The sequence below is a fragment of the Bidens hawaiensis genome, unplaced genomic scaffold (assembly GCF_021521415.1).
Source record: "Bidens hawaiensis isolate Kalapana, Puna unplaced genomic scaffold, B.hawaiensis_p1.1 tig00032166_1, whole genome shotgun sequence".
Lineage (NCBI taxonomy): Eukaryota > Viridiplantae > Streptophyta > Magnoliopsida > Asterales > Asteraceae > Bidens > Bidens hawaiensis.
The window spans coordinates 4,513-76,601 of record NW_027495471.1 but is presented as its reverse complement, the minus strand read 5'-3'; the positions used below and the strand labels follow the sequence as shown (position 1 = coordinate 76,601).

General features: G+C 38.7%; 2 protein-coding genes and 1 pseudogene across 3 annotated transcripts; 2 read left to right on the top strand and 1 right to left on the bottom strand.

Annotated features, from left to right (window-relative positions):
- The first annotated feature begins 30,450 nt into the window (after nt 1–30,450).
- Nucleotides 30,451–34,409, top strand: LOC143583203 (glutamate receptor 3.6-like). The gene is made up of 6 exons (XM_077065576.1): nt 30,451–30,791; nt 30,877–32,189; nt 32,359–32,636; nt 32,715–32,746; nt 32,862–33,268; nt 33,901–34,409. Exons 1-6 carry the CDS (start codon nt 30,515–30,517, stop codon nt 34,360–34,362), a joined length of 2,769 nt encoding a protein of 922 aa, XP_076921691.1. The 5' UTR covers nt 30,451–30,514; the 3' UTR covers nt 34,363–34,409.
- A 4,936-nt stretch (nt 34,410–39,345) lies between these two features.
- LOC143583201 (exosome complex exonuclease RRP44 homolog A-like) lies at nt 39,346–44,840 on the top strand. Its single transcript, XM_077065575.1, has 23 exons — nt 39,346–39,471; nt 39,548–39,685; nt 39,760–39,917; nt 40,076–40,131; nt 40,314–40,561; nt 40,660–40,900; nt 40,975–41,131; nt 41,216–41,456; nt 41,521–41,677; nt 41,777–41,845; nt 41,938–42,063; nt 42,148–42,200; nt 42,282–42,388; nt 42,507–42,561; nt 42,763–42,862; nt 42,958–43,069; nt 43,508–43,628; nt 43,744–43,803; nt 43,883–43,988; nt 44,085–44,180; nt 44,260–44,341; nt 44,444–44,509; nt 44,604–44,840. Exons 1-23 carry the CDS (start codon nt 39,418–39,420, stop codon nt 44,800–44,802), a joined length of 2,802 nt encoding a protein of 933 aa, XP_076921690.1. The 5' UTR covers nt 39,346–39,417; the 3' UTR covers nt 44,803–44,840.
- Nucleotides 44,841–45,252: 412 nt separating this feature from the next.
- On the bottom strand, nt 45,253–47,716 carry LOC143583207 (protein PIN-LIKES 7-like; annotated as a pseudogene). Its single transcript, XR_013144120.1, has 8 exons — nt 47,184–47,716; nt 46,951–47,074; nt 46,739–46,860; nt 46,319–46,642; nt 46,128–46,228; nt 46,007–46,059; nt 45,750–45,935; nt 45,253–45,661 (listed from the first exon to the last, which is right to left on the bottom strand). The product of XR_013144120.1 is annotated as a protein PIN-LIKES 7-like (transcript).
- Between the last annotated feature and the right edge of the window lie 24,373 nt (nt 47,717–72,089).

Below are 72,089 nucleotides of genomic sequence, written 5' to 3'. Positions count from 1 at the left end.
CAGCAGTTCGTTCACGGCTTCCAGCAGATCCTTCGGGATTCAGGTTCTTCACAGCAGCAACTACAGCTTGAACAATGGCTGCTTGAACTGCAGGGCTAAGTTGAACTTCTTCGTTTTTGTTCTGGTCTCCTCCAGCTGCGCTTCCTTCATCTTCAGTGTGGGAAGCTTCTTCTACCGAGGGTTGCCGGACAAGACGAGGCCTGCCACGACGTCCAGTGCGACCCCCAGTTTCAACAAATTCTCCAGCTCCAGCCATTAGTATTCTAAAGGGGAAAACACAAACATCCTCACTCAAGGAACTATTTAGTACAAGGATAGCAAGGATAACAGGTAATAACAGTGGCCAGCTGTGACTAGCTGATCACGTTGCTTTCCGTGTCCTATACACTCCCCTTTATGAGTCTACTTGTGCTGGTTCTACTTAAGCAATTAGTCAAATCAAACAATCAATTATTCCTATCCCTATCGTTCACATATCTTTTCTTTCTCATTAACATATATCATTTAATCATACACTTTACCTTTACTGATCTTGCTTGAGCGACACATGGCATTCTTGAACTGGCATCTTCTTTCCTTTCTTACTTAAATCCCATTTTCTGTTCGAGTCTAAGCATGTAGGATGCTTAAATCTCTCGAACTTATGCTCTGATACCAACTTGTAAGGCCCCGAACCCGGTAGCCCTACTTTAGCGTCGGATTTACTCATAAACACAGTCCTTCAAATCAGAGTTTATTAAAACTTTTCGCGGAATATAAAACATCAATCATTTGTTACAAAACATTAAATCTTTTCTTTGATACCCTAACACAAAACTTTATATTTAAAACATCTTTACTTCTTTCTTCAGATGCCAGCCGTTCAATCCATGCCGTGTGTCATCCTCATGCTAACTCTATAATCAGCTCACCTGCGTGCATACTAAAAGTCAGCTACGCTGAGTGAGTTCTAGTTAATCGATCGCCATACAATACATACACATACATACATATCCGTAGATACATATCCATACTTCACTAGTTACTCTTCTGTTCTACATACATACTTGCTACCACACATACATACATATCTACAATCACTAACCTCAGTCTACCGAGAGTATGTTCATAGCTCACCGTCTATACCTGTACTCAAGGTCGTGAACACGTACAAGGTTCGCAGTCCTTACCTATGTTCACCATTTATGGTACGTACAAGGTTCGCAGTCCTTCCCTATACCATAATACATCCACAACACGTACAAGGTTCGCAGTCCTTCCCTATGTTGCAACCTAACTCATAGCACGTACGAGGTTCGCAGTCCTCCCCTATGCTACAAAACCAGCACGTATAAGGTTCACAGCCCTTTCCTATGCTGACATACATTCACAACACGTACAAGGTTCGCAGTCCTTCCCTATGTTGCAACCTAACTCATAGCACGTACGAGGTTCGCAGTCCTCCCCTATGCTACAAATACAGCACGTATAAGGTTCACAGTCCTTTCCTATGCTGCAACCTAATTCATAGCACGTACGAGGTTCGCAGTCCTCCCCTATGCTACAAATACAGCACGTATAAGGTTCACAGTCCTTTCCTATGCTGACGCCTATCTACATTACGTATAAGGTTCGCAGTCCTTATCTACGTTTACATATATCATCTACTTCACGTATAAGGCTCGCAATCCTTATCTACGTTTACATATATCATCTACTTCACGTATAAGGCTCGCAGTCCTTAACTACGCCATCACCAGCCGAGTCTATGTCCGACAGAAGCTAGAGGGATTTGCCATCCTAACTTACTATGTCGAACGTAGAACTCACATGCCATTCGTGTACCTATATACACATACTTACATTATAACATAAGAACACTCTAGGCATTCTTTACCTCATTCATTTAACAACCATACCCCTTGTCGTTACGTGCAATATCCGAAGATCGTTCACGCCCCGACAAGTATTCATTTGAAATATTCATACATCTTCGATATGTAATATTCGTACCTTTATTTTTAACCTGACAGTACACGCAATATCCGAAGATCGTTCGCGTACCGACAAACAATCATTCATATCTATCACACATATCACATATGACATACACTTATCACTTAGGATAAATGTATTAACAACACATCGAGTATGCACACAGCCCCGAAAACATAACAAGGAATGGGGCTAGAAACTCACCTGAACTCTGCTTCTTTTTCTGATAGCTGTAAATCCCTTCTCTATCTGAGCTCGGCTGACTGTACAAGTTACACGTATCAATACTCGCCTGATCTAATCTGGTGGCCTAGTATTAGCTTACTTTAACTTATCGCTTTATAATTTATTTTCTAATCAAACTTGGCTTTAGGCGAAGTTAACCCTCGGGCGAACTTGGCTTCAGGCGAAGTTAAACCTTAGGCGAACTTGGCTTCAGGCGAAGTTAAACCTTAGGCGAACTTGGCTTCAGGCGAAGTTAAACCTTAGGCGAACTTGGCTTCAGGCGAAGTTATCCTTAGGCGAACTTGGCCGTAGGCGAAGTTATCCTTAGGCGAAGTTACGCTTGAAGGCGAAGTTCATCAGGCGAACTTAATCTTGCAGGCGAAGTTATCGCGCTGCAGATCTGTTTGCCCATAACTCCTTCGTTTCTTAGCCAAATAACTCGATTTTGGTACCCACGGAATCGTATGATCGGCGCCTCCAAAACCCAACCATCAAATCGGCCTAAAATCGACGTTTTAGGGGTCCGATTTGGGCAGTTTGGGTTTCGGGTCCGGTTAACCCATCCAATCCTAACCATTTTCAGTAATATTAGCTTTGTTGGATTTGTTCTTACCTTACCAACTCAGATCTATCAACAAAATCTCGGGTCTCGGCTTCGAATCTTGATCGGTTAGAATGTGTGTGTTTTGAGTGTGTGTATGGAATATGTGAGAAATGGTGGTTAAGGGTAATTATATTAGGGATCATGGGCTTAAACCCATGGACTCTCCTTCCTTCGTTCATAACCCAAGTCCATAACCCAAGTCCATTACCCAACACTAGCCCGACCCATACCAACTCCTACTCTATCTATATCCCGATAACCCGAGTAAACTTTCCCTCTATTATTAAGTAATATAATTAATATTATCTTGAAATTTCGGGATGTTACAAGTCTTCCCTCCTTAAAGAGGTTTCGTCCCCGAAACCTAACCTATTCCCTATAAAAGGAAAACTTCTTATATTTACACGCTTTATTGAATCGCCTTCGCTTTCTGAGTTATCCTTCTTACTTCCGACTTTGCAGTCATCGAATGGTGGTCATGTGTTTTAGCTATTTAAGGTAGCTTGTCCATGAGACCCTCGATGTACCAAGACTCATCTCATCCTTCTAAAGGTTTCGATTAGTACTTTTAACACTATTGTCTAAAACAACATTTCATCATAACATAATAATCATTCATAACCAAACTCAATATATTACACGTCACTGATAAACATAAGTTTTAAACCTTAACACAAAGCAAGTTCTTAAGCAAATGTAATTTAATAAAACCATTGCATAAGCAATTATTCCTTCATCAGGTGTTCCTCTCCGCAGTTTCCCCAAGTCTTTATCCTTTCGCACCTCCCGCCCCTGATTCCTTGCAATCCCTTGCCATGTGGTCAGTTTTTCCGCATTTGAAGCACTTTGGACGATCAGGGCAGTCTTGAGAGTAATGCCCACCCTTTCCGCACCGATAGCACCTGTCTGTCCCAATCCTGCATTCCCCCGGGTGCACTCGCCCACACGTCTTACACGCATCCTTGTTCCCAACCTTGGCCTTCCTCTCATCAGTTGTTGTCACCATTTCGCCAGACCGCTTAGCAGAGGTAGCCCATTTCTTCTCCTTCTTTTCCCCCACCACCACATCGTCCTTAGCCAGGTCAGCATAAACCACCTCTGCAAGTTCAACAGCAGAGTCAAAAGTAGCAGGTTTATTTGCCCTGACCAACATGCGGACTTTTTGTGGCAATCCCCTCACATAACATTTGATTCTTTTGACCTCAGTGTCAACCATATCAGGCACCAACCTAGATAGTCGGTTGAATTCAGTAATATACTCACGATGCGTCATCATACCGGCCTTTAAATTCAGGAACTTCATCTCCGTCCTTTCAACCTCGGCATCTGCGCAGAACTTTTTCATCACCAACTCCTTCAGATCGTCCCATCTCAACGCCTTGATCTCATCCCTAGTCTTTCTCTGCTCCACACCTTCCCACCAATACATAGCTTCTTCCTCAAACGACTGAGTAGCATAACCCACAGCTTAGTCGGGACGGCATTCGCTAATGCGGATAACCTTGTCCATAGTGGCTATCCATTGGAGAGTAGCGATTGCGTCTCCCAACCCAGTTAGCTTTGGCGGGTCGCATCCTTTGAAGGACTTATAGTTGCACCCACCTTGGCCTCTTCTCCTGTCATCGACTTTCACAGACTTATCCTCACTCGAGGCCCCTCTTTCTCCTTCCCCATCCTTCCTACCATCACCACCCGCCCCTTCAGCAGTTCGTTCACGGCTTCCAGCAGATCCTTCGGGATTCAGGTTCTTCACAGCAGCAACTACAGCTTGAACAATGGCTGCTTGAACTGCAGGGCTAAGTTGAACTTCTTCGTTTTTGTTCTGGTCTCCTCCAGCTGCGCTTCCTTCATCTTCAGTGTGGGAAGCTTCTTCTACCGAGGGTTGCCGGACAAGACGAGGCCTGCCACGACGTCCAGTGCGACCCCCAGTTTCAACAAATTCTCCAGCTCCAGCCATTAGTATTCTAAAGGGGAAAACACAAACATCCTCACTCAAGGAACTATTTAGTACAAGGATAGCAAGGATAACAGGTAATAACAGTGGCCAGCTGTGACTAGCTGATCACGTTGCTTTCCGTGTCCTATACACTCCCCTTTATGAGTCTACTTGTGCTGGTTCTACTTAAGCAATTAGTCAAATCAAACAATCAATTATTCCTATCCCTATCGTTCACATATCTTTTCTTTCTCATTAACATATATCATTTAATCATACACTTTACCTTTACTGATCTTGCTTGAGCGACACATGGCATTCTTGAACTGGCATCTTCTTTCCTTTCTTACTTAAATCCCATTTTCTGTTCGAGTCTAAGCATGTAGGATGCTTAAATCTCTCGAACTTATGCTCTGATACCAACTTGTAAGGCCCCGAACCCGGTAGCCCTACTTTAGCGTCGGATTTACTCATAAACACAGTCCTTCAAATCAGAGTTTATTAAAACTTTTCGCGGAATATAAAACATCAATCATTTGTTACAAAACATTAAATCTTTTCTTTGATACCCTAACACAAAACTTTATATTTAAAACATCTTTACTTCTTTCTTCAGATGCCAGCCGTTCAATCCATGCCGTGTGTCATCCTCATGCTAACTCTATAATCAGCTCACCTGCGTGCATACTAAAAGTCAGCTACGCTGAGTGAGTTCTAGTTAATCGATCGCCATACAATACATACACATACATACATATCCGTAGATACATATCCATACTTCACTAGTTACTCTTCTGTTCTACATACATACTTGCTACCACACATACATACATATCTACAATCACTAACCTCAGTCTACCGAGAGTATGTTCATAGCTCACCGTCTATACCTGTACTCAAGGTCGTGAACACGTACAAGGTTCGCAGTCCTTACCTATGTTCACCATTTATGGTACGTACAAGGTTCGCAGTCCTTCCCTATACCATAATACATCCACAACACGTACAAGGTTCGCAGTCCTTCCCTATGTTGCAACCTAACTCATAGCACGTACGAGGTTCGCAGTCCTCCCCTATGCTACAAAACCAGCACGTATAAGGTTCACAGCCCTTTCCTATGCTGACATACATTCACAACACGTACAAGGTTCGCAGTCCTTCCCTATGTTGCAACCTAACTCATAGCACGTACGAGGTTCGCAGTCCTCCCCTATGCTACAAATACAGCACGTATAAGGTTCACAGTCCTTTCCTATGCTGCAACCTAATTCATAGCACGTACGAGGTTCGCAGTCCTCCCCTATGCTACAAATACAGCACGTATAAGGTTCACAGTCCTTTCCTATGCTGACGCCTATCTACATTACGTATAAGGTTCGCAGTCCTTATCTACGTTTACATATATCATCTACTTCACGTATAAGGCTCGCAATCCTTATCTACGTTTACATATATCATCTACTTCACGTATAAGGCTCGCAGTCCTTAACTACGCCATCACCAGCCGAGTCTATGTCCGACAGAAGCTAGAGGGATTTGCCATCCTAACTTACTATGTCGAACGTAGAACTCACATGCCATTCGTGTACCTATATACACATACTTACATTATAACATAAGAACACTCTAGGCATTCTTTACCTCATTCATTTAACAACCATACCCCTTGTCGTTACGTGCAATATCCGAAGATCGTTCACGCCCCGACAAGTATTCATTTGAAATATTCATACATCTTCGATATATAATATTCGTACCTTTATTTTTAACCTGACAGTACACGCAATATCCGAAGATCGTTCGCGTACCGACAAACAATCATTCATATCTATCACACATATCACATATGACATACACTTATCACTTAGGATAAATGTATTAACAACACATCGAGTATGCACACAGCCCCGAAAACATAACAAGGAATGGGGCTAGAAACTCACCTGAACTCTGCTTCTTTTTCTGATAGCTGTAAATCCCTTCTCTATCTGAGCTCGGCTGACTGTACAAGTTACACGTATCAATACTCGCCTGATCTAATCTGGTGGCCTAGTATTAGCTTACTTTAACTTATCGCTTTATAATTTATTTTCTAATCAAACTTGGCTTTAGGCGAAGTTAACCCTCGGGCGAACTTGGCTTCAGGCGAAGTTAAACCTTAGGCGAACTTGGCTTCAGGCGAAGTTAAACCTTAGGCGAACTTGGCTTCAGGCGAAGTTAAACCTTAGGCGAACTTGGCTTCAGGCGAAGTTATCCTTAGGCGAACTTGGCCGTAGGCGAAGTTATCCTTAGGCGAAGTTACGCTTGAAGGCGAAGTTACGCTTGAAGGCGAAGTTCATTAGGCGAACTTAATCTTGCAGGCGAAGTTATCGCGCTGCAGATCTGTTTGCCCATAACTCCTTCGTTTCTTAGCCAAATAACTCGATTTTGGTACCCACGGAATCGTATGATCGGCGCCTCCAAAACCCAACCATCAAATCGGCCTAAAATCGACGTTTTAGGGGTCCGATTTGGGCAGTTTGGGTTTCGGGTCCGGTTAACCCATCCAATCCTAACCATTTTCAGTAATATTAGCTTTGTTGGATTTGTTCTTACCTTACCAACTCAGATCTATCAACAAAATCTCGGGTCTCGGCTTCGAATCTTGATCGGTTAGAATGTGTGTGTTTTGAGTGTGTGTATGGAATATGTGAGAAATGGTGGTTAAGGGTAATTATATTAGGGATCATGGGCTTAAACCCATGGACTCTCCTTCCTTCGTTCATAACCCAAGTCCATAACCCAAGTCCATTACCCAACACTAGCCCGACCCATACCAACTCCTACTCTATCTATATCCCGATAACCCGAGTAAACTTTCCCTCTATTATTAAGTAATATAATTAATATTATCTTGAAATTTCGGGATGTTACACATTGCCTCGGAGGCTGAGACGGCTGTCACCTCCGGGCAACCAACCGTTGCGACGATGACTGGCGTGAAGAGGCCAGTTCCATCGGGTTCGTCTCCGCCCGTTAGAACTTTCAAGATAAAGAAAACCCGTAAGTATACTTTTTGTTTACCTTTTCCACATTTCTTTCCGCCATTGTTTTAATATTTTGTTGTCTTCACGCAGGAGTGGATGCATCCGCATTCCAGAGCGGTGCGGGAGGAAGCAGTTCCGGGCCCACGATGATAGGTTTGGTCAACCTATCCGAGGCGATGACCCAGGCGGCTGCGCCTGCTTCCGGTGCTGGTTCAGTTGCTCATACCGTTGAGTCAACTGTTCCAGTTGTGACGTCATCTCCGCCGGCCGTCAGTGCCATTTTTACTGCATCCTTCACTGAGCCGGCGATCTTTTCTGCAAGCTCCGCAGCAGCGACCACGGTTGTGAGTTCATCTCCAATGAGTTTACCTCCGATGGTCTCTACCACGGTGGCTTCTACCATGCCTCCTCCGGCGCCAGCGACTACCTCGTCGATGGCCGGTTCTTCAGGTATGTTCGGGGTTGGGACTTCTAGCCAATCTTTGCCTCATTCCCATCTCCTTGACCTCTTGGATGGATATCCCTTAGGTTCGGGTGATGGGTTTGGCGGTTACCGACCTGTTATAGATCCTACAGGTGCGTGGGGTTATTTTGGCCTATTATCCCTTTTATCATTTTTTCCTAACTGTTTTTTGTTTTTGCAGTTTCGGATTCCAATGAGGTGTACGCTCCACGGTGGAATATCCGCCGGGAACGACCCTCCGAACGGCTGCGGACTGCGTCGAGCGGGCGCGTCATGCAGCCTCAAGCGGTGCGTTGGGGGAGGCAATGGCCAGCTACCAGGAGGGTAGGCTGTCCAATGAGCTCCGAATCCTCCTTGCCCGGATGCAGCCGCGCGTCGAGCTACTCTGTCGTGAAAACGAGAAGTTAAAGACGGCGCGTAGCCTGGAAGTGGCTCAGGCGCGAGCATTGCGGGAGGAGAACAAGAGACTCGCTGCCACCGCAGCGGAGAAGGAGAAGGCCTACAAGGACCTTGAGGTCGAGGTCCAGGCCAGGCATGAGGCCCGCTCCAAGGCCACCCAAGCTATCAACGAGCAGTTTAGGTTGGCCAAGGAGACTGCGCGTAACGCGACCGAGAGGGCCACCAAAGCTGAAGCCATTGCTGAGCCTCTGCGCGCCGAGAATGAGGAGCTTAAAGCCAAACTAGAGAAGCTTCAGCAGGCTCATGATGCTTTAGCCCTAGAAGACGCCAAGAAGCTCCAAGAGCTCCTGGATCAGAAGGGTATGCTTGATCGCCCTGAGCGTAAGCTTAAGGGCGTTGAAGAGGCTGCAGCTAAGGATGTGTTGCTTGCCAATCTCAACAAAAATGAAGCCGAACGCGCCCGCGATCAAGCTCAAGCTACCCTTCAGGAGGCTCTGACAAATAAGGAGTGGCTTCTGCGAGAAGCGTTGCCTCACGTACGCATAGCTTCATAATTTCTTTACGCTTTTCTTTATACTTAGAAAAGTTTTTGATATATATATTTTTTTGTAGGTTGTGCATCGGATCTTCACGAATACATCTTATGACGATGCCATGAGTGCAGCCCTCAACGCTTCTCATGAGGACGGGGAGAAGGCTGGTTTCCTGCTTGGTCTAGGATTTTGCAGAGAAGGGCATCCCGCCTTCCAACTTTCCTTTACACGATGTAGACACTGAAGCTGCCTATGACCAAGCTGTGAACCAGTATGCTGCCTTCCCGCATCCGGTTGTGGAAAAGGTGAACGAAATTGCAGCTGCTGATGACGGACTAGCTGTTCTCAAGGCTTTCCTCGAACCGCCGCAGACAACTGATGGTGCGGGTTCGAGTGGGTTTGGAGGGAGTGGTCCTGAAGCTTGAACCTTAAGATCCTTTCCAACCGTTAGGATAGATTTGTAATTTTGTAGGCGGGTAGATACCTAGCCATTCTTGTAATGTTTGAATTTTTATTGTGAATATAAATATTTTGTTAACGCCTTGCCCTGTAAACCTTATATGATTTGCTCATGCATATTTTAATTTAACTTAGCAATTTTCTAAGTGTTTTGAATAAGTTAACTTTTCTACGCGTGTTGGATAATAGGTTAATGTTCTGTTTCCTCTATCATGATTGTGCGGGTACACCCATCACTTTCACTTAGTAGGATGACCAAACTTTACCTATATCTGTCCTGCGTGAAGGTTTTCCTCATCTTCCTCTTAGAAATATTCACTGTTTTTGTGTTTATGTGGGTTGTGCCGCTTTCCACACGCAACGACTTACTTCCTCCCACACTTATTTATGTGGTGAACACCGGCATATCAGTGTGGTCAGTTCATAAGTATAAAGGTAAGGCTATCAACACAATGTGATAAAGGAGAATCATTTCCATTAGAAGTGGCTCTAGGCCTTTTCTTTACAAGTTTGGAATTGATCTACATGTAACATTTGCGTAATTGAGCTCCATTCCATGTTCTTGGGATGGGAGTGCCATCGAGCCTTTCGAGCCGGTATGCGCCCTTTCCCAAAACCTCTTTAATGATGTATGGCCCTTCCCAGATCGGGGCCAGCTTTCCTGGGCGCTCTTGGTTCGAAGCCTCGTTGTTACGCAGTATGTAGTCTCATATTGAAGTTGCAGAGTTTTACCCGCGTGTTGTAGTACTTTTGCATTTGTCGCTTGTAGTTCTCTTCACGCGCTGCGGCTAAGTCTCTGCGTTCTTCGGTTAGCATAAGGTCTAACCGTCTTTCCGCATCATTGTCTTCTGGTTGAGTTATGACTCTTGGTGAGGGTAGACCAATTTCGACCGGGACCATGGCTTCAGTGCCATAGGTGAGGCTGAACGGGGTTTCGCTCGTGCTTGCCTTTTTTAGCGTTTTGTTCGCCCAAAGGACATGTGGAACTTCGTCCACCCAGCCGGATCTATGCTCCAAGAGTCTTTTATTTATGCCGTCGACGATGCTCTTGTTTGCTCTTTCCACCTCACCATTACCCTACGGGTGTGCCACTGAGGTAAAGGTGTGGGTGATTTGAAGTTCTTTCAGCCACTTTTGCAGCTTCTGGTCAGCAAAGTTGGTGCCGTTATCGCTTACCAAATTCTGTGGAAATCCAAAACGACAAATAATAAATTCCCAAATAATTTTTTTGATATGTTTTGTTGTTGTTTGGGCTAGGGGTTTTGCTTCTATCAACTTGGTGAAATAGTCGATGGCTACCACTAGGAACTGAACATTACCTGCTGCTGTGGGAAATGGGCCTGTCACATCGATGGCCCACTTCTGGAATGGGCACGACGACGTGACTGGAACAAGTTCGTTCTTCGGGCGATGCGTGTTGGGTGCGTAAAGCTGGCAGGATCTATATTTTCTGATGTAGGCCAGCGCATCCGTGTGCATCCCGGGCCAAAAGTATCCCGCGTTGTTTAGCTTAGCTACAACTGCGCGTGGACCTGCGTGTACTCCACAGATGCCTTCGTGTACTTCCCTTAGGAGCTAGTCGGCATCTTGGTCGTCCACGCATCTGAGGAGTGGGCCAAGAAAGTTACGCCTGTAAAGTATGTCATCAACAAGTTGGTAGTTCAGTGATTTACAGCGTATCTTTCTTGTATGTGTCTTCGACTCTGGTAGTATACCCGCTGCAAGGTAATTTATGATTGGTGTCATCCATGTTTCCGTGCCGGTTTGGATGACACAAATTTCCTTATGCGGGACTGATGGTGCTCCAAGAAGTTCAATGCGGATGTCCTTCCCCAAGTGGGTGAAGGCTAACGATGCAAGCTTGCTTAACGCATCCGCAGATTTGTTTTCGCTTCGCTTGATGTGCATAACTTTGCAATCGTTAAAATCGCGCATAAGGGCTTTTGCTTGTGCGAGGTACAGGGCCATTGTGTCGTTTACGGCCGTGTACGTTCCGTTAATCTGGTTGGCTACTAGCATTGAATCCACGTGGGCTTCCAAGTTTTTCACCCCCATCTTACGCGCAATTCTTAACCCGGCCAAGAATGCTTCGTATTCCGCTTCGTTATTCGTGCTTGGGAAATCAAGCCGAATGGCGTAAGTGTATTGGCTGAACCTTCGCCTGAACCTTCGTTATTGGCTGCTCCATAAGTATAGAGTCGCCAGACATCGTTAATGTCTTGTGCTGGAGAGGGTTGAGCCTCTTCCTGGCACTCTTTTTCCCGCGATGCGGGGACTTCTGCAATAAAATCGGCCAAGACCTGGCCTTTTATGGCTGGTCTTGGCTTGTACTTTATCGCGTTTTCCCCCAACTCAATTGCCCATTTGGCTAGGCGTCCCGACAACTCGGGTTTGCCTAAAACGTTTGCAAGTTTGAAGTTGGTGAGAATGGTGATTGGGTGACCTTGGAAATATCGTCTTAGCCTGCGTGAAGCCTGTACAAGCGCTAAGACTAATTTTTCCAGGGTAGAGTACCGGGTTTCTACGTCTATCAAGACGCGGCTAACATAGTAGATAGGCATCTGGATGCCTTTTCGTTCTACTAGTAAGACTGCCCCGGTTGCTCTGTCTGTGGCAGAGAGGTAGAGAATTAATTCCTCCCCCGCTTCTGGTGCTGTGAGCGTTGGGAGTTCGATCAAGCGTGACCGAATCTCCTGGAAAGCTGCTTCCGCTTCTGGTGTCCAGCGGAAGTGCGTTTTCTTCAAGCAATTTCTTAATGTTGACACGAATGGGAACGACCTATCCGCATGGTTTGCCAAAAAGCGGTTAAGTGCGACTAGTCGTCCATTCAGTGTCTGAGCTTGTTTGATGGTAGTAGGTGATTCCATTTTCATAATGGCTTCGACCTTTTCAGGGTTCGCTCTGAAGCCATCTTTAGTAACGATGACTCCTAAGAACTTCCCTTCTTCCATCCCAAAGGAACACTTGCTCGGGTTGAGCTTCATGTTTATTTTTCTGAGCATGTTGAAAGTTTCTTCGATGTCTTTCAACATCGCTTCTGGCCCAAGGCTTTTGATGACCAAGTCATCCATGTAAACTTCCAAGTTCCTCCCAATTTGGGCGTGAAACTCCTTATCCATCAGGCGTTGGTATGGGACCCGGCATTCTTAAGTCCGAATGGCATCATTTGATAACAAAATGTGCCATCGGGCGTCCGAAATGCGGTTTTGTCTTGATCGTCAACGGCCATGTGGATTTGATGGTATCCTTTATACGCATCAAGGAAGCATTTAAGGCGAAACGGTGCCAACGAATCTACCTTAAGGTCAATTTCGGGTAACGGGTAACAATCCTTGGGGCATGCTTTGTTTAGGTCTTTGAAGTCTATACACATGCGCCATTGTTTGTTGGATTTCGGTACCATGACGGGATTTGCAACCCATGTTTGATATTTACTAACGCGTACGATGCCTGCGTCAAGGAGTTCCTTAACTTGGGTTCTACACGCGTTAGCCTGCTCAGTCTCCATCACGCGACGCTTTTGTATGATCGGCGTAAACGCCGGGTCACACTTGAGCTTATGCTCAGCCCTACTTCGGGGTACACCAGTCATGTCGGCTGGTGTCCAAGCGAAGATGTCAGCATTTTTTTGCAACAAGCTTTTGAGCAGGGTGCGTGTGGGATGAGTGATCGTTGGGCCAATGGTAACAGCCTGGTCAGGGTATTTGCCATTGAAGGCCCATTCTTCTGGCTCAGAGGTTGTTGGTTTAGCCATCTTTGGTTTAGGTTTGGATGAGACAGATGCGATGCATACCTGGGGAATGCCCGTGATCATAGCAATGCCCTCAGCTGTTGGCCATCCCATCATACCATGGACCGACGACACCACAGCATTGAACCTTGCCATCCCATCTCTCCCGAAGAGAATGTCGTACGTGTGGTGTGGCTTCCTCATTACGACGAAGTCCACGTCTTCTGTGCGGGAGTACTTCCCGTCTGTGAGAGTGACGGGGAAGGATAGGATCCCCAAGGGGGTGTTTGTGCTGCCGTCAAACCTTTCCATTGAGGCGTAGACCGTTTCTAGGCGTTCTTTGTCTTCGTCGTCTAGCTTGTCGAAGAAATGCCTATACATAACCGTTGACGAAGCGCCGTTATCAGCAAGAGTGCGGGAAGTGATGTAGTGCCCCAGCTGGCTTTTGATCACTATGGGGCCTTCTTTGTTGGGCCCTCTTGGTACACGCGGGAAGCGCACTTCAGCTTCCTTCCACGCACTTGGCTTTGTCATTCGTCGTTTTCTTCCTCTGACGTTGCCATGAACCATGTGGATGCTGATGTCGACGGGCTTTCGTCCGTTGCCCTTGTACCGATTGTCATTTCTCCCTCCGTTCTTAATCGACGCCACGAGGTGTGTAAGTTTTCCATCTTTGACGAATGTTTCGACAATATCCTTCAAAGACGTACACTCCTCTGTGGTGTGGCCTTTGGTTCCGTGGAAGTCACAGGATTTGCTCTGATCAGCGTTATGACGTTGTCGGATTATTGGAGCCTTTGGCCATGGGAGTTTCTCGGTGGCAAATATCTCGGTGACGCTTTTGGTGAGTGGCGTCCATCTGGGATTCCTGTTTGATGAGTGCGTGTTGTCCCTTCCGCCCAAGAGAGGGCGAGAGCTGGATGAGGTGTCAAAGTTTATCCTTGACTACCAAATACCAAGCTTCCTCTTCTTATTTTGTCGGGCGGTACGGACGTTATTTTCTCTGGTCCTCTGCGTATAGAGATTTGTGTTCTGGGGAAGATTTCTACCCAGTTGCTTCTCCGTCTCGGCAAAGCGTTTAGCTGCCGTCATGATGGCATCCCACGTGGATGGCATGCCATCTTTACCCGTCAAAGTGCGGATAAGCTCTGGGTACTCGGCGCCCTGGATGAAAGCGGCGCGAACAAGATCTTCGCTTATAGTGCCTAGACTTAGCTTCTTTGAGTTGAAGCGAGTGATGAAGTCTAGCAAAGATTCGTCTTCCTCTCGGACGCAGTTGAGGATCGTCCACTGCTCTTCAGTATATTTTCTTTGTTGACTGAAGTGCTGGCTGAACTTGTGTTGGAAGTCCGCCCAATCATAGATGTGGTGGACCGGTAGACGATCAAACCACGCTCTGGCTGCCCCGACGAGCGTCATTTGGAACATGTAACACCACGTGGATTCCGTCCAATTACTAACGGTTGCCCCCGCTATGAATTTGTTCAAGTGATCGTCTGGGTCGGATACGCCATCGTAAGTGCCTATGTTGGACATCTGTTTGGCACTCTTTGGAGCAATTGCTTCCGCAATGTCTCTTGCGAACTTGGACCTTCCCGCATTTGCAACATTCGGTCTGAAAGTTTTGGAGAAGTCACGTGGGTTTCCCCCTGCGCTCTTTGGCTTGAAAGTTTCTCCAAAATTTCTTTTCGAGCGGAAGTCTACTTCCTTACGCTTCCCTTTCGCCTTATGACGAGGGTTTGCGTCACTGTCAGAATCTTCCCAATCATCATCCGAATACTCGCAATCATTGCTCATGTTGAGCTGTTGTCGAGTGCTTCCGAATTCGTCATTGGCCTGTTGGAGTGAACGTAAACGTTCATCCAACTCAGCTTGGAATTCTTTCTGACGTGCTTCCGCCCAAGCTTTAACTTGATCCAGTGTTTGGCGGGAAAGTCTCGTCTGTTGCTTCTCTGCCTGGGTATCAATGAATCCCAGGGGAGGATTGTTTACTGCACTTGCCCTGGCTTGGGTAACCGGGGTAGTGTTTGTAAAAATCGTATATTCACCGGCGTTCCCCCCAGTAGCTGGGGTTGTGGTTACCGGAGTTTCTTGGTCACTCGGTGGCCTCGGCATCGGAGTAACCTTAACCATCTTTCCAGAAGTTTGAGAAAGTTGGGAAAAAGAATTAGTCTAGCTTAATGCACGGATGGCGCCAATGAAGAAACACTAAATGACCCCGGCAGATTACGGATGATCTTAGGGTTAAGTAGATGTTTCCCACGAGGGTTAGGTCCGGCAAAGATGGTTATTCTTCTTGACCTGCAAAACAGACACCGTGAGCTCGTCACTGAGAAGGGGGGTTCCTCCTTGTGACCACCCTCCGGCGTGAGAATCAGACTAGATTGCTCTGAATATAAGTGTATATTGAGAGAAATAGCTAGAGAGAGGATAAGATGATGATACCGTTCCAAGATGTTGGAGTATTTATAGCCGAAGGTAGGTTTCCAAGCAGGTACGGCCAGCTGTATAATATTCCTTTTCCACCAACTACGGGCTACGTACGTGCCACGATGGGAGTTGGTGGGTAGGCAGCGGCTGATAGTGGCATTTTGTACTGGAGCGTGCTCCTCCTCGTACTATTGTCGGTGAGCTGTCACCCTGTGATTGGCTCATGGGCTGCTTTGGTCAGATCTTGTCTATTTTGTCCATACCTTGGCAGGTATAGTACAAAAGATTTTCCAGAAGCGTACGAACTGGCTCTTTTGGGCGGGAATATTCCCACCTTGCTCATTCCTTCCTCAGGTGACATTGCTGAAGTATGAATTGGTGCCTTATGTGTGTAGCCTTACTGTTAGTGCGGGTAGCCTTCCTTCTTGGCTTGTACCCACAGCTGCGGAAACAGGTAGGGTACTGTACCAAGGGAGGCTTTCCTGCGTGAACAGCTGGCTTACTGCGTGTAAGGTCTTCATCTCTGAGCATGGTGGGTCATGCGGAACCAGCTGGTCCTTGCGCAGACGTACCTCTTCAAGGTGTGTCTTGCGGGTCCAACTGGACTTTGCGAGGACCTACCTCTTCAAGTGTTAAATCTCAAAAATGGTATCATTATTATTGAAGAATATCGTCACCAGGCCCAGGGGCTAATTTTTGTGTGGGGATACGTCAGGTTAGGAACTTAGCGGGTTGGTGTAAATTAGGGGTAAAGACAAAACAAAAATGTCAAAAACACTTTTATTTTATTATAAATATTATTTTTATTATATATAACTTTTTTCTTTTCAAACAGTGACTTTCATTAGAAAACCAACCAAAACTAGTAAATAAACTAGAGGCCAAAAATATACAACAATATTTGTTAAAAAGAAAACTCAAACCACTACGTAAATAATGATGGGCAGTTTCACGTTTTGTCTCAAACAAAGTGGTTCATACGTGGGACCTACCAGAAACCACATATGGTGCTTCAGGTGTGTAGTTTAAGGTAACCCGATTGCAAATTGCAAGTTTAAACTTGCAGTTGCTGTTTTTTATTGGATTTTATATTAAGTGATGTCGTCTGATCTAGTAATCTATCTTCCCTATACATGATTATCTTCCTATTCGACGACTCGATAAACTGACTTCTCCTATTCCATAATCGACATCTCGTGTTGCATTAACTCTAGCTCTCTATAAAAATCAGGTTCTTGATTAACACATTGAAGGCTCAAGCCTAAAGCAACTGAACATATTGTAGAATAATAAAATTAAGAAGAAATTAATTATTATTTTTTTTTTTGTCGTTCTTCCTTAAATCTACTTTTTTGACGCCTACGTTACGAGTAAAGACAATAGTATTGCTTTTTAAAAAATTATATATATTTTCTTTCTGAACCCCAAATAACCGTTTATTCCAACCCGAGCATAATAAAATCAATAGAGATTTGGGTCTCGTTTCTATTAAGGAGATGTGGTCATAAAATTCTGAAACCTGAAGAACAACCTTAATTGAAGGGATCGAGATTTTTTTTTACTCAAGCATATAAATCAAACAGACTTTACAACTATCTTATAACAAAATGTGTAATAAACCCAAAATATAAAGAGTAATTAGTGTAAACAATGAAAATAAATGTTGAAATGTGTAATTTTCAGTAAATGTTAAAAGGACGAAAAAGTATAAACAACACACTCTACACTACTTATTTACTTCGTATTTGATAAGCAAACATTTAGAACTAGATTTTCATCCCGGCGCGTTGTGCCGGGGCAGCTGGCAAAACCCATAAGTTGAAACCCGGACGTTGGTAAACCCCGAACGTTACGATGATGAGTTGACACGAATTTGGTCAGTACCGGCTGCGTTCATAACAATATAGACACCATGGTAAAATTTGAGGGTAACCCAAAATATTAATTCGTCAAATTAAGATATAACAAAAACAAAATATTGAAGACGATGTTTAGTTGGTTGGCAAACCCAAGCGATGGTAAAACCAAAGCATTGTCGGTTCCGAGCATTGAGGCGGTAACTTGACACGAATTTGGTCAGTTTTGATTACGTACCTTACGGTACCGGAATTAAAAAAACGAGAAAAAAAAAACGTGAGGTGGACCAACGGCCAAGTTGGGGGTGGGGGGGGGGGGTCGGTCGGTAGTGTTGTTGGTCATGGGCTTTATATAAAGCCGCGAGTTTGCGCGAACTTGGCCGGTTTCTTTCAGATTTGTTATGGTATCAGAACTAAAAAAAATTGACGTTTGATCAGTTTCTATTACGTTTATTGTGGTAACTAAACTAAAAAAATCAAAATTCGCCGACCAATACAGTGCCGCCAAGTGGCCCAATAAGCCACTTGCGGCACCAAACTTGTAAATTATATATAGTTATAATAACAAACTTACGTATTCTATAATCCTACTTTTAAATGTAGATCATTTTGTTTATCACGAGAGACATGAACCTTCACAATTCAAATAAAAATACATATATCTAACATCTTGATATAATTAGTTCAAAGAAGCTTTGATGTAAATAAAACTAGTTCTTTTAGATTTGTTTTCAAGTTGCACGTGCTAAAAGTTTATAATATCTAGAAGACTAGAAGGATGAACAATCAAGTAATAATAACATGTTTAAAATAGTTGTTCAACAGTAAATGCGACGTCGTACCATACAGGAAGCAAAAGTGGGTGTGCGTGTGGATGTAAAAGAGAAACATGTGAACAAGATTTGGGTTTTATGGACGCATGCGCAACACTGCATTTTATTTTATGTACCTTCCTATAAATATTAAATTACTATTTCTTTATAAAATAGTAAATACTTGTATGTGCTATAAAATATAAATATAGTAAATACTATAAGTAAAATTAAATGTTTATTGTAAAAGACAACGAGCTTTAGCTCAACTGGTATTGAAAATGAAGTAAGGAATGAGTGTTTTGATACCGATTGATAACGAACCGGTATCAAGTATTGAGTTTTCGGTACCAGTACGGTACAATATTTCCCGAATTTTGCACGAAATACCGGTGCCGTAGCGTTACTGAACCGAACATTTCCGTATTGATACCATCCCGAGCTCATCCATAAGATGAAGTGAAGATTTGGGGAGGCCGCAAGGTCTCAAGTTCGAATCTTATCTCAACCGTATTTTACCGTAGTTAACCTTCGTGCGACAGGTTTTTCCCAAACAGAAGCTGATGTGCTTGAGCTACCTAACGTTGTCTATGACCGCAGACGTATGAAAACTCATCTTTTACCATTTGGTTACTTGTGTAATAAACTTTAGTCATTGACCATTAAAAAAATCTTTATAATAAATACTGACCCCACATAACAGAATAGAGGCATGTCTGATTAGCAAGGTACCAAAACAGCTAGCGTTGGATGAAACATATCTCATTTCATTTTTTTTCGAACTGTAAAAATATCTCATTTCATAACTTGCATCATTACTCTTCTAGAATTATTGAATGATATTTTATATAATTCATCATGATAAATCTTTTAATATTATAAACACTTTATTATAAGTAAAATTAACGGTAAACATTATGAACAGCAAATTTCTTTAAAAAACTTCTTGTCCGAGAAAGTTGAATTCAAGACTTCTCCCTCTCAGACTCAGACGTTTATTACACGTTATTATATATATTAAAAAGATTATTTATTCCCCTTCACATTCACATGATCACTATTCACTTTATTTTTTTTAATATTAAGTTTTAAGTCCACTATTTTTATATAAAATATGATTTTTTGTTTTACTAATACATGTTTATCAATTTGTGCTGGTACTGCCGATACTAACCGAATTTGTGTCGGTTCGTAACTGTGATGAAGAGGTAGGTCCCAGCAGAGCCCAGTTGGACCCGCAGGACTCACCTTGAAAAGAGACGTCTGCGCAGAAACCAACTGGATCCGCAGGACCCACCATGCTCAGAGACGTGACGTCCTTACGCGCAGTACGCAAGCTGTTCCCGCAGGAAATGCCTCCCAATGGCGAAGTACTCCGCCTGTTCCCGCAGCTGCGGATACAAGCCATCAGGGAAGGCCACCCGCGCAGCAAGGCTACACGCACAAGGCACTTAGCTCTCAAAATAATTCAGTAGTCACCTGAAGGAATGAGCAAAGCCGGGAACAATCCCGCACAAAGGCCGGAGGGGAAATACTCCCGCCCAAATGAGCCAGTCCGTACGATACTGGAGGATCTTTTGTACTGTACCTGACGAGGTATGGGCAAAAGATCTGATCAGAGATACGACAGCTCATTGACAACAGTATGGCGAGCAGCATGCTCTTGTACTGTATGTCACTATTAGTCGCTGCCTACTCACCAACTCCTGTCATACCACGTGCATAGCCTGCAGTTAGTGGAAAAGGAATAGTACACAGCAGGCCTGGTCACTGTCAGCCGCTGCCTACCCACCAACTACCAGCATGGCACGTGCGTAGGCCACAGTTGGTAGAACAGGAATACTATTCAGCCTGCTATACCCTCTTGGAAACCTACCTTCGGCTATAAATACCCCAAATGGTATGATCATCTCATCTTGTATCTTACATCTTATACCTGATATCTGCTCTAGCAATCTCTTAATATACACTTATATTCAAGAGCAATCTAGTCTGATTCTCACGCTGGAGGGTGGTCATAAGGAGGTACCCCCCTTCTCAGTGACGAGCTCACGGTGTCTGTTTTGCAGGTTATCAGAAGAACCATCTTTGCCGGATCTAACCCCTCGTGGGAAACATCTATTTAACCCCCAGATTATTCGCAATCTGCCCGGGGTTTATTAGTGTTTCTTCATTGGCGCCATCTGTGCATAAAAGCTAGAACTTCATTTCTTTTCAGTTTTTTCAAACTTCTGGAAAGATGGTTAAAGAAACTCCGGTAACCACAACCCCAGCTACTGGGGGGAATACCGGCGACTACACAGTTTTTACGAACACTACCCCGGTTACCCAAGCCGGGGCAAGTGCAGTAAATTTTACGAACACTACCCCAGTTACCCAAGCTAGGGCAAGTGCAGTAAATAATCGCCCACTGGGATTCACCGATACCCAGTTAGAGAGACAACGAACGAGGCTCCCCCGCCAAACACTCGATGAAGTTAAAGCGTGGGCGGAAGCACGTCAAAAAGAATTCCAAGCTGAGTTGGATGGACGCTTACGTTCACTCCAACAGCCTGAGGAATTCGGAGAGTACTTGGACGGTGATTCGAAGGAATCCGATAGTGACGCAAACCCTCGTCATAGGACGAAAGGGAAGCGTAAGGAAACGGACTCCCAACCGAGAAGGCGTTTTGGAGAAACCTTCAAACCAAAAAACGCGGGTGGAAACCCACGTGACTTCTCCAAAACATTTACACCAACTGCTGCAAAGGCGGGAACGTCCAAATTTGCAAGGGACATTACGGAAGCAATCGTCCCGAAAAGTGCCAAACAGATGTCCAACATCGGCACTTACGATGGTATATCTGATCCAGACGATCATTTGAACAGGTTCATAGCGGGGGCAACCGTCAGTAGTTGGACGGAACCTACGTGGTGTTACATGTTCCAAATGACGCTTGTTGGGGCAGCTAGAGCGTTGTTCGATCGTCTACCGGTCCACCACATCTACGATTGGGAAGACTTCCAGCAGAAATTTAGCCAACACTTCAGCCAACAAAGAGAGTATACCAAAGAGCAATGGACAATCCTCAAATGCATTCGAGAGAAAGATGAATCTTTGCCAGACTTCATCACTCGCTTCAACTCAAAGAAGCTAAGTCTGGGTAATATTACCGAAGATCTTGTTCGCGCTGCTTTTATCCAGGGCGCGAACGAGCTCATCCGCACCTTAACGGGTAAAGATGGCATGCCATCCACATGGGATGCCATCATGACAGCAGCTAAACGCTTTGCGGAAACGGAGAAGCAACTGGGTAGAGATCTCCCCCAGAGCACAAACCTCTACACCCAGAAAACAAGAGAAGACAACGTCCTTACCCGCCCGACTAAACAAAAAGCGGAAGCTAGGCATTTGGCAGTCAAGGGTAAACTTTGACACCTCATCTGGCTTGCAACATCGGTTAGGTGGAAGGGATAACGTACAGTCGAACCAGAACTCCAGATGGACGCCACTCACCAAAAGCGTCACCGAGATATTCGCCACTGAGGAGCTCCCATGGCCAAAGGCTCCAATAATCCGACATCGTCACAATGCTGATCGGAGCAAATACTGTGACTTTCACAGGACAAAAGGCCACAACACTGAAGAATACACAGACGTAAAGGACATCGTCGAAGCATTTGTCAGAGATGGGACGCTCGCACACCTCGTGGCGAAACGAACGCTGAGCAGGCTGATGCGTGTAGAACCCCAGTTGGGGAAAACACGAATAAAATTGCAGCTTCAATGTTGGAGACTACATACTGCGTAAACAACGAGATCCCGAACCAGGTGCATATCGGCTCGATGGCACTCCCATCCCAACAACATGGAAGGGAGCTCAATTACACAGTTTGCATGTAGATCAATTCCAAATTTGTAAAGGCCCAGAGCCACTTCTAATGGAAATGATTCTCCTTAGAACATCGACGCTGATGATTTTACATTTATACTTATGAACTTTCCACACGGATATGCCGGTCTTCACCGCATACATAAGTGTGAAAGAAAGCCGTTGCGTGAGGAAGGCGGCAAAACCCGCATAAACCCAAAAAAAGGCAAACCTTCACGCAGGTCAGTTAAAGGTAAAGTTCAGTCATCCCACTAAATGAAAGTGCCGGTCTATCCGCACGAATCATGATAGAGGAAACTGAACACTAACCTATTAACAACCGCGCGTCGAACGGTTAATTTATTCAACACTGATATGCCGGTATTCACCGCATAATTACGTGGAAAGTCGTTGCGTCGGGAAGGCGGAAAAACCCGCATAAACCCAAAAAACGGCAAACCTTCACGCAGGTCAGTCATAGGTAAACTTTGATCATCCCACTAAATGAAAGTGCCGGTCCTAACCGCACAAATCATGATAGAGGAAACCGAACTAACCTATTGACAACCGCGCGTCGAACGGTTAACTTATTCAAAATACTTAGAAAATTTCTAACAGAAGGATGAGGAAAACCTCCACGCAGGTCAGATGTAGGTAAAGTTTAGCCATCCTACTAAGTGCAAGTGACGGTCCTACCAGCACAATCACAAAGGAGGAAGCAAAACTTCAACCTATTATCTACCACGTTCAAAGGTTAACTTATTCTAAACACCTAGAAAATTTCTAACAAAAAGATGAGGAAAACCTCCACGCAGGTCAGATATAGGTAAAGTTTAGCCATCCTACTAAGTGCAAGTGACGGTCCTACCCGCACAATCACGAAGGAGGAAGCAAAACTTCAACCTATTATCTACCACGTTCAAAGGTTAACTTATTCTAAACACTTAGAAAATTTCTAACAAAAAGATGAAGAAAACCTCCACGCAGGTCAGATATAGGTAAAGTTTAGCCATCCTACTAAGTGCAAGTGACGGTCCTACCCGCACAATCACGAATGAGGAAGCAAAACTTCAACCTATTATCTACCACGTTCAAAGGTTAACTTATTCTAAACACTTAGAAAATTGCTAATTTAAACTAAAGTATGCATGAGCAAGTCATATAACGTTTATAAAGCAAGTCATCCAGTGAAAGTAGGACCGCACAAAGATTTATATTTCATAATATTCATTACAAGAATGGCTGGGTAACTACCCGCCTACAAGAATATAAATCTATACAAGCTAAACCTATCCTAACAGTGGGAAGGGATCTTTAGGATCAAGCTTCAGGACCACTTCCACTTGGACCAGCACCATCAGTAGAGCGTGGCGGTTCAAGGAAAGCTTTAAGGATAGCTAGCCCATCATCAGCAGCAGCAACTTCGTTCACCTTCTCCACCACCGGATGCGGGAAGGCGGCATACTGATTCACTGCTTGGTCATATACAGCTTCAGTATCAACATCATATAAAGGGAAGTTGGAAGGCGGGATGCCTTTCTCAACGAACCCTAGACCAAGCAGGAAACCGGCCTTTTCCCCATCCTCGTGAGAAGCGTTGAGGGCTGCGCTCATGGCATTGTCGTATGATGTGTCCGTGAAGACTCGATGCACAACCTACAAAAAAAATATACAAGTATCAAAACCTTTTCTATTTACAAAGAAAAGCGTGAAGACATTATGAAGCTAAGCTTACATGCGACAACGCTTCTCGAATAAGCCATTCCTTGGTAACCAGAGCTTCCTGGAGGGCAGCTTGAGCTTGGTTACGGGCGCGTTCGGCTTCACTTTTGTTGAGGTTGGCAAGCAACACTTCTCTAGCCGCAGCCTCTTCAACGCCCTTTAGCTACCGCTCAGTATGGTCAAGCACCCCCCTCTTGTCCAAGATCTCTTGGAGCTTCTTGGCGTCTTCCATCGCCAAGGCATCATGAGCCTGTTGGAGCGCCTCTAGTTTGGCTTTAAGTTCCTCATTCTCGAGGCGTAGAGGCTCAGCAACAGCTTCAGCCTTGGTGGCCCTCTCGGTTGCGTTCCGTTCAGTTTCCTTAGCCAGCCGAAGCTGTTCGTTAACAGCTTGGGCAGCCTTGGAACGGGCCTCGAGCCGGGCCTGAACTTCAACCTCGAGGGCCTTGAAGGCCTTCTCCTTTTCCGCAGCCACTGCGGCAAGCCTCTTGTTCTCCTCCCGGACAGCCCGCGCCTGAGCTACTTCTTGGATGCGAGCTGCTTTTAACTTGTCGTTTTCACGACAAAGCAGCTCGACGCGCGGCTGCATCCGGGCCAGGAGAATCCGCAGCTCATTGGTTAGCCTACCCTCCTGGTAGCTAGCCATTGCTTCCCCCAACGCACCACTGGGAGCTGCGTGACGAGCCCACTCCACGCACTCCACAGGCGTGCGAAGGGTTGTTCCTAGGCGGATGTTCCAGCGTGGAACATACACTTCATTGGAATCCGACACTGCAAAAAACAAAAAGCAGTTAGGAAAAGATGATATATAAAAAAAAAAAAAAAAAAAGGCCAAAAGAACCCTACGCACCTATAGGGTCGACAACAGGCCGATAGCCGCCAAACCCATCACCTGAACCCAAGGGAAATCCATCTAAGAGGTCAGGCAGATGGGAAGGAGGCAGAGGTTGGCGAGAAGCCCCAAGCATACCTGCAGGATCGGCTGTAGCTGCCGACGTCGGAGGCATGGAGGCCGCCGCGGTAGAAACCAACGGAGGTGAACTCACCGGAGGTGAACTCACAACCGTGGTCGCCGCTGCGGAAGTACCCGCAGAAATAGTCACCGCCGGCTCAGTAACAGATTCAGTAAATATGGCACTGACAGCCGGCGGAAATGTCATCGCAGTTGGAACAGTTGGCTCGACTGGGTGAGCAACTGAACCAACAACTGAAGCAGGCGCAGCCGCCTGGGTCATCGCTTCAGGTAGGTTGACCAAACCTACCGTCATAGGTCCGGAGGTGCTCCTCCCCGCTCCACCCTGGAATGCGGTAGCATCCACGCCTGCACAAAGAAGATATAAGTATAATGGCGGAAAGATATGAAGTTAAAAAGTAAAGGAAGTTTGTACTTACGGGTTTTCTTGAGCCTAAAAGTGCGAACAGGCGGGGACGAACCCGATGGAGCCGGCCTCTTCACGCCGCTCACCGTCGTTGTCCTGGGCTGCTCGGAGGTGACGGTCGTCTCAGCCTCCGGAGCAGTGGTCTTATCACCACCAGGGTTCCCCGCCACCTCCTCGCTCTCGGTCTCTGAATCAGACCGAGGCACCAGATCGGCAGTGGAGGCAACCTTCGCCTTCCCCTTCCCGCCGGCAGCCTTCTTCTTCCGCACCAACGGAGGACCATCTGCGGATTCCTCATCAGAACACAAGATTAGAGGAATTCCAGCAGAGGTTTCAGCATTGAGGGGTCGAGGGTTGAATAACTCCTTACCTGGCCGCCTAGCGCTCAGGATCTCGTGGCCTGGCGAGTAGACCTCCACGAACCGATCCGCCGTCTGTTCAAGGATGGGCAACTCGTTCTCATCTAGAGCACGAGTACCCATCCGAGCGGGACTATCAGCCTCCCGCGGATGCAGGAGCGACTGCAAGTCGTTCCCCTCTGAAATAAAAGAAAAACAGTTAGAAGACAAACCTATATAAACAAAGAAGACAGAGCATACCGTAAGGGACAGAGTTCAAACCGTATTCGAGGACGATGGGAACCTGTGACGCCTCCTTCCACACCCGGCTCATCCCAAGCATCACCATCCCAGACTCCGCAAAGCGGTATACCGGAGTCTGGACCCGGGAGATCTTGGCGAACCACTCCGCCTCCTGGTAGTTGAGGGCGTGAAGGGCGGGGAGTGCTCTCCCATTCTTAAAGGTCATCGCAAGGGGGATGACGCGAGCGGAGATATAAAAAAACTCACCCTTCCACGACCGAAGACTGCGCTCGGTAGCGCAGATCTTCAACCCCTTGATCCGATTGACCAAGGTGTACCACCCCTGGATGCACCTCCAAGAATAGAAGGTCATCAACCGGTCAACATGGGGCTCCACGCCCAGAACGAGGCACTCCCACTCAAAGTGGCGGATCTTGGAGATCGCCATCGGGTGTACCTCCGTCAGATGCACGCCGTGCCTCTCCAAGACACGGTATACAAACTTCGTCAATGGGAACCTGAGATTCCCATAAACGAAGAATGCAGCGTACACCCCTATCTTGCCCTTGGGGGCATCGTATACCGTCTGGTGTGGCTCCGGAAACTCAGGCTCGAACGACTCGAGCATGAACTTCCGGACGACGTACCGATAGAGGTCGGCCGGAAGAGCACACTGGCATTCGCCAGCAGTGCTCTTATCGTCTTTATTAGACGTAGACGTCGGGATCTCGACGTGCACGTCAGATTCTTCGGCAGCAGCTTCAAAATCGTGAGTAGAAGACATGGTTTGGAGGTAAAGAAGAGTGATTTCAGGAGAATGCTTGGCAGAAAGTATTCGCCGGAAATCGTTTACAAGAAGAGAAGAGTGAAAGTGTGAATTACAAGAGACCCTCTCCCCCTTTATATACTCATCGCAATTAATGCGATGAATTTAATGCGGAAGAGAGAGAAATCGCAGGTGCAATGAAACTATGACACGTGGCAAAGTGCAAGCTGGCAACAGCTGTTGAAAGGACGCGTGCCATTAATTTCGCGGCCACGCGTCTGAAAAAGCGTCTGGAATGACCATGTACTGTCACGTTGCCATAACTTCCTGCACGTCCTGACACAGTCAGAAGAAACCGTCGGACGACGTTTCAACAGTTTGGACTGTTCTTATCCTTTCACCAACTCTTCGAATTTCAAAATTTCAAAAAGATTCAAAAGTAAGCGGGAAAATACCCCTTACCTTGGCAACCAAGTAACTATAAGACAGGTGCGAGTACAGCGTTAAGGCAAAACCCTTCACATACTTAGCACTTGCAGGGAATTGAAGCCAAGAATACCTCGGCGACCAAGTAACTATAAGACGGGTGCGGGTACAGTGTTAAGGCAAAACCCTTCACATACTTAGCACCCGCAGGGAATTGACGCCAGGAATACCTTGGAAGTAAAGTAACCGTAAGACGAGTGCAGGTACAGTGTCAAGGCAAAACCCTTCACATACCTAGCGCTCCGCAGGGAATTGAAACCAAGAAGGATCTTCTGGGCCATGCTTGCGGAAACGAGAATAACATCCCCGCATAGCGGGAACGTCGAGAACTATATTGTCTGAAACTCCAAGATGGAATTGGTGGTTTTAACATAATTGATCACAATATTCAAAACTACCAAAACCTCATGGAGAATCCACACAAGTGGGACTCAACGCTCCCGACTTGCGAGGAGGTTACAGACCTACCCGCATCATACCCAAAGATCAAGCAGGAAAGTCGGGAATTTCTGCAAGTGACATTAGGACTTCCGTGGGAAGAATCCCCATGGAAAACCTTAAAACTAAACCCTTTTCAAAAACCCTTTGCTTAAGTCCAAAAGTTCACCTCACTTATTAAACATTCATGAGAAGAACATTGGACTGGGGGGACTTGAAGAGGTAGGTCCCAGCAGAGCCCAGTTGGACCCGCAGGACTCACCTTGAAGAGAGACGTCTGCGCAGAAACCAACTGGATCCGCAGGACCCACCATGCTCAGAGACGTGACGTCCTTACGCGCAGTACGCAAGCTGTTCCCGCAGGAAATGCCTCCCAATGGCGAAGTACTCCGCCTGTTCCCGCAGCTGCGGATACAAGCCATCAGGGAAGGCCACCCGCGCAGCAAGGCTACACGCACAAGGCACTTAGCTCTCAAAATAATTCAGTAGTCACCTGAAGGAATGAGCAAAGCCGGGAACAATCCCGCACAAAGGCGGGAGGGGGAATACTCCCGCCCAAATGAGCCAGTCCGTACGATACTGGAGGATCTTTTGTACTGTACCTGACGAGGTATGGGCAAAAGATCTGATCAGAGATACGACAGCTCATTGACAACAGTATGGCGAGCAGCATGCTCTTGTACTGTATGTCACTATTAGTCGCTGCCTACTCACCAACTCCTGTCATACCACGTGCATAGCCTGCAGTTGGTGGAAAAGGAATAGTACACAGCAGGCCTGGTTACTGTCAGCCGCTGCCTACTCACCAACTACCAGCATGGCACGTGCGTAGGCCACAGTTGGTAGAACAGGAATACTATTCAGCCGGCTATACCCTCTTGGAAACCTACCTTCGGCTATAAATACCCCAAATGGTATGATCATCTCATCTTATCTTGTATCTTACATCTTATACCTGATATCTGCTCTAGCAATCTCTTAATATACACTTATATTCAAGAGCAATCTAGTCTGATTCTCACGCCGGAGGGTGGTCACAAGGAGGTACCCCCCCCCCCTTCTCAGTGACGAGCTCACGGTGTCTGTTTTGCAGGTTATCAGAAGAACCATCTTTGCCGGATCTAACCCCTCGTGGGAAACATCTATTTAACCCCCAGATTATCCGTAATCTGCCCGGGGTTTATTAGTGTTTCTTCATGTGACGTGTTGGTTTTTTGTTCCACATATGATAATTTGTTGTATTTTGTTTAGAATCGATATCGTAACTCGATACATGCAGATTTCGCATCGAGTCATAGTGTATTCGTGGTTTTAACATTTCTACGCATGTTTTTTTATTTGGTTTAATGGTCCCGTCACGAAATACGGGGTCCTAATCCTAGTTACTTTTAAAAAGGGAATCACAAAAACTAAATAAATGCTTGTTTTTATATGGAAATGGGATAAAAGGTATGAAATGTATGAGTATATGACGTGTGAGATAACTTGTTTTTAAAAGAATATTTATTATATATAAGTTTCCTAAAAGAATATTCATTTACGATAAAAATAAATAAAAACAATAAATGAGACAAATCACTATCATCTTGATGCGTCATAACAAAATTAAAAAAACTAAAAAAAATAAATAGTAAAATGTAATTTTATAGGGAATAAAATCGCACCTTTATTAGAACGTGTTTATTTATTATCAAATTATGGTTAAATAGCTACTATAATTTAATACCAAAAGGCAGCCATATTATAAACGAGATATGAATATCCTAATGACTTTATTATTAAATGAAGTGATAGCCCGTGTTCTCTAGCTAAGCTAAAGTTGTTAATATGAGACACATAAAAAGTGATGGCCCGTGTTTTCTAGACACATATAAAAAAATTAAGGGATTTTAAGTTAGGCCAGGATGTTTTCTTACTTACGGACTACGGTGGGTTTCATCTTAAATGTGTAACGAAGATGATCAGATGGGTTAATGACCGGCCGTTTATACAAACAATCATTAACAAACAAAAAAGAAGAAGTAAATGGAGTGGTTGGTCGCTTGGTTGTCTAAAATAATTCCTTTCCCATGAACTTTATTGTTGTAAGTAAATAAAAAATTCAAAACTCAAGAGTATAACACATGTGATGTAAGAAGAAACTAACAAACTGACTCCAAGCGTCAATGTCTAATCGATGGAGTTTACAGTGACAATTATCTATCTATCTGCAGGAGTGCACAAAGTGGGAAATTTGTCTACGGCATTCAAGAACCCCTGCTGCACATACATGAAAACCATTTTCTTTGGGTCTACTCTAATGCCTGCTTAATCTGCTCTGCTCTGCTCTGCTCTGCTCTGCTCTGCTTGTAATATCTCTCTCTATCTCTATGTATATTTTACACATGATTTTATAAGATAAAGCTGTCATATTTTCTTCATTTTGGAGACTTTCTTGATGTCTCTTGTGAACTGGGCATTATTTTGTGATGTGGGTATAGGTTACTTGTTTGGTTACTTGTTCTTAAGGCTGTTTTCAAGTTGCCCACAACCTGTTTGATGTTTTGCCTCAATGAGTTTTTAGATTTTTTTTTCAGTTAAAACTTTAATGCTAGTTGGTCTCCAAATATCAATTTGTGAATTTAGTACCCAAAATATCATTCAATATTAGCCGCTATCATCTATCTTGCTCAAAGCTTTACTTCAATGTTATAAATATTATCAAAACAGTGTGTGTTTTTTTTCCATATTATAGAGATGTGATATTTGGTGTTTGATTAATTGGCAACACAGAAACTGAGGGTCTTTTATGTTTTTTTGCATATCAGGGCGTGTGAGAGTGTGAGACTGGCCTTTTTTAAGAAAAAAATGGCTAATAATTTAGCTTGGGCATTGGCGATTTTGGTGGTTAATTTCAGTGGATGTTTCACTGAAGGAGCTAATAATACCACTTCTTCTAAAAGACCAGATGTCGTATCTATCGCGTCTATCTTGACATTCGATTCCATCATTGGGAAGGTAGCAAAAATCGCTTTAGAGGCTGCAATTGAAGACGTTAATTCGGATCCAACTGTTCTTAGCGGAACCAAGATGAAAATCGCTCTTCATGACTCAAATTACAGTGCATTTCAGAGCATGATGGCAGGTAAATCTTGTATAACTTTGCTATGAGTTATGAAATCTTGATTAAAATGTTGTGGTTTTTGATCTGTTTATAATATTATTAACAGCTTTACAAGTCATGGAGACAGATGCAGTGGCCTTAATTGGCCCTCAAACTTCGGTTTTAGCTCACGTGATTTCCCATGTGGCAAATGAACTTAAAACGCCCTTATTATCTTTCACGGCCACTGATCCTACATTATCATCACTACAATATCCATTTTTCGTTCGCACAACTCACAGTGATCTTTACCAAATGGCTGCCATTGCAGACATGGTCAGATACTATGAATGGAGACAAGTAATTGCAATTTACATAGATGATGATCATGGGAGAAATGGGATAATTTCGTTAGGTGATCAATTAGCAGCTAGAGGATGTAGGATTTCCCATAAAGCACCTATTAAACCATTTGCCACAAAAACTGATATTAGTAATGTTTTGGTTCAAGTTGCTTTAATGGAGTCAAGAGTTATTGTTGTCCACACTTATGCTAATTGGGGATTAGATATACTTCAAGTGGCTAAAAATCTTGAAATGTTGGATAACGGGTATGTTTGGATTGCTACAAATTGGCTCTCTACGGTTATTGACATTAGCTCTCCACTTCCTTTAAACATAGTGGATGTTATGCAAGGGTTTATTACATTAAAAGCATACACAAAAGATTCAAAACTCAGAAGAAAGTTTGCTTCCAAGTGGCAAAACTTGACCACACTTGGATTAAGTACTTATTGTTTATATGCATATGATACTGTTTATCTGCTTGCTCGTGCACTTGATGCTTATTTTGATAAAGGTGGAAACATTTCATTCTCAAAAGATGTTAAGTTAAATGGGTTAAAAGGAGAAATCTTGAATCTTGATTCTTTAAGTATCTTTGATGGAGGAAACTTATTGCTTCAAGACATCTTAAACGTTAAAATGAAAGGCTTAACGGGTGCTATTGAGTTTAACTCTGATAAAGATCTCGTCTTTCCTGCATTTGAAGTTCTTAATGTGATTGGTACCGGCGTTAGGAAAATCGGGTATTGGTCAAATGTTTCGGGTTTGTCAACTATGCCTCCAGAAACAGTCAACAAGAAGCCACCTCAGCAATTGCAGCCTGTGATTTGGCCTGGTCAAATAGTAAAAAAACCGCGCGGATGGGTTTTCCCTGAGAATGGAAAGCAGTTGAAAATTGGTGTTCCAAGAAGAGTCAGTTTTCAAGAATTTGTGGGACAGTCGAAGAACAATGATGCTTTTAAAGGATACTGTATTGATGTTTTTACAGCTGCTGTAAACTTCCTTCCATATGCTGTTCCTTATAAATTTCAATCTTACGGAGATGGTATCAAGAACCCTAGCAACACCAAACTTGTGAGCTTGATAAACGATGGAGTGAGTTCTTTTTCTTCTACTTGCTTTTATTATTATTGAAACTATGTACCTTATATTATTATAAATGTTCGTCACCTCTAAACTAAAAAAGATTCAGTGTTGTAAGCCAACATGATTCCAGATAGACTTTCTTGTAAAGTGTTATTGAATTGTAACAAATTTAATGCAGGTTTATGATGCTGCGGTGGGAGATATTGCTATAACTACTAATCGGACACGATTAGCAGATTTTTCACAACCATTTATTGAATCTGGTCTGGTTGTAGTGGCGCCAGTTAGACGGTCAAATTCTAGTACTTGGGCTTTTCTTAGACCGTTTTCTCCTTTAATGTGGTGTGTCTCGGGAGTCTTTTTCATCATTGTGGGAGCTGTTGTATGGATTCTAGAACATCGTATCAATGACGAGTTTCGTGGGCCCCCCAGAAAACAGATTGTTACTGTTCTATGGTAAGTGTCTTTTTGGCTTTGTTCTAACGATTGCATAAAAAATGTTGCATTTTGTTCTTGAATCACTTCTTTTTGCAGGTTTAGCTTTTCAACTTTGTTTTCCTCCCACAGTAAGAGTTCTTTCTTTATTTTCAGAAAGAAAAAAAATTATTCTTTATTGATTTAATAATCATCATTTCCAAAATAGAACAAATTGTTGTATGATCTTGATCATGGTTTATGCAGGAGAGAACACGTTAAGCACTCTTGGTCGTATGGTTTTAATTCTATGGTTATTTGTGGTTTTGATAATAAACTCAAGCTACACTGCTAGTTTGACTTCAATCTTGACCGTTCAAAAACTATATTCGCCTATTAAAGGAATTGATAGTTTGATGGCAAGCAAGGAGCCAATTGGGTACCAAGAAAATTCATTTGTGCGAAATTATCTTATAGCTGAATATGGTATTCATGAATCTCGGTTAATTCCTCTTTCGTTGCCTCAAGACTTTGAAAAAGCTTTAAGAGATGGTCCCAAAAATGGCGGTGTTGCTGCAGTTGTTGATGAACGCGCATATGTTGAACTCTTTCTTTCAACCCGTTGCGATTTCAGCATTGTTGGTCAAGAGTTTACTAAAAATGGATGGGGATTTGTAAGTATAATCTTTTCATTCTTTCATTCATTAAGTAATTTGCTTTCAGAAGAATTGTTCTTGCAAAAATACATTGGTTTTGTCAATTTTGACTTTTGTAGTCAAATACATTGGTTACAATTTCATTTGGTGACACAAAGTTCATATATTTCATGATTAGCTAGCTCATGGTTCGTTTATTTTGCTTTCATGAAATTAACTATTACATACAAATATATTATGGTTGTGTTTATGAAGAGTCAACATTTGACTTCTGAAAAAGTCATCTGATTTTGCTTTCTTATGAGGTCTTCTGACTTTGACTTTCATGGTCAAACATTTTGACTACAATTCTAAATCTTTCTTTCTTTGACCATAGGTCTTCTTGTCAAATCAGATTTCTAATCTCTACTTCTAACATTGATTTTCATGGTCAAATATGCGAGTTTAAACATCAATTTTTACACAAACATGTTACTTTTCATGATTAGTAACGGCAAAATAGTACTAAAAAAATATTATATCTGTACCTACATCATATTAGATTCAAATCTTGGACCTTGGATGTTTTTACCAATTTACCTTCTCTTTCTACTTAGAAAGATTTGACTTAAAAGTCAACCTTAATATTCTCCATTCTTATTTTGTGACAGGCCTTCCCACGGGACTCTCCTTTAGCAGCCGATATGTCAACAGCTATTCTAAAACTATCAGAAAGCGGTGAATTACAAAGGATCCATGACAAATGGTTGATGAGAAGCGCGTGCAGCTCACAAGGAACAAAATTTGAAGTTGACCAGCTTGAATTAATAAGCTTTCGAGGCCTATTCATAATATGTGGATTAGTTTGTTTTCTTGCGCTTATCATATACACTATACTAATTATACGACAATTTTACAAGCATTATCCAATGCTTTCTGAGACGAGCGGGAGAAGTGTCAGAACGGGACCTCTTCAAACGTTTGTTTCGTTTGTTGATGAAAAGGAAGAGACAATAAGAGCCCGGTCAAAGAGAAAATATTCAGAAGGGGATTCAAGCAGGACTTATGTGGATAATGCATCAAGTCAGAATTACAAATGCAGCAGATTAGATTTGTCATTGAACAGCAAATGATTAAAATGTTGTAATATATGATTCATACAGTAATTTAATTTTTCTTTTTTATACCATAGCAAGTTAACCTAAGGTTACTGCATTTTGATTAATGCCAAGTTACAGAAATACAAACCCTAGAGAGATTAGTTTACATGTATAGAGGATTCACATTAAGTTACATTAATATGATCATATCTGTTTAAGTTACTTAAGGTCTTTAACGAACGAGGATTAACAACCAACTCAGTTAGTTGTTAAGTTTTAATCTCATTTCACTTGAATTAATCATTAATTTCTTTATGAAGTTATCTTTGAAAATGAATTTTATACATTGTACAAATTGATTAGTTGCATGTGCTCTTTTTCTATCGAGTCAGGCTTATATTCTTACTAATGTGGTAAACCGTATCAAGTTGATACTATCAGCAAATGTTAGCTAACGTATAACACTTGAAAGTTGAAACTCTATCTTGGTCTCACATTTGTGAATCACTAAAACTATGAGACTTTATGAGTTATTATATAAGTGCGTTGAAGGCAATGAAGCCCATTGATTTTGGCAATAAACACTTAGAAATTTTATAAACCTTATTATTCATTGAATAACTCAAAACTATAAACTTCTTTGTAGAGGATATACAAACAAATGATACAAAAAAGCACACCAACTTAGATCTATATGCGAAAACATAACATACGACAATCTGGCTATTGATATGTGATCTTAAAAGGGTCACACACCAATCCACGCATTTTAAATAGACATACTAGACCATTCAAATTGGCCCTTAAGTGTTACAGCCCAGTAAACGTGCTTGTCAAAAGGGTTGCATTTTGCCCATGAACATGATGCCCGTCTCCAAGGGTATGGACGGACCAAACATGGATCTTGAAGATTGGGATAAAGAAAAACGAAGAAAAGCGCCCCCCCCCCCCCCCCACCCCCCATAAATAAATAAATAAATAAAGTATACTTTCTCAAAGCCCCAGTCACTTAATTGTCATGCCACCATAAAAAATTTATTTGTTTCGCATAATATAATTTCAATTTTGTTCACACCAGTTCCAACACAACTTAATTGACAATACAATCCCACTTGATATGGAAAGCATTGCTATGCATAAGACAAATTATATTTATGGTTTGTTTAATTATTTTTGTTATTTTTTTTAACTTTTATAAATTTAGTGTCTGATTTCTTTAAATGTATTTTTAATATCTGTTTAATTATTTTAGATATACTTTTAGTGATACGAGCCCAAATCAGATTGATTAGGCCCACTGACTTCACAGGGTATGTTGACCGAGAACTAGAATCGTTGACCGAGAACAGGAATTGTTGACCGAGAACAGCACACGTGGACAGAGAACCATGGTTGTTGATTGAGAACTAATACGTTGACTGAGAACTAGCAATATTTGACCGAGAACTAGTATTGTGGTTAACAGAAAACTATTTTACTCGAGAACCCTTAAATAAAACATAACTTATAAAAACAATTTGAATATGAAAATAAAGTAAAAAAGAAATTGTACGTGAAAAATTAATAATTTGTGAAGAGGTATATTAGTAATTTTAAAGAATTCTTAAAAATCCAACATGACGTATAATTTTTTCTAGGACGACTTAAAATATATATTAAAGAAAGAGCACCAGCAAGTAGCTAGACACTCAAATTACAACACCCCAAACGAAAAACGACAGTTACTCAAAATTGAAACTATACTATTGACCCCGATCGACAAAATACATCTTTGATCTCCTTTTTATCCCAAGAAAAATCCAAAAGCCTTCAAACTTTCAATCACTTTTTGTATGCTTGCTTCAACGTTGTTAAAGATCACATCAATACGTGCTCTTCAAATCCATCAACATGAAATCCGACATATCGTTTTAAAAGACTTCTTTCTAACTCGACCACTTGAAATAAACTTGTGTAAAAACAAGATCTCTTTAATCAAGAAAACAAACAACACGTTCTACTTTACACCATTGGCATTTGCTCGACAGTTCCTTCTCAACCCCCGTAAAACGAACAAATAGTCAATGTAATCTCCATATTTCTTTTACGCAACACTACTCGAGTAAGATTTTTCTTTTTTACTCTGCCGATTGAATTCACTAACTTTTAACGAAACCCAATTATTTCTAGGGTTGTTCGTGAGTCGAGCCCAAGTCGAGCTAGGGTGGTTTTGAGCTTGAGCTCGATATTAAATGAGGTAGCTCAGCTAGGCTCTAGCTCGATTTTAAAGTTAAACGAGCCTAAGAGAGCCAACGAGCCGAGCCATGACCCCAACTAAGCTACGTTCGACTTTTGCTCAATTACAAAAAGGGGCAATTTCATAGAATAGTAACCAACTTTCAAAAGTGTTTCAATTAGGCCACTCAACTTAAAAAAGTGTTCCAATTAGGTCACTCAACTTTCATATTTTATTAAATTAAAGGTTTTAACATGTTTTTTTAACGTTTTTATTTTTTGTTTCACATAGGAAATCGGCTCATTGCTGTGGGAGCTATCTGGCGTAGGTTGGTTTCTAAAGTGGCTATGAAGATGGTTGGGAAGGAAATGACTCAGTTTTTAGGGGACTTTCAGTTTGGGTAGGGACCCCTAATGGGGCAGAGGCGGTGCTTCACAGCGTGAACCGGTTTCTTAACTCCTTTCACGCGGACGGTTCTTTAGCTATGCTTACCGTGGACTTTTCCAACGCCTTCAATATGGTCGACCGCACAGCCCTTCTCCGGGAGGTTCATCATCATTGCCCGTCTATCTATCTATGGGTCCAGTTCCTTTATGCCCAGCCGGCTAGGTTGTACGTTGGTGATGACTGTATAGGGGCTACTACTGGGGTACAGCAGGGAGACCCCCTTGGGCCCCTCCTCTTTGCCTTAGCATTACACCCTCTTGTTCTCCGGGTACAAAATGACTGTAACCTCCATTTCATGCTTGGTACTTGGATGATGGGACTATTATTGGTGGTGCCAACGAAGTCGCTAAAGCCCTAGACATTATCAGCTCGGAAGGACCATCATTGGGGCTGCAACTTAATATTAAGAAAATCGAGGTTTTTTTGCCAGCGTGTAATGGGGTGAAAGTCAAAAATGGGCTTTTCCCTAGTGGGATTAGTAGACCAAAGAGAGGGGTAAAGCTCCTTGGAGGGGCTGTTAGTCGAGATCCCTACTTTATTAAGGAGTTGGCGAGGCAGAGAGCATCTCGTGCGGTTGATCTTTTGAAACTCTTACCTTGCCTTAGGGATCCCCAGATCGAACTCCTCCTGCTTAGGTCTTGCATGGGGGTTGCTAAGTTGCTTTTTGGGTTATGAACATGCCACCTCCATATGATGGATGATGCGGTATCCTGTTTTTATAAGGGGCTTCGAGAAGCCATCGAAGACATAGTTGTATGTGGAGGCCCGTTCTTTAGTGATCTTCAGTGGCGACTTGCATCTTTACCGATGCACTTGGGGGGTTTAGGCCTTCTTTCGGCTCATGATGTTGGGGTTTACGCTTTTGTAGCGTCGAGGGCTCAGTCTTGGAAGCTACAGAATCACATATTAAGGAATAGCAGAGTTGTCGACCTGGACTCAGACTACGTGCAGGCCCTGGAACGCCTAAATGGCGCTCTCCCAGACTTTGACATTGACGGTTTCTCTAATAAGGATATCGCCCCACCAAAGCCTCAAAAAACTTTGGCGAATGCCTTTTTTGGAAAAATCGCTCAGAGCCTGGGAGAAGTTTTTGGATTGTCCCCCCGACAGAAGGCGGTTATTGAATGCTTACAAGGTCCTCATGCCCAAGATTTTCTGACCGTTATCCCGATTGATGGCTTGGGCCAAAGCATGTCTGCGGTCGAGTATAGGGTCATTCTTAAGTATCGTTTGATGGTCCAATGTACCCAGAAGACGAAACATGTCCGATCTGCCTTAAGGCTTGCGTGGATAAATTCAGAGAGCATGCGGTTCATTGCAATGAGATGCCTGGGTTCAAATACCGACATGATTGGGTGTGGGACGTTCTTTGGGACATCTTAAGGCGAGCTGGGATATCAGCCAAAAAGGAAGCCCCCGTAAACTTCCTTACAGACCCCACGGAAGGGAGATCCACTCTACGAACGGCAGATTTGCTCGTCTTTGGTTGGGCCGGGGGAAAACACGTTTGTGTTGACCTCACAGGGGTATCTCCCTTAGCTGGTTTGAGGGATATTGGGTTTGTAGCTGGGCAAGTAATGAAAAGGGCTGAAACGAATAAGATGGAGAAACATGCTAAATCCTGCGAAGAGAACCAACATGTTTTTGTCCCTCTGGCTTTTGATACCTTTGGCTCCTTGGCACCGGAAGCTATCCGTTTCCTAACCAGGGTCCAACAGGTTGTGCATAGCAATGTGTCGACTCCAAAGGAGCAGGGGTATGTCTTTAGCAGGTTAGGGTTTGCAATTCAGAAAGGGGTGGCGGCGCAGCTTGTTGCCCGCCTACCTGCTATGTTGATGTAATATCTACGTTAAATAAAACCAAAAAATATGTGTATATGTATAGGAAATCTTTTTATCTTTTTTTTTGACGTTGATGTTGAGTGGCGACGTAGATTTTATTATTTAGTTCTGAATTTTAATATAATTAAAGTTTTTTAATTTTTTAAAAATATAACTACATATATTGCAAATTCCGACCCCCACATCTTATCATCCATTTCTTTCTTAACAAACAAAAAAATCGGTAAGGCTCGATTTGAAGATTCAATGAGATATTCCTTTACAAAATAAGCTAACTTAGCACATGTTATTTCAAATCAAGTATTTTTAGCTATTTTTATTCGAGCTTTTATTAAGCAAACCACGAGCATCGACTTTTTTTTAAAGGGCTAATTATTCAAACCATATACGAAATAATAAAAAAAGAACTATTAACCCTAAATTGGGATCTAAAATATTATGGTCTTGAAAATTAACAACACAAAATCAACAAAGCCAGAGGATTTGAATAACCTCAACAAGAAGCTGAATAATCAAAAACCGCCGCCAATTGAAGCTGAAACCATCAATTCTTGAATACCCAGATCATAACTATCATCAAAAACCATGTTACAAAGCAAGTCATTCGTCCGGAAAACAAAACAGGGCAAACTTGTTAAAGTAAGTTAACTCCTAAAAAAAAACCCTAGTAGTAGTTCTTGTGTGTGTATAAATTAATATACTTTATGACACACAGGTGGTTAGAGAACATTATCTTAGAGATGATATATACTGTGGAGCTTTCTTTTGTCAAGTCTGTGACAAGAAAGACGCTCGCTTTACTAAACCTGAATCCACTATTCTTGTTCTTGATACTAATGTTGTTCTCAACCAGGTTCAATTCTTGAACTTTTCTTTAATAACTGTTCATTTACAAGGTTGCTCATTGTAAAGTTTTTATCTTTATAGATTGATTTATTGGAGAATCCAGCAATTGATGATGTGGTGGTGCTTTCTGTGGTCTTGGATGAGGTTAAGAACAAGAATGTTGCCGTTTATAACCGACTCAGGGCCTTATGCAGCAATACTTTGAGGAGGTTCTTTGTTTTTTCTAATGAACATCACAAGTAAGCTGTCTAATTCTTCTTACATTATGTTTCCATGTATTGGAACACATATTATTATTATTAGGGGTTATTAGTGTAATCCTTTATCCTCTTACATTGAACAATCATATGAAAATGCTGTTTAATTCTCAATGTACCGCATGTTTATGTTAACGAAGGGACACATATGTGAAGGCTATGGCAGGCGAGAGTCCAAATGATCGCAATGACAGAGGTTAGTAATTAGTTGTGTATTTATTTTTCTAGTATAAGTATATTTGATCTTACTATATGATGGAAATGAATGAATAATAGGAATTGTTAGTATCAAATCTTGTTAAGTGAGATTTAAAGATCAAATTCAGAAACCAAAGTTTTAGTTTTTTAGAGTTAACGAACGCTGTGATTCCTTTTCAGCTATTAGAGTAGCAGCCCAGTGGTACCAGAACCATCTTGGCGGTGCCACAAGAATCTTAATGGTCACAAATGACAGGGAAAATAAGAGAAAGGCCATTGAAGACGGAATATCGGCAGATACAGTGGAGTCATATGTGAAATCACTTGGTCAACCAGAACTTCTTGACCTGCTTGTTCAACCTAATTCTGCCGAGGATATGGAAATCGAAGATTTGAGACCTTCAAAAAAGAAAGCTATATATACTGAGGTATTATTGTATTAATGTTCAAAATTACAATTTGGTGGTTGTATTGTATGATTTGTATCTACTTCGATCACATTTTGAAATATTGTTTTTTGGTTCAGCATAAGCCCATGTCAGAGATTACATCTGGAATGAGATGTGGAATATACCATCAAGGAAAGCTTCGTGTTAACCGTTATAATCCGTTTGAAGCATATGTCGGAAGTGAGAGTATTGGTGATGAGATAATAATATCTGGACGGGGAAATATGAATAGAGCTTTTGATGGAGATGTAGTTGCTGTTGAACTTTTGCCTCAAGATCAATGGCACAATGAATCATCTCTTCACATAGCCGAGGAAGGTATTTAACTTCAGAATAATAGAGTTAATAATATCATTATTCGTTTGTTAAATTTTTTTGAAATTGTGTTTCAGATGATGAAGAAGATGATGGGGTCCACCTAGCACCGAACAGTGCTGACGATGCTCCCAGAGTAGCCAACTTAGCACAAGGATCTTCTGAGAATGTGAATAGTTCACCTTCTCGTCCTTCTGGGCGTGTTGTTGGCATTATAAAGCGAAACTGGCATGCGTAAGTTATATTACATAATAAATATAATTCCTGTTACATTTGATTTGATTTGGTTTGGTTTTTACTTGACATCATGTTTTACAGTTATTGTGGATCTTTGGAGCCGATGCCTATGCCAGCTGGCAATGCTGGTATTGCTCATGCTCTATTTGTCTCCAAGGATAGAAGATTCCCTAAGATACGAATCCAAACTCGCCAGCTCGGGAATCTTCTTGATAAAAGAATTATTGTTGCGGTTGATTCTTGGGATTGTCAATCTAGATACCCTTCCGGTCATTACGTTCGCACGATAGGAGTTATCGGAGACCGAGAAACTGAAACAGAGGTAAATTATATTTATTATGTTTCCACTTGTTAAATACTCATTTGATTTTATATTTTTGGTGCAGGTTGTGTTAATAGAAAATGATATAGATGCAAGACCGTTTTCTTCACAAGTGTTGGCGTGTCTGCCACCTTTACCATGGTCCGTGTCCTCGGAAGATTTGTCAAATCCTATTAGGCAGGACTTGCGTCATTTGCGCATATTTAGTGTGGACCCACCAGGTAATAGAGAATGATGACATTTTAATTTTTGATTTAGATTTAAGGCATGGTTAAAATTATATAGTGTTGCATATGAAATAAACTTTCTGGTTGGTACAGGGTGTAAGGATATCGATGATGCACTGCACTGTACTTCGCTTCCCAACGGGAACTATGAAGTTGGAGTTCGTATCCTTGAATCATTATTTTATTTATGGAGTTTTCAGACAATGATAATTACTAGTGAGTTTGTGTGTGTCCCCTTTACTTTGGTTGATAAGATATTGCTGATGTCACAAATTTTGTTCACCCCGGGACACCCCTTGATAGTGAAGCCACACAAAGAGGAACTTCTACCTATCTTGTTGAACGCCGTATTGACATGCTTCCTAAACCTCTTACAGAAGGTATCCAATACACGCACCGTGAATATTTAAGATAATACTAGAATCATTAGTTTCTTGGCTTGTTTACTAATATATATTTTGCAGATATATGTTCTCTTCGGGCTGATGTGGAGAGGCTTGCCTTTTCTGTTATTTGGGTATGATTAAATTTGTGTTTGTGTGCATGCAACAGAACTACTGGTATGAACCAAGTTGACATTGTTTTTTTATATTTTTAGGAAATGACTCCTGAAGCACATGTTATATCTACGAGATATACAAAAAGTGTGATAAAGTCATGTGCTGCTTTGTCTTATGTTGAAGCTCAGGCAAGGATGGATGACAGGTGCATGAAAAGCGGATTAAATAATATTTTTAATACCTTATTTTGTTGTATTACTTAATTCATTATTATTATTATTTTTTTAATAATGATGTAACTTTTTTTTTTTTCTTACTTTCAGTCGCCTGATGGATCCAGTAACTGTGGATTTGCGGAATATTAATGCTTTAGCAAAGGTATGTAATTGATGTTATCTATACCGTTTTATCACAAAAAATGAGCTTTTGTCACCTGGCCAGGGGCTCGTGTAAGTAAAATAGCATTACGTGTTGATACAATATAAACTCTTTTAAAAGTGTATGTTCTAGTTATCACAGAAAATGAGCTGGAAATTAGAATAAACTTTTAATACTGCTATTGGTACATCTGGCTTGTAGGTAATGAGGCAAAGACGTATAGACAGAGGGGCCATAACTCTTGCTTCTGCAGAAGTCAAATTCCAAATTGACACCGAGACTCATGATCCTCTTGATGTCGGTATGTTTCTCTTCTGTTGTAAATTTGTAATAGTTACATTTATATCAAGTCAAAAAAAGTTGTTATATGTGATTTTTATGTATTGTTTTCTGTAGGTATGTATCAAATCAGAGAAGCAAACCAAATGGTTGAAGAGTTTATGCTTGCTGCTAACGTTTCAGTTGCTGAACAAATCCTTAAGAAGTTCCCTCAGTGCTCACTATTGAGGTTAGTTATATGTGATTTATGTCGGTTACTACCATAGTTGTCAATAACGGTGATAGCGGACGCTATAGAACGCCGTGTAGCGATGGATACTAAATATCGGTCATTTAGCGTGATTATATTTAGGGTTTTTTTTTTAATTTTTAATATAAAAAATTTTAGAAACCTATTATTTAGGCTTGTTTATCGACTAAACAGCTGCACCTTCCACAAGTTCCACCGTAAAAGCTTATTTTGTGAATATAAACTTTAGTTATTTGCTAAAAAAATTTCTACTTCTTTATTGCTAATTATGAAATAGCGGTTGCTGTTTATCGTTATTCGCTACGTAGCATATAGGTGACCTGTCGCTATTTACCGCTATTCGCTATTGACAACTATGGTTACCACATGATTCATATGCTGGTTCTGTCTTTTTAATTTTTAAAAGTTTATTTACAGGCGGCATCCTAGTCCAACCAAAGAAATGCTTGAACCTTTGTTACGCACTGCTGCTGCTATTGGTCTAGATTTAGATGTGTCATCATCCAAAGCACTTGCTGACTCACTTGACCGTGCAGTGGTTAATTTTGTCTTCCAAACCTTTAACATCAAATGCATCAAATTCAAATGTCAAATCATTACAAAAGTTTGTTTACACTTTTTTAGTTATTAATTTTGTGTCTGAAATGGTTCAGGGTAACGATCCGTACTTCAATAAGTTAATCCGTATTCTGGCAACAAGATGTATGACACAGGTTGGTATACTTAATTGCTTTATCTTTATTTTATTTATATATCTGGGATTTTCTTTTCACTTATAAACGTTTATTTCAGGCTGTTTACTTCTGTAGTGGTGATCTTAGCCCTCCAGAGTTTCACCATTATGGGCTTGCTGCACCGCTTTATACTCATTTCACCTCACCAATTAGAAGATATGCAGGTAACTGAAATTTAAGGGCCCACACGCACACAAACGCGCACACGTGAGTGAATTGTGTTATTCTGTCTGAGATCTAACTACTTTTAATGGTCACAGATGTGATAGTGCACAGGTTGCTTGCGGCTTCCTTAGAGATATACAAGCTTCCACCTATATTCCAGGACAGACCACAACTCACTAGCATTGCCGACAGTAAGATATCTAAATATGCACAACTCACTGGCATTGCTGACAAATTTTTTTTAAATGATTCATTTGGTGTTTTTCTCAGATCTAAATTACCGGCATAGGAATGCTCAGATGGCAAGTCGCTCGTCTATCGAGCTCCATACAATTATATTTTTCAGAAAAAGGTATTCAAGATATGATCCTTTTATTTTAAAATTTAAATAGACTGCACACTTTGAAAAAAAATTGTTGATTATCATTATTTTTCTTTCACTATTGTCTTGCAGACCTACTGATACTGAAGCCAGAATAGTGAAAATAAGAGCGAATGGATTTATTGTTTTTGTACCAAAGTATGACTTTTGACTTTTAGGATACTTAGCATTATTATCGACATACTTTGACTTTTGAGGTCAACTTAACTGATTCCTTGCCCACATATTGTAGGTATGGTATTGAAGGCCCGGTGCACTTGACAATGAGAGGTTCCAAAGGAGGGGGAGAATGGGTGGTGGATGAGCAGAAACAGGTGATTAAAAAGATTGACGGGTCGGTTTCTTATGGCGTTTTGCAGCCTGTAAAGATTCATATGGAGGTTGTTGAACCTCAACCCAACCGCCCTAAACTACAGCTCACTCTTATTTAAATTGTAAGATTGTCAACTGGTATTTATGTTGATGAATATTAAAGATTGGTTTATTCTTTTTATTATATACGATCTTTATCAGATTGTGTGTTTTTTGTGCTTTTTAAATTTAGTTATTTTTTGTGCAAATGTATTATTGACCTGATCCTACCTCTTTATCGTGTACCATAATTATTATTTTAAACATCCGCGTCATTTATATTATGATTTTTGGTTGTCATCTATGACAACTTTGTGATTGTTTTCTCATGTTTTGTTGCTGACTTATTCTCCGCTTATTTTTGTCTTGTGAAAGACACTTTTTAAGGCAAGTCCAAACTAAGTCTCACTGTCTTTAGAGTCCTAGTCTTTCATCATGTGATGAATCAAATCTAATAAATAATCACATGTGCATGCTTGGCAAAGCTAGTAATTTTGTTTTTATTTGTGAGGTGATTTGTGAAGCTGCAAGACAAAAACCTGGTTGATGCATGTTACTCCTAATGATACATCATACATTATAGCCGTAACCATGTTACATCTATCATATCAGAAAGTAACAATATATCGATATAAAATCAATTGAATAAAAACGGACTACTGGTACAAAATTACAAATAAGATAAATGATGCGTGTCACGCATTTGTAATAATAAATAAATCATGAGAATGATTATACACACGCTTGTATGACTTATGTCGCTAGCGCGTTTATAAACTCTAGATTTTCTACCTGAGTTTAAACAAATATTGGATCATGTCAAGATCCACATGAACACTGTTGACCATCCGGTTAGTGCAAAATCTGCAGCTATGAAACTCCACATCGTAAGAACCGAACACTCCTCTTGTCCCACATTGAACAGTTGCGTCATCGTACCTGATCAATCAATATATATGATATTATTAACCATTTATGTTTAATATTTTGCGTAACCAAATTACCGAAGTTTTGAAGATATACTTACTGATATTCATGGCAGGGGGCACGATATATTGAATCAATAGTACAAAACTAAACAGGGGATCGGCTGGAAGTATTCCTAGATTAGTAGCTGTTTTAACCACGAGAATTCCAACCATGGGAAGAACGATGTATCGAACACAAATCATTGTGATTATGATGACCGGTTTGATGGTTGCCCTGCTCAAACCTGTATAGAAATCGATTAAAATACATGATTTCCAACAAGACATGTAACGCCACGTTTTTATCATTATTTACTTTGTACAAGGTTGCCTCCTAGTATAAGAGTAATACATGGTATGGTCCCATCCCTGAACAACAATGTAAATGTTAGTTAAGATTGAACACTTGAATCTTGAAGTTAAACACACACATATACCCGAGAAATGTGACGGAATCTTGAATAACTCGTAACGGAGCATCATCTCCTATCACAAGGTTTTTCAGCCATGGGGTTGCCCCAAAAATCAATCCTACAATCTGAACACAAATCATAGGACCAAATTATCATCATTATTATCATCATATGTTGCAAGCTTATATCATGACATAACTGCTTTTTAAACTTACAGAACCAAGGGTTGGTGGGGCCATAAGTTCCTCCAACACACTGTGGAGTATATCTTTTAGTTTCCTTGAGAAAGATCTATCTTCCTTCTCATCTTTGCTCAACAATCCTTCATGTAAAGTGTTCACGGGTTCGATTTTTGTATCGTCACTAGTCGAGTATGATAAAGGGACAACAACATCAATATATTCTTGACTTTTTCCATTCGCATCCGAGTCTTTGTTAGGTTCTTGTGTTGAATCCTCGATTTCTTTCATTGCGGTGTATCTTAAACTCGAGCTTTTTAATAACTGGAAAGTGTATGTCCAAATTTAGAGACTGCCCAACTGTTGATTCATAATCATGAATACTTAATTTCCAATATAAGTGAAGAAAAAAAACAATTATAAACTTAATTAATTGATGATAACAAATGAGCTTACAGCCATGGAGAAAGATGCATAAGAGAGTCCCTTAGACTTGCAAATACTATGTTCTCCAAAAGGACTACCACCTTGGGTGCATATTGCTGGGACAATTATCAAAAGAATATTTCCCAAATTCCCTATCATTAACATAATCACATTTAACAACTTAATATTTCCCGGTTACTAGAACAATAAACGTTTTTAAAACTCGCGACGAATATAAGTACCCGTGGAGCACATAGCTATGAGTAATCCCTCCAAATGTGGCTTTGGTCTAATTATTTTGTTGCTATCCATCCTAATATCCCTCCACAAAGAAATGTTATTCCAATGTTTATTGGCATAAACCACCTACAAGATGTAGTTAATCATGTTATCAACAATATAGGTTTTTAATATGCATGTACTGCATTCAGCATGCATGCAAATTTTCAATATAAAATAAGCTCTTATAACTTACCATGAGATAATGTCTTCAAGTGTAACACAGTCTTGGCAAGACTAGCGAAAATCAGCGAAGGAGTAAATGTGACAAACACAATCTTATTAAGTGATTTGCGGCTGTCACTAGTGAGAATACTGAAGTATTGAGTTGCCATAAGAGCTCCGATCGCGGTGAGTAACAACACCTCCAATATGGGCATGGAGGCCACCTCAAACAAGGACCAAAATCCCATGATTAACTTTAATTAATTCTTTTAGTTAGTTGGCTCTACTAATCTGAGCTTTGTAGCTTTATATATTGTTGATTGAAGAATGATCCTGGAAAGTGTTGGATGGAAGCAAAGTTGAATACAGATTATTTGAAGGAAACAATATTGAATTGGATTAGATGTGTGATAATATAAGGAACGAGTACACAAGTTGCCTTTGGATTCTAGCCTTTTTATTACTAGATAATTAAATTAATAGAGATAAGAGGAGTCAGCATGGCATCCCTTTTGGACTAATTTTACACTCCTGCCATCCATGATATTGGGATTAATATTACTTTCTTTCACTGGATTAATTGATTTACCATTTATAAAAATTAAGGTAACATTCTGTGTAAATTAAATTAACCTATTAAATCTATATCCTAGTATACTATTAAAACAAATTACTTTGGTGCCACATGCCCCTTGCCTATTGGACGATTGTCTTTACTTTCAAAATCATCTTTCACTTCTCTATTTTTCTGGGTTAAGTTATTCTACAAAGGGTAATAAAATTGAAAAGCGTGAGAAGACATAAATAATTGACATGTGTTAAGTGGGGACCAAAGGAAAAAGGGTATAAATGTAATTGTACACATTTTCTCTCTCCACATGCATGACACATGTTAATACCCCCATCATTTTAGAACGTTTATAACTTTTTCGTATGATATTTTTTTTAAAAAAAAATTCATCATAATAACAAGCGTTTTTTTATCTTTAATATGAGTATGATTTTTGTTATATAAAATTTAAAACAAAAATCACGTCATTGTGTCTTTTCGCACGCTATTGTGTCTTTTCGCTTATCATTGTGTCTTTTTTCTTCATTGTGTCTTTTCGCACACTATTGTGTCTTTTCGCTTATCATTGTGTCTTTTTTCGTCATTGTGTCTTTTCGCACACCATTGTTTGTTTTCGCTTATCATTGTGTCTTTTTTCGTCATTGTGTCTTTTCGCTTATCATTGTGTCTTTTCGCACACCATTGTATCTTTTCGCTTATCATTTTGTTTTTTTTGTCACTGTGTCTTTTCGCACACCATTGTGTCTTTTCGCTTATCATTGTGTTTTTTTCGTCATTGTGTCTTTTCGCACACAATTGTATCTTTTTTCGTCATTGTGTCTTTTCGCACACCATTGTGTCTTTTCGCTTATCATTGTGTCTTTTCGCACACCATTGTGTCTTTTCGCTTATAATTGTGTTTTTTTTCGTCATTGTGTCTTTTCGCACACCATTGTGTCTTTTCGCTTATAATTGTGTCTTTTTCGTCATTGTGTCTTTTCGCACACCATTGTGTCTTTTCGCTTATCATTGTGTCTTTTTTCGTCATTGAGTTTTTTCGTCATTGTGTCTTTCAACTCATCATTATGTTTTTTTAAATACTAATAACACCATTGTGTAATAATAATATGTAAAAATAATGATCAAATAACAACAAATTATCTAATAATAAAACACAATGATTAATACATGTTACACAATAACTTGAAACGTAAAACACAATGGTGAATACATATAACACAATGACCTAAAACGTAAGACACAATGGTGAATACGTATAACACAATGGCCTAAAACGTAAGACACAATGGTGAATACGTATAACACAATGGCCTAAAACGTAAGACACAATGGTGAATATATATATCACAATGATTGAAACGTAAAACACAATGGAAACAACATATTACACAATGACACAATGAATAACAAAAAAACACAATTAAAAAACCCATTAATTTTTTTTTTATTTTTATATAACAATATGATACTCATATTAAAGATAAAAAAACGCTTATTATTATGGTGTATTTTTTAAAAAAAGAATAATGTCGTATGAAAAAGTTATGGACATTTTAAAATGATGGGGGGAATTGACATGTGTCTTGCATGTGGAGAGAGAAAGTCAACAAAGGTGGGTTATTACCTTCATGCCCTTTTCATCAATTTTTATTTATTAAATTAATCTCAGCCATTCAAATCTAAGATCAATGGACTGGATTTCTTCTCACCCTTCTCATTTTTGTTATCCTTTATATTTTAACTTTACCCCTATTTTTCTTACCAATTAAATAAATCAAAAATAAATTCTATTCCTAATAATTAAAATACTTAATGTATTCATTTAAGTCAATATACCGGTTTCTAATTTTAGATTTTAACTACTTTTTTATTTTGAGAGTTACATATAATTTGTAACTAACAATCACTTAAAATAGGAACAAATTCATCAATAAATGTAAAATGTTATCTTAATTTTTAATGTTCACATCTAATTAGTTAAAATTGAACCAAATTCATCAATAAATATAATTTCATTTAAGTTTTTCGTTCAAATTATCATCAAAGTTTATGGTAATTAGATTTTAATTATTTATTATGAGCAATAATTTTGTTTTACATATGTCGTTATTAACAAAAATCTCGGTCATTCTTTTTAATTCATAATAAATATAGTTGAAAATTAATTTTTCGACATACTCAATATTATATAAAATACACTATATACTAAAATATATTGATTTGGTCAAACAAATTAAACAATCATAATGATTCTTTCAAAAGAGGAAACTTAATTTATGCAAAATAAAATCCAAACATACTTTTCATAACTTATTAAATTATTATTTATATAGAAAGAACATAATTTATGCTAATCATAGAAACTTGATCTTCCCTTAAAATACTTTTACCATAAACTTTCACACATAAACTTCAAGCCTATATATTGAATACTTGAGCTTACAAAATATGTCACTCTTAAATTGTCACTCCTAATACTTGGTGGGTTATTAACTCGGAGATTCAATAATTTGGAAGTGTTGATAACATTTTAAGTTGAATGATATTATAAGTTTCAAGGTATGTACAATTTGTTTGTAAAATACGCTACTTTGTATAATCGATATAACTATAGTCAGTCTATGTAACTTATTGTTCTCTGCATGATATAAGATTTCTAAATTTTTCCCATGTTAATCGTATTTTTTTTATTTTATATTTTAAATGTTTTCAAGTTTCAAAAGACGCACTAATTCTGAATCATCATCTTCCAATAAGAGGAATAATACAAATGGTTAGTGAGTTTAATAATTTAAGGTTACTCTCTAAATACTATGTTATAATAATAATAATAATAATTTTGTTTGCAAAACGTGCAGTGTCATCGTCTAGACAACCATTGCTGTAACACCATTGGCAAACACAACAACGTCCCACTCTTAGGCTATCCCACATCGGCCGTGGACCAGAGAGATCCTTGGTTCATAAGTAATGTCCTGCCTCTTCAATCACCAACGCGTTTTGGGCAACCAAAAACAAATCCGTGAACTCTTCGTGGGCAGAGCGGACAATATTGGTGGTGCGAGGGGCCGGATGTCACAGGTGGTATCAGAGCCACTCTTGTGCCGTTCGGGATGATGGGACATGCCTCATCGAGGACGATGAGTCCAAAGGGGGGTTGTTTGTAACACCCTTGGCAAACACAACAACGTCCCACTCTTAGGCTATCCCACATCGGCCGTGGACAAGAGAGATCCTTGGTTCATAAGTAATGTCCTGCCTCTTCAATCACCAACGCGTTTTGATTTAAAATGTTAATATTTTATGACCATCTTTTTTTATTAGATCTAAAATTTTATGAGATATACGGCAAGTAACATGAAGTTTGAGGACCATTCAGAGTATAGCTCGAGCCACTGTAGGACCTGGTCACCAAATGCGTGTTCTTACTGATGTAAGATTTCTTGAAATTCATATTTACAGATTTATTTTTATATGTTGAGAGCTCCCTCTATTCATATTTACAGTTTAAGGACGATTTGGAGACTAGCTCTAGCCTTGGTAGGACTTCCACCTACTCCTTCCAAGATTCAATAGACATGTTGAAGGTTTTGAGATATACGAAAATATTGTTGATTTATTTCCTTATCGAAATTATCATGCTAATTATTCCGATTACATTCATTGATAATTCTTACTAATTTGCTTTTTAATAGTTTAGTATATCTAACATTACTTTATTTTTAATAATTTTAGTTTATGACGGCCCAAGTTGGTAGATTGGCTAATTGTATGGAAAAAGTATTTGATGTAGAGTAAGTTGGCTGTGTTTGTTTTGATCATTACTAATGTATTTTAGTTATTAATTTTCTATCATTTTTTATTTTATGTAGCTTAGATAATTCATATAAATTAATTCATGTTTATATGAATAACAATCTTTATTTTTTCTGTGCTAAAATTTTTGAATCTTATATTGAAAGTTTTAACAATTATTTATTGAACTTTCAAAAAATGAAATGTTTTTTTATAATAATATTTACAATTATTTATTTCTGTTTTAAAATTCAAAATTGGCCATTATTATAACAATCTTTTTTTAGTTTTTAGTAGTATTCAATCTCAACAAACTTTTCATCTTTTATATTTTACTAAATTTAATTAGCATAAATGACATATTTAATATATATGGGGAATTTTAAATAATTTACTTTTGAGTATACTTGAAAGTTAATAATTTTTGTATTAAAAACGCATTAATTTATTTGACCAAGTTAATATATGGTGTATTACTTATTTCAAATTTATATTTAAAAAATCTTAGATATTTACTATAATTGCTTATTTATTTTAAAATATTCATCATCTTTAATTTTTATGATACATTCTAATCATTTATACATTTATTTATTTATATTTTTAAGAACCGAATTTGACCACTCTTTTTTAGTTTTAATATTCTCCAATCTCAATAAACTTTAAATCTTTTATATTTGACCAATTTTTTATTAGGTATAAATGCCAAGAATTACCGATTCGTCTAAATTATTTCGTTCAAATTAAAAATAAATTAATAAACTAAATAGAAAATAAAATATTTCCATATTTTATATTTGACCAATTTTTCATCAGGCATAAAGGTCAAGATTAATGTATAAAATTGAAAAAAAAATTATCTAATGAATTTACTTTTAAATAAGTTAATGATGCTAAAGTCTTGACAATAATTTCGTGATAATTACAAAAATTAATAGTACATTGTTTAGTTAGTAAATTTCTAAAAAAAAGGGAAGTTTTTTATAATAATATTTACATTTATTTATTTTTGTTTTTAAAAACCGAAATTGACCACTCTTGCAACAAACTTTAGAAGTTTTTAATAGTTTTCAATGTCAACAAACTTGCCATCTTTTATATTTGACCAAATTTTTTATTAGTATAAATGGCAAATTTAATGTATATTAAAAATTTAAATACTTTACTTTTGAATATGCTCGAAAATTAATAAGTTTTATATTAAACTAGTGTTGTGCCTAACGCGTTGCGTCGGGGCAGTTGGTAAAACCTCAACGTTGAAATCGGGTGTTGATAAAACCCGAGCATTATGCCAGTGAAACAATAAGAATTCGGTCAGTATCATTTACGTGCGTTATGGTATAGACACCACCCAAAAAACATATTCTTCAAATTAACATATAAAAAAAATAAATTATTTAATATGACGTTTGTTTGGTCGATAAACCCGGGCGGTGGTAAAATCCAAGTGTTGTCATCCCATGCATTGAGGCGGTACCCGGAGACAAATTCAGTTGGTTTCGGCTACGTTCGTTACGGTACCGGAGCTAAAAAAGGAAAAATTAAAAATTGAATGGACCAGTGAGGTGGCGTCGGTCGGTAAACACGGGGGTTGGTAAAACCCGAACGTTGTCGGTCCCGGGCGTTGAGGCAACATCAGTAAGTCTATGCAAAGTATGTCGGTTCCTGTCACGTTCGTTACGATATCGAAATTAAACAAATAAAATTGTTGTTCGATCGGCTTCCGTTATAGTCGTTACGATACCGAACGAAAAAAAAAACAAAAAAATAAATAACAAAATGTTATGGACTAGTAAGGTGCCGCCAAGTGGCCCAATGACGACTTAGTGGCACCAAATTTTAAACAAATAAAATTGTTGTTCGATCAGCTTCCGTTATATTCGTTACGATACCGAACGAAAAAAACAAAAAAACAAATAACAAAATGTTATGGACAAGTAAGGTGCCGCCAAGTGACCCAATAACGACTTAACGGCGCCAAACTTGTCTTTTATATTAGATAGATAATACACATTAATTTATTTGACAAATATAATATGCTGTTTATTACTTATTTCAAATTTATATTTAAAAAATCTTAGATATTCACTATGATTGCTTATTTATGATAAATATTCATCATCTTTAATTTTAATGATACATTCAGTAACATCCTAAAATTTATAATGTTGAATAAAGAAAGTTATGTTAGTGATTTCGCGTTTTTAATTATTAATGTCGGGTAGGAGCGGATCAGGGACTTGGATTAATTGAGATGGGTTAAATGAGAATGGGATTTAAGGGATATAAATATCCCCTAAACCCAAAAATATCTTCATTTACATCTATTCCTTCACACTTCCAAAACACACACACCCCATACACAAGCCGACCGGCGGGCGAGATCCGAGGAGAGAGAGAGAGGCCGAGAGCCGTAGAGAGAGAGACCAAGATCCGAGAGAGAAGAGAGAGCGGTTGGTTGTGATTAAGCAAGGAAACAAGATCCAACAAGCTCAAAAAGGTAAGATTCTTGAACTTTGAAGTTTAAAGATCCAAGTTTTTTAGTGTTATGTGACCGGAAATGGTCGGGAAGCGTAGTGGGTGATATTGAACCATAGCGGGGGTGTTAAAATCGCTCGAAATGTTGGACAGAAACCAAACAGCAGGCTGTCTGGGCAACTTCGCCTTCATCTGGGCAACTTCGCCTTCATCTGGGCAACTTCGCCTTCAAGCGATGAACTTCGCCTGCAAGCTAAGTTCGCCTGATGAACTTCGCCTGCAAGCTAAGTTCGCCTGATGACAAGTTCGCCTGAGGTTTAAGTTCGCCTGATGACAAGTTCGCCTGAGGTTTAAGTTCGCCTGATGGCAACTTCGCTGTAAAGTTAAGTTCGCCTAACTGGTAACTTCGCCTGAGGCCAAGTTCGCCTGATGACAACTTCGCCTGAAGCCAAGTTCGCTTGATGGCAACTTCGCTGTAAAGCTAAGTTCGCCTAGCTGGTAACTTCGCCTAAAGCTAAGTTCGCCTAAGGTTAACTTCGCCTAAAGTCAAGTTCGATTAGAAAATAAATTAAAAATCTAATGAAAAATGTGTTAAGACAGTTAATGGAAATAAAATTTTTCCAAGCTGACCTGGCAGCTCGACCCCAGCCAGGGGCTCTGCCCCTTGGACCCTGCTAGGGGCTGCCGCCCCTAGACCCCGCTGCCAGGGGCGCTGCCCCCGGACCCCCGTTCGTTGTGGGTAGTAATTAAGACTAGAAAGATGTTATAAGTAGTGATAGTTAAATTGATATGTATACTTGTTATACAGTCAGCCGTGCACAACTGAAGAAAGGGATTACGATCAACGGAGAACGTAACCGTGTTCAGGTGAGTTTCTAGCCCCATTTATGTGTTATGTTTTCGGGGCTGTGTGCATACTCAACATGTTTGTTAATACACTTATCCTAAGAGATAAGTGTATGCCTTATGTGGATAATGTGAAATGTATGAATGATTGCTTGATGGTACGTGAACGATCTCCGGATATTGCACGTACTGTCAGGTTGTAACGCTATGTATAAGGTAAGTATGTTATGTATGTTTATGTGTATGAACATGATAGAGATAATAGAAGAAAGAAATGATAATGTATGGTTGTATGGTTACGAAAAGGGTACCGAGCCCTAATAATACTCGAGGTATGATGTATGGTTGTATGGTAACGAAGAGGGAATCGAACCCTACTAATATTCGAGAACTAGGGAACCGAACCCTACTAATATTCGAGGAAGAAGGGTACCGAGCCCTAATAATACTCGAGGAAAGAGGGTACTGAGCCCTAATAATACTCGAGGAAAGAGGGTACCGAGCCCTAATAATACTCGAGGAAAGAGGGTACCGAGCCCTAATAATACTCGAGGAATGTAGGGCGTAATGCTCTTTATAACCTAAGATATGAAAGTAAGTTAATACAAAAGAAAGTAAGAAAGTATGAAAGTAAGAAAGTATGAATGTAAGAAAGTATGAAAGTATGAAAGTATAAAAGTATGAATGAAAGAATATAATGTTATGTGAATGGTATGATTATGTGATTATCTAGAACTCACTCAGCGTAGCTGACTTTTAGTATGCACGCAGGTGAGTAGGATGAGGCAGCTCGCTTGAGGAGACACGTGGCACTGAACAAGAGTCTGGCATCTGAAGACTTATGATGTTTTAATTTAATGCTTTAATGTTGAAAGACAAAGGATGTTTTGAGACAAGTTATGAATTATGTAAAGTTTTATGAAAGTTTTATATTCCGCGTAAATGTTTTAATTAACTCTGATATTTAGAACTGTGTTTATGAGTAAATCCAACACGAAAGTAGGGTTACCGGTAACGGGGCCTTACACATTCCGATCATTTATACATTTATTTATTTATGTTTTTAAGAACCGAATTTTGAACACTCTTTTGTAGTTTTTATTAGTCTCCAATCTCAATAAATTTTCCATATTTTATATTTGAATAATTTTTAATTAGGCATAAATGTCAAGAATTACCAATTTGTCTAATTTATTCAGGCTAAATTAAAAAATTCTACTATACTATTAAAACAAATTAGTTTGCCTCCACATGCCCCTTTCCTATTGGAAGATTACCTTTCCTTCCAAAATTACCTTGCACTTCTCTATTTTTCTTACCATTTAAATAAATAAAAAATAAATTCTATTCCTAATAATTAAAATAATTAATGTATTCATTTAAGTCAATAATAATACCGATTTCCAAGTTTCAATTCTTTCAACTTCATTACACCCTTTCCTTCATACTCAACCTTACCTAATCAACAAAATCCTCCATACAATCGGCTATTATTTTATGTCAATCGGACAATGATTTGATTAGATCCGACATATTCAATTGACACCGTCGTTCGTCTAAATAAGGGCAATCGACGATAAACGGAATACTCAATTACATCCCGGAAACGATTTCCGTCAATCGATGAGTAGATCCATGTCGATTGTTAATCAGATCTTCACTTTGATGGTTGGTTTACCGTCAATCGATGTTTTTTCTGGTTAGTATTTTATATTGTTAGGATAGTATGTTTAATTATCCTAGGTTAGTATTTTATATTGTTAGGATAACATGTTTAATTCTTAATCTTAATTGTTAATGTTAATTGATATTTTTAATTGATAATTCCAATGTTTCATATGGTTAATAGTTAATGTATAATTCATTCCAGATTTCAATTACATTTTATGTTAAATGTTAAATTTTTAAGTTTTTAATGTGTCATTGATTGCAATTTTCAATTATGGTATTTGTTAATTTTTTAATGTGTAATTGATTCTAAATTTACAGTTATAGTATTTTGATTTTTATTGATTCATATCATTAATAATACCTAACAACTTTTCAAAATCGGAATTTGAATTCGTAGTCAACTTAATGTCTAATTTTGTAAACATTAATTATAATATAATTGAATTTATATCAATTTGAATTCGTAGTCAACTTAATGTCTAATTTTATAAACATTAATTATAATATAATTGAATTTATATCATTTATAACTTATGAGTTATTATGATTTTGTTAAAAATAAATCCTTAATTACATTATGCAAATTTACTATATTTATTAATCGGTTATTATACAAATCCCTAATATATTCTTTAATTTTACTATATTTATTAGTAGTAAAATAAGTTTATATCAATATCAATTACATTTTTTGAAATCCCTGATTGTATTCCTTAAATTAACTGTATTTAGACCTTTCCATTTTTTTTAACAATTCAAACTTTCTAACAAATGCTGTTTATCTATATATACTATAACCAGAATAAAGAGATTCACACACTTCTCACTTACTTACTCTTCAATTCATATTTGTATCATTGTCAACGTTTTTCATTTTCTTTCATACGGATAAATATTTTTTTTAACTCATCTAAAGGTTAATTAATGAATCTTGAATCATTGCTTGAATTTTTTATTTGTTACACAACAACATGGAAGCATCAAACATTACCATGTTCAACGGTTTGGATGTTTCGAACAACGATTGTGTACTGAAGGTTCGTATACTCAGACTATGGCGTTTGAAGGACAACAATAAACCAGGAGAGGAGTGGTCCATAGAAATGATTTTATATCTTCCCCCCCCCCTTCTCTCTCTCTCTCTATATATATATATATATATATATACATATATATATATCTCTCTCTCTCTCTCTTGCGGTTTAGCCATTTTTGCCGACTTTCTTTTCCATATTCCGGTAATGTATTTATTCTACGCTAATGGTCGATTCTTATGTATTATTCGCTATTGTCATTGTCATTTCATTTTTTTGCACTTTGTTGTTTGTATTGTTTTTAATTCTAATATGATTTTCCTATAATCTGTTTAGGTTCTACATCAAACTCCAAGATTCAAATTACATGTTGAAGTTTCTATAACTACTCTATCTTTCATACAATGAATGGTTTATTTAGGTTGTGATTAAAATTTCTCTAATTGCATCTATCCACCATTGGTAATTCTAACTAGACCAAAATATATGTATTTATTTTTAATTTATCCGGAATAGTATATTATGTAACATTAATTTAATTTTAATCATTTCAGGTTATAGCGACCCAACTTATAAAATAGCTAATTGCCTAGGAGTATTTGATGGAAAACTGGTTTTCTTTTTGTACAACAATGGATATTAAGTTACGATTATTTATGTATTTATGTAGGTTACACAGTTCATGTAAATTAAATCATTTTTATATGATCAATTTTTATTTTGGCTGTTAACACGTGTGAATCTTATCTTGAAACTTCTATCAATTGTTATAAATTTTTGGGAGTATTTCTAAATAACCGATTTGATTATAAATTTTGTAATTATATCTAAATTATTTAGTCAAGATTTCTCAAGCTGTATAGGTAACAGATTTGTGAGTTAATATGTGGAGTTGGTGACTGGGTTACTATCACGTTATTATTCATATTTTTTTTTTAGGTATTATAGATTTTTATTATATTGTAGTTATTTTTTTGAATGATCAACAAGTTATATTGCAGCTTTTAAACTTTCAGTCAATTATTCAAAGTATTACCATAATTATATAGTTATTTATGGGTATATAGATGTATAATTAATATTATTATGGTAACATTTAATATTAGATTTGACTTACAATAATGATTTCCTTTATTATATCAATATCAATATTTGAATACTTATCTTTTAATACGTTCATAAATGTCTTATATAATATTATTGTTACATGATTTTAATGCTTTTAAAAAAATTAAAATTAATCATATCATTAAGTGATTTTAAGATTTCTCAAATTTTGACATATATATATTTTTTTATTTCTAATTTTATTTTTTACTTTGTAGTTATTTTTTCTGTTTATGGTAACGATGTCACCAAGTGGATTCTTAAACATTCAATTGACTTTCTTTATATTATTTTTGTGATTGTATTTAAATGTGATAGGCTAAAACAAAAAGAGTTTAAGGATCATAACAATGCTTGCATTCTTATTTGATCATTTTCAAAGAAAGTTTAGTGAGTAGTTCAGTAAATGAAATATTATAATTATTAGCAATGACTTACTACACATTCCATTTTTGGATACATTTCAAAAACATAACATTTATATAAAACTATTTAGTTCATATAAGTAAAAAATTCACAATATATTTCAATATATTAGCATATATTTATAATTGATATTTTTTATATAATTTTCTCCCGTGTAGTACACGGGTCACTAACCCATAACCTACTAAAGCATATATTTTGAACGTTTTTCTTAATGTTACAAAGTTTTTGGGCATGTAACATATGAATTAAATAGATTTTACATGTTATTCTTAATGTATTTTTTTGGTTCATGGTTTAAGTTATAAAGATGATTGAACTTGTAATTTTATTCTTATAAATACCTTACATATATAATTATATTTTTTTTAGAAATACAACTTCTTACAATTCATTATAGTGTATAACATAATATATATTTTCCACCTGTGTGGTAAACGGTTCTTTGATTTACTAACCCGTGTTGAACATTTCTCTTTTTATTTTAAGATAATTTTTTTACAACAAAATCTTAGTCTTTGTAAAATTATATTTTAAATCCGTGACAATATTTTTTTTGAAAATATCATTTTTATGCACACAAAATGTAATATAATAATATCAGTATGAATTTTTATTTCTATAATAAATCACACCAAATTTTGGTTTGACACTTTGAATTAATAGTGGATAAATATATCAAAAACTTATTAAAAAAATCATAAATAAAGATTATTATATGAAATAACTGAATTTACGTATTGTATATCATAATTGTCACGACTCAAGGTGGATATTTAAAACATCATTTATTATTTTCTATATTTTTTATGAACAATCTATTATTTTTAACACATAATCATTTTCTTACGTAACGACTTAGAATCAAGTTCGGAAATATTAGATAAAGAAATAAAGAATTACTTGAAGATAATGTTGGATTCTTAAAATCTTTTGGTTCAAGGATACCGTATGGTAAGCGATTGTTTTAAAAACGATCCCGGTATGGATTTAAAGTTGTGCATTATTGGAACAAGGCAAAAAGATGCACGGACTTGCAACCTGCCAAAATTTTCTAAAGTTGCAGCGTTAATCGTTGGTGATATTGGTGACACAATAGATTAGCACGATATAATTGTAACGACTCAAAGAAGATCACTAACAAGAGTTGGAATATATATGAGAGACCCCTTTTCTACTTATGGTCAACAATATGTTGCTTTATAATAGTGAAGAGTATATATTGTATTAAAATGCATATTTTGGAAAAGTAAGGTATAGTTACAAACAAGACAACAAATATGGTTTATAAGGAAATATTTAGCAGTTTATAAATTTGTAATTTTTAAAGTTTTAAATTATGTTTCCAAACAATGTTTTATGAATATTCTTTTTTAGTAAGTTTTTGTTTTAAGTACTTTGTTTACCTAGGAATATGAATTGCAGTTATATCAAATAATTCTCCCAATAAACATATGAAACAAACTTTTATCATCTTTAATATATCTTTAGTTGACGATTTCTATATTCCACCCGTGTCGTACACGGGTTAATAACCTAGTTGTTTAATAAATAAAACTTTCTAAATGACACATGTCATCACTATGTTGATCCTTACAAATTTTCCCTCATCTCTCTCATATTAAATACATTTCTCTTTTTAATTTTTAATTTTCAATTTTTAATAATTTCATCATAATTTAAAAGGATTAATACCATCATAAATATGTTAATTTGTTTAATATAAAATATATTGCATTAGTTATTAATATTAGATTTTATAAGTAACCAATACGAAACAGATGAGTTTCTTTAACCGGTTAAAGTATCAAACATTGTTCATGTCAAAACAGTTTAAGATTATAATGAGTTTTGGTCCACGAGTTGGTTTAAAAAAGTAGCTATTTACAACTAAGTTTTGATATAGAAAATAACAAAGAAATAATTTATGATTTATGAATTTTTTAACAACTTTTTATTTCCAAATTACGTAATGTGTAATTTTTTTACCGTATATTATATCTTTATATATGTGATACATTTTTTGTTTGTATTTTACATTATGTTATTTAAAAAAATTAAATATTTTAACTCGTGTGCTTCACGGATAACTAACATAGTGTTTAATATAAATGTTAAATAACTAGAATAACTATTATCACTCTAGCTATATTTTTGAACTATAAGAATTACACTATAAAAAAATAACGTAGAGTGATAATAATTAGCTTGGTTCATAAATTGTATAATAATAATATTTAGTCTAATGTTAACATAAAAACTTTAGTTATTCATTCACTTCTTACTTAATATCTTTATATTTAATCCTAACACTAAAACATTATGGCCAAAATTATGTAAAAAAGGCTAAACTTTTATTAGTTTCTTTTATTTTATTAATGACAAGATATAACAAGCCTATGAGTTTAATACATCTATACTTATTTTATAATACACACTATTATTTTTATTATAAATTATAACAGTTTTGTATTTGAACGATTCATAAAACAATAACACATGTTTGGCTGGGAAACAAGTTGGGCGGTTGAGGATAAATATGTGAGTTTATTAAAAGGAAAAAAATTAGGGAAATAAAGAGAAATATGATAAGTTGGTAAAACAGACTAGTTTGATAAATATTTTTAAAAGAACCACCACTCGGTAAATAAACTTTTATGCACCTCTAATTAAACACTTTAATTTACTCAATATTTAAGTAATTAGTATTTGTTAAAAATATAATTAGCGAGGGACAAAGTCTTTTAAGCACTTAAAAGTCTTGAGTTTGAATCCCGGGAGCAAATAAAATTTGCCTTAAACATTTTACTTTTAATTAGTTGACATGTCAACCGTAAATTGAAGACCGTGTTTGAAGATACGTGAATGTTTAATTAAGTTACCATTAAAGAAGCAATCAATACATTACCAAATACCATGTCAAATAATTTTCTTGGTATGTTCGTTGCTTGTGAATTAATGCCAACTATTGTGGAAATTGTCACACCCCGAAAAACTTAACTTAGCAGCGGAAGTCTTAATTAAGACGTTCGAGTGGTGACAGACGCCGATTAGCCATACAATATTTAAACACACACCATTAATGTACAAGTTGGACATTTATTATTGAAAACACAAGTTTCAAGTCATCAGAGTACTTATTATATTAAAACATTATGTCCAACTGTCGGGATCTAAAATCCCGCATTTTTCCACGTTTTCTTCACGAAGCGCCAAGTTTTCCTTTACCTGAAAAACACGTTTAAAATATACGTCAATACAAAGGTTGGTGAGTTCTCAATAATATAAAATATCCTTTTTCATTAAATTTCACTTTCTCCATTTCGAAACTATTTTGTCCATATACAAACAATATCTATATTTTACCCTGACTCCACGGGACCAAGGCCAACTTACACGAAAGTTGTTTAAAAATCATATAGTTGCCTCAACGACAAAACAAATGGACTCCTTTCTTATTACAACGATAGTTCTCGAAATAACATTTTATTCTTCAACATTTGTGATAGTTATAAACTAGCAAGGAATATAACAAATGTAGTGCTACTAAACCTATAATCAAAGCGTACAATAATTTAAAATATTTGCCCCCAACATTAAACCAGCGCGACTGGTCGGTAGGCAGGGCGTCACCCGATAGATCTATCAATATTTCTATGCCTTTTTACAGTTAATGATTATAAAACTGCGATAATCACAATTTCCCTGAATATTTATTCTAGTGAATATTTATTCTAGTCAGCTCGGCCACGTTAACCAACGTCGGTCAAATCTAAAGCCCTTACAATATCACAATTGTTAAGATAATAAAATGTGTTTTGACACAAACGTGTTTCCTCCCCGAAAACATTTATAAATCATTTAAAATATTTAAAATGGTGGGAATTTCTGAGGAACTCACTTTGACTGTTACTGTCAGTTTTCGTTCACTTCTCGTGTCCTATTCATTTAGTACACGCTTTTAATAATTTATTTCCAAAATAATCCTAAGTTGTTCTTTCAACTTAAAGTGTTTACACCACTATTTCAGTCCTTTCAAAATTGTTTAACTTGTTTATTAGTTTTAGTGTTCAACAACCCACTGACGGCTTTGGTTTGGTTAAGTCCATATTCTATTTTCACTCAAGTACATAACATATATATCATAAGCATATATATATATATACATACACATATATTTTATATATCTATTTCTATATTACTACCATATACATTTTCCTACCTTATCATCAATTATGCAATTAAAACACTTAAGTACTTTCTTAAAATTGTTTATTAATTATTAAATTAATATTTAAATGTAATTATAGTAAAACCTCTTTTTATTTGCTGAATTATTTATGTCTTTCAAAAATTTTACAATACTTATGTTAACTTGTCATATTTTACCGGTTTTGTCGGTTTAACGTTTAACGATGAATTGTTTAATGTTTTTATGGAAAATTAATCTTTTTAAGTAAAAATATAGTTTTTATAGCTGAAGTAAATGTGTTTTATACTTTAGTTTGCAAAAATATATTTGTTGTCGGTAATGGTCATTTTTAACGTTTTCGCGTCGTCTTTCGCGACGTGACTCGCTTATTGTCAAGTTTTATCATCTTGACCACTTTACACACCTTATACGGTGTAATATATATATGAGTTTTTAAGTTTTAGGGGCTGTTTTATTTCTGCTCCTAAAATCTTTGTCGGTTAGCTTTAAAAAGCCGATTTTTCGACTAGTTAAGTAATCGACACTCATTTTAAAGAAAATAAAGCATGTATAACATATAACACATCCAATCTACTTATTATAAACATGCAAAAATATATAAATTTCCAGAATTAATATTATGTCATAAAAATCATATTTTATTAACTAAAAACATGTATTTATTTCATATCATAAGTGTATTATGTCACACATTATTAACTATACTTATGATATTAAATTCTAATGATTTGTAATATTTAAAAAAACTAACAAATCAGATTTTATTCTATTCCTTTTGTATCCTATTTATTATTTTTATTGCATATATCAAAGTGTTACTTTTTCAAGATTTGTCATAGCTTTTTATGACAACTTTTTGTATACTTTTACTTTCTTGTTTTTCAACTTATCAATATTATTTTATTAATCCATGTAAACAATTTTCAAAATCGTATTAACAAGTTTACTAGTAACAATTTAGATTTAAACATAAAAATCTTAAGTAGATTACATGCATGTATAGTTTATGTGTTTTCATTAACAAGAACATATATCTAAGTTAATATTATTACCAATCTTGTATTATTATCATATCATTCTTATTTTTCTCAAGAGTCATATATGTATTATCAAATTTTAACATGCATATCATTATTTAAGCATAAATCATCAAAACACACATGTGTATGTAACATTAACCATTTGAAAATATACATATTCATACTCTCTCTAACTCACGACTCTCTCTCTCTCTCTATCTCTTTGTATTCTCATCTTTTAATCTCATTTTTAATCCTTTAGATCTTAAAATCACCAAACCAAGCTTAACCAATATGAATATGGAAGTGATATGCATGTGTGTATGTATGTATATGTGGATTCGGGTTCCACATACACACACACATAGCCCACGTGTCATACATGCATACATATACACTTTGAAATCTTCCATTTTCACATGAGTTTAAGGGTTTGGTTGTTTGTGTGAACCCTTTTAAGATGCAAGAACAAGTATTTTGCATCCAAAACTTAAAGAATGAAACTAGGGTTTCGGATTTACCTTAGGGTTTTAGAGAGAGGTACAAGAAAATAAGATGGATGGTCTCTTGGTGTATGATCAAGGCTTGAATCTTCCTAACTTTGCTTCTAACCCATTTTTCTTGATTTGATGCTAGGGTTTTGATTGTTATTTGGATAATAATATGAAAATAAAATAGAGAGAAGGGAGTGGGGGTGGGGTTCGGCCGCAAGAAGGAGGAAGGGAGGGAGAGAAAGGGGTGGTGGTCTATGTTGGAAGATGGAGTATTAATATGGTGATAATGTTGGGACAAGTGGAAGTATAGGTTTATGTGTTGTGCATGCATGTATGTAGAGTGATGAGAAAGCAAACCAAGAGTTAGGGTAGTGTGAAGGATGGACGGCTAGGGGGGGGGGGTTGTGTAAATATCTTATTTTTTTGTTTTATTAATTAACAATGTATTTTATTTACCCCTTTGATCATATTTTATAAAATACAACTATTTAGGATTAGTTTTATGTAAAACCAATCACATATCTGAATTCCTTGTAAAATTAGCTTCGAAACCATATAAAGATGTAAATTTTTGAAGTTGATTGGTTTCGGGTCCTTACGGTGAGCGGTATTGGCTTCTACTCACTTATTATCTAAATTTCGCGAATCGAACATTCTAAAATTATACTTATGACCTAATATTAATATATTTACTAGATTTATATTATTTTAGATCGTTCCCGACGTTTAGGAATTTATTTGGACTTTTAACCTTACCCGGGTCGCTGTCAGTGTCAGTTTTGAGCAGTATTCGATACGCGCCAAAACTTAACTTTTTGAACACAATAAAATATAATATTCATATTCTTAGTGTCTTAAGACTAAAATATTATTATTTTATTTTCCATAATACGAGATTACACAATAAACACGGATTACATTACCATAGGATTAGTCTTAAAAAGCTCGGGTGTCACAGAAATAACAGCTAAAAAGACGTGGAAAACGTGATCTGATTTGGCTTGATAATTTAAGCATGGTAAAACGAATGGCTCGGGTTGTGTCGAATTGAGTTAACGACTTAAAACGGTTTTGTGTTAAACAAATTGTGTTTTTTTTTCTTAATATTAAATTGGTGCGGGTAAAAGCGAGCTCTAAACAAGATAGACTTGATTTATGTCATGAGTGGATTTAAAAAAATGAAAGTATAAAAGTTGACGCTCCAACCATATGTTTTTACAGTGACTAGTTGTAACACCCTTGTCAAACACAACATTGTCCCACTCTTAGGCTATCCCACATCGGCTGTGGACAAGAGAGATCACTGGTTCATAAGTAATGTCCTGCCTCTTCAATCACCAACGCATTTTGGGCAACCAAAAACAAATCCGTGAGCTCTTCGTGGGCAGAGCGGACAATATTGGTGGTGCGAGGGGCCGGATGTAACAGTTGGTATCAAAGCCACTCTTGTGCCATTCGGGATGTTGGGACACGCCTCATCGAGGACGATGAGTCCAAAGGGGGGTTGTCTGTAACACCCTTGGCAAACACAACATTGTCCCACTCTTAGGCTATCCCAAATCGGCCGTGGACAAGAGAGATCACTGATTCATAAGTAATGTCCTGCCTCTTCAATCACCAACGCGTTTTGGGCAACCAAAAACAAATCCGTGAGCTCTTTGTGGGTAGAGCGGACAATATTGGTGGTGCGAGAGGCCGGATGTTACACTAGTAGCGTTCATGGTGTAGTCGACAACCATGGTGGTGTAGGTGACGTCGATGTGACAATTCTGACATTCATGGGCATACCTATTTGTATTGGAGTATGGGTGGTAACCCCCTTCAATTTCTTTTAATGTTATAGATACTTGAAAATTCTGAATTCCCTGAAAAAATTTGCAATATCCTCTCATAAACTTTTAAAACCAACCCTCATGAGATATAGAAACCTATCCTTAAGACATATTAGAATTTATAAATATTTAAATATATATTTAATATATATACACTATTTATCAATATAACTTATAAAATTACCAATATTGTATTTGTTAAATCTTTTAATTTTTAAAGACAAAGAGGGATATATAGAATGGACATCAAAAGCAAGCAATTGACGTATCATAGAAGTATGATCATAGGGGCGTTCACTATTAGGCTATGTGTAGTGGATGAGCTATAAATTGGGCGAATTGCGACATGTGGAGCCCAGTCAGCAAAAGGTAGGAATTTGTTTTTGGGATATAACGGTGTTGTAAGCTAATATATATATATATATATATATATATATATATATAACACAAACATATATAATAATATTCAATCCACACACAAACAATTCGCCCGACAAAAAGACCCCCCCTATCGCCCCACATCTCGAGGAGGAGGGGGGAGGGTGTGCTCGCCCAAGTCGTCATAATTTCGCCCCAGGCCATCATCCACTATGGGTGGCCTTAAAGTTGATGTATTATTTTGATTATTAGGTTTTCAAACCCGACCAAAACCACAATTATTAAAAGCAATTGGTTTCTCTTACTTCATTTAGAATCGACTAATTTGGAAAGACAGAGTAATAACGCATTTATTTTCCGTACCATATTATTTAACATTAATAATTCTACGAGGAGAGCAAAACGAAATACCATAAAAATAGTTTACTCAAATTTCGTCGCGGTTCATGGGTCTAGTTTAATCTAAGCTAATCAAATGAATAATTAATTTATTTGAAGTTAAATATCACATTCATCCAAGAAAGAGAGAAGGTTGCTGAAGAAACACGGATCTACTCCCCTAGACGGGTCCTAGATCCAATGAGTCCACAGGGTAGGGTACGGTTAACTGCCAATAAGATATGAAGTGAATTACCAAAGTCCAGTGACGTGAACATGCAAAATAGACACCGTGAGCTCGTTACGGGAAGGACAAGAGGGGAGGTCTTCCCGTAACCACCCTGCGGCGTGAGAATAAGTACAATTCCGATGAAGATAAAGTACTTAAGTAAATTGAGATAGTACAGTCGGAGTGAATATGAATACCTCATGATGGTTGAGGAAGTATTTATAGCCGAAGAGTGTGGGAAGGTGATTGGGCCAGCTGTCCCTTTGGAAGATGCTATTGTAACCGCCTGGACACGTGTTCTCATATTTCAGGTTTAGATTATACGCTTCATGTGCATGTATAACAACCTGGACACGTGTCTTTATATGATAGGACGGTAGACAACCTTGGCCATGTGCATGGTTATAACGACCTGGCCAGGTGTCCTTTACTGATTGGTTAATACATCACGTATTGCTCAACAAAGCATCTTGGTATATCTTCTAGAATGTTATCAATTAATGACAGCTGTCCCGGGGCATTACCTCATAATTATTTATGCGGACGAATATTCCGTTTCGCGGATAACTTCTGAGGGTGCCAGGATGCTTCCGCACGTCCTGTGAGGGTGTTTCTTCCTTAGGTGATTGTGCGGGTGACCCATATGCCCCGCGGGTGTCTTATGAAGGACTTATGACTGACCCGCGGGTATTATTTAAGGGTATTTGGGTCTTTTCAGTACCCTACCTCTATAAGTCCCCCCAGTACAGTGTTTCTTCCGCGTGAAGTACTTTATGCGGGTGAAATTTTGGACTTAATGCGTATTTTGGGATTTCTTATTCTGCAAGTAGGTGAGAAATATCTTATGTTGTTGTGGATAATCATGAAAAAGGACAAGTTGACCACTCGCAGGCGCGTGTGTCAGAGGATATGACGTTTATGCCGGCTGTCACTGTACCCGACTGTTCGCCTTTTTCTCTTTTTCGAATTTCCCGTGTGACGTGGCGCTTGTCTACTGGGTAGTGTTTCTTCTCTCCACTGTTCATATCCCATCGCATTAATTGCGATGAGTATAAATAGTGGAGTTTAACTTCTTATTGAAATTTTATTGCCTTTGAATTCTGAATACTTCGTCGCTTTCTTTCGCTAAAAACTTAAACTATTTGTTTGATCTTTTCCTGAAACCACTTCGATATGATGTCGAGTGTTCAATATGAAATTGACGAAATGGAGGTTCGATGGGACTTGTCCGAATACCATAAACTCATCGATACGTACGGTATTCCACCGGAGTGTGGGCCTGACGGGTGCATCAGAGGATGACCCGTAAGTGTGCTTAAATGATATAAAAATCTATGCATTAAGTGTTAATTTCATGGGAACTAGATAACTACTGTTGTGTGGTTATTTTCAGGTATGAGGAGATAGAGGATGAAATCACAAGAACGTGGGCGAAAACGACGAAGAAAACTGAGTTGAAACGAGAAAGATATGAGGAAAACAAGAAATTGAGCAACTGTTCCACCGTGGCCCACGGTCAACCCAGCTCAAAAACATCAGAATCCACCGTACCGTGGCTTCCCTGGTCACCATAACTGTACCATGGGCCACGGTGTGAACCGTGGGCCACGGTCCGCGCCGTAACTGCCAATTTACCTTTGTTTTTATTCCATTTTTTGGTGTTTTTCACCTATCTTTTCATTCTAAACAACCTAGGGACGAATTTTTGAGAGCAAGAACAAGACTTTGGTGATTATAATCATTTGTTTGGGTTTATGATCCGTTCGATTAACCTAATTGATGTGATGATTAATCCAACGATATGTGGCTAGTACTCTTATTGTTCTCTCCCTAATTGTAAGGTTTTCTACTTGGATAATTGTTAATCGTTTATGTTATTGGTGAGATAGTATTGTGATCATTTGATTATTGTGCTAAGGTGATTGTGTGTTTGTTTTTTAATTGTTAGTATGTTATAATTCGTGTTCTTGACTATCCGTTCTTGGTGCCATAGGCAATCGAGGTTTAGTAGAAGAGAATTAGGGTTAATAATACTAAACTGATTTTTGAGTGACAACCTTGCGTTTTTGTAATCCAAGTGCTTAGTCCTCTCTTATCGCATCCAAACGCATTTTCACGAACTATAATTGTGTAGTTCATCTCACAAGTAAACATTAACTTTATAAACTTTGGAAACCTGAAATCGGGAGAGAGCATTGTTTCTTATATTGTTTAAAACTTGTTTATTGTTTTAGTTATTTTTGTTAATAAAAAAAATCAAACAAGCAAATCATTGAATTTACATTTTGCACTTAGATTAATTTAGATTAATTTTATAGCTACTCAGTAACGCATTTTCCATAAACTCCCTGTGTTCAATACCCACTTACTGTTATCTGTTTAGTTATATTTGGTTTAATTTTGAGTGAGTCTTCGACCTCACGCCAGGGCCGGAGTTTCCTGCTGCCGGTTCTATAGCCAATTTCCCCCTCCTGGGAAAATGGCTGTTTACTCAGACTTCTTTGTCCATGGAAATTTCCGTTTTCCTGTGACAAAGTTTTTTATGAGAATATTGGGTGCTTTTGGGATACATTATCCCAGTTGCACCCTCACGCCGTCATGCGAATTCGTCATTACGAATTCGTGTGTATGGCTCATGAGATGGTACCTCGTATTGATCGGTTCGTTGTTTTTTACCGGATGACCAATCGAAACAGGTGGTTTACCTGTCAGGCGATAATTGACAGGAAAATCGGTCTAGAAGTTGAGGGAGGTTCCAAAGACTGGAAGAACAAATTCTTCTGGATTTCTGAAGATGTGGTACCGGAAACTATGGTACATCGTCCGGTCAATGAGGCACTTCCAAACATTACCCCTGCTGCCCATGAGGGGCAAGAGTGGTTACGTGTTTTGGTTTCTGATCCAACTCCAATGCGGGCGTTGCCGGAGGAAGCCCTTGTGTGGGCTGGGATGAGCCGTCTGTGGCCATCTCATTTTTGGAGCCTGTGTTTTATGGCTTAGATGAAGGTAAGTTATTTTCGTTTTATTGTTTCAAGAAAGTTATATGACTAACTTTGACATTTCCCTTTCCAAGGTCCCGGACCTATGTTAAATGCCTTATTTGATGACAGAGGTCACGTGATGAAGAGTATTCATGACGCATAGGATACGCCTATTCTTGAGAAGACAGCAAAATATTTTCTCTTTCCGGTGAATGTGCGTGCTGAACCCGTTGTTTCAGACGCTACCTATCAAACATGTGCGTACATTCTAAATCCTCCTCCTCTTACATCTGATGGGATATTCATTATTCTGTCGTCGAGTGACGAATCATCGTCCTCAGAGGAAGAATACTTTGACGCTGCTTCTGAGATTTCATCTGTGTCACACTTGTTGGCAGAATTGGCTCAAAAAGGACTTTTGGGTCTGTCCAAGCTAGCGAAGCGGGCTCGAGTGCTGCGACTACTGCAGATGAGCCGGCGACTAAGAAACAACGGACGCGTCGTCCTAAGAAACCACAATATGTTCTTGCGGATAAATTGAAGACAGTGACTGGTATGCGTTTTATTTTCTAACTCATGTTATTTTAAGATGTGATTTGAATGTGATCTTCTTTTGTAGATCCGTCCATAGCTAGGGACGGTATTTCTGAGAAGTTACCAACATCCAATCCCGTGGCTGAAAAACAACCGTCTCCTCCGCCAGAGAAGGAAGTGAAAAATAAACCTGCTACCCCTCCTACCGAACCAAATGTGGAGGGGTCTGGTGTTCAAACGGGAACCAACGAATCGTTGGACTACCTTTTTCAAGCCGGAGGGGCCTCCGACTTTCAAAGTGGGAACCCGGAGGTTACCGCAGAAGGCTTCCGGATCCACGAATCTCCTACACGGTCTGCTCCTCATATATTTTCTACATCCTCACCATTGACGACGGGGTGCAGGAGGTGGTTTCCAATTTAGACCCTCTGTCCACGAGGTTGGGGGAGGTTCAACACAAGGTGGTATGCGCCCACCCTTCTCAATCCCCACTCGCCTAGAGACTTCAAGCTCCCCAATATTTTGGGGGATTCGGTTTTGGGAGGAGACTATGACCTGTTCGTCCTTCCTAGGGACATTGTCAATGGGTCCCGGTTTTCTGACCCCGGGACCTGTGTTAATTTTGTCAAGAATTGTGTGCCTCCTGGAGAGATGGCGCATCTGCGTGACCGCTCTCGAGAAGATTTTCATGTTGATCTTTCTGTTTCCTTGGCTAATAGTTTAGCTTGTAGCCAGGAAATCTTGCGCGAGTGGCGTACAATTGGGGGGGGGGGGGGATAGGGGAGGCCTCTGGGGCCTTAAATGCTGCAAAGCATGATGCTGAGAAGCATCGTAAAGCGGCGAGTGCCGCTAGGTGGAAACAAACTGATGCCGAGGCTGCTCTTAAACAAGAAAAAGATCGAAGCTCTGCTGCTGCTCAAAAGTGGAAAGAAGCCTGCGAAAGGCAAAACG

Coding starts and splice junctions, on each gene's coding strand:
- LOC143583203 (XM_077065576.1), top strand. CDS start 30,515: ATGGCTAATAATTTAGCTTGGGCATTGGCGATTTTGGTGGTTAATTTC. Junction 32,747..32,861: donor AACTTTGTTTTCCTCCCACA/GTAAGAGTTCTT, acceptor TGGTTTATGCAG/GAGAGAACACGTTAAGCACT. Junction 33,269..33,900: donor CTAAAAATGGATGGGGATTT/GTAAGTATAATC, acceptor ATTTTGTGACAG/GCCTTCCCACGGGACTCTCC.
- LOC143583201 (XM_077065575.1), top strand. CDS start 39,418: ATGTTACAAAGCAAGTCATTCGTCCGGAAAACAAAACAGGGCAAACTT. Junction 42,562..42,762: donor ATATTAATGCTTTAGCAAAG/GTATGTAATTGA, acceptor TCTGGCTTGTAG/GTAATGAGGCAAAGACGTAT. Junction 44,342..44,443: donor ATTATATTTTTCAGAAAAAG/GTATTCAAGATA, acceptor ATTGTCTTGCAG/ACCTACTGATACTGAAGCCA.